This window comes from Lepisosteus platostomus, chromosome 16, assembly GCF_059453375.1.
Source record: "Lepisosteus platostomus isolate fLepPlt1 chromosome 16, fLepPlt1.hap1, whole genome shotgun sequence".
NCBI classification, from domain to species: domain Eukaryota; kingdom Metazoa; phylum Chordata; class Actinopteri; order Semionotiformes; family Lepisosteidae; genus Lepisosteus; species Lepisosteus platostomus.
The window spans coordinates 19654751-19726839 of record NC_142626.1 but is presented as its reverse complement, the minus strand read 5'-3'; the positions used below and the strand labels follow the sequence as shown (position 1 = coordinate 19726839).

The 72089-nt window shown below is 39.4% G+C and overlaps 1 protein-coding gene and 2 gene segments (V, D, J or C); 1 reads left to right on the top strand and 2 right to left on the bottom strand.

The window, feature by feature from the left end:
- Positions 1 to 15834: 15834 nt before the first annotated feature.
- LOC148646990 (immunoglobulin kappa variable 3-15-like) lies at positions 15835 to 34595 on the bottom strand. The segment is given in 4 exon segments: positions 15835 to 19801; positions 28528 to 28542; positions 34301 to 34387; positions 34523 to 34595. Coding segments are annotated over 4 exon segments (465 nt in total).
- On the top strand, positions 23999 to 24965 carry LOC148646991 (Ig kappa-b4 chain C region-like). The segment is given in 2 exon segments: positions 23999 to 24123; positions 24411 to 24965. Coding segments are annotated over 2 exon segments (342 nt in total).
- A 5488-nt stretch (positions 34596 to 40083) lies between the features above and the next one.
- LOC148646989 (polymeric immunoglobulin receptor-like) lies at positions 40084 to 64162 on the bottom strand. Of its 3 annotated transcripts, XM_088609492.1 has the most exons (9): positions 63894 to 64041; positions 58625 to 58957; positions 56892 to 57188; positions 56255 to 56426; positions 45651 to 45742; positions 43330 to 43455; positions 42843 to 42895; positions 42504 to 42578; positions 40084 to 40656 (listed from the first exon to the last, which is right to left on the bottom strand). In XM_088609492.1, exons 1-9 carry the CDS (start codon positions 63931 to 63933, stop codon positions 40522 to 40524), a joined length of 1323 nt encoding a protein of 440 aa, XP_088465618.1. In that variant the 5' UTR covers positions 63934 to 64041; the 3' UTR covers positions 40084 to 40521. The 3 variants fall into 3 exon arrangements, with proteins under 3 accessions (XP_088465618.1, XP_088465619.1, XP_088465620.1); XM_088609493.1 differs by lacking the exon at positions 43330 to 43455; XM_088609494.1 differs by lacking the exons at positions 42504 to 42578; positions 42843 to 42895; positions 43330 to 43455 and having other exon boundaries at positions 40468 to 40656; positions 63894 to 64162.
- Positions 64163 to 72089: the final 7927 nt, after the last annotated feature.

Genomic DNA, 72089 nt, shown 5'->3' with positions numbered 1-72089 from the left:
CCCTTATGCAAAACCAACATCCCTCCCCTGTTCTCTCTCTCCCCTGGCGGTTGTAATTGTTTTTATTTTCAAATAAATTTTAGCAAAGTCATGTATTTTAAAAATCTTAAGATTTTTCTATTTATGTCTTTATTTAGTGGTTTCATTAGTGACAAAGGCTAAACTTTCTTGGAAAAATGTCTTTTATGTAAACCATGTTTGCTATTAATTCATTCAGGGCTAAAATATGTTCATTGTCTTCTAATGAAAGAAGGGTTCCTTTCGCCGTAGTCGGGAGCCTAGCCTTTAACTAGTAAGTACTGTATTTACTGGGTTTCTGAGGGGGGTGTCTTTCGCTGGAAATCTCGCCTCCTACTTTGAAAATACCCGTGAAACCGGTTCAATTCGTCACAGCCAGCACTCCTGCAGAGAGTTGGGTTGTACAGTACTTGCAGTGTATACAGTACACGCGTTATGCTCTTCGTTAATGTCTGTGAAGTTTTATTTAATCTCTGAGCCATACTGATTCTTCTGGAAGCCAGTTTCCGCCAGGGAGTAAAAAAAAAACACACTATGGTATTCTCTCCAATGCAGTGCAGTTAAAAACATACCTCTGATGCTGCTCCTAAATGAATATCGTTTATGACCATCAGAAGCTTTATGCTCCTTTTCTTTTTTCCAGTGGATTGAACAGGGAGAGGCATTTCATGATGTACTTTTCACTGATGAAACAACAGTGGCTCTGGAACAGTTTTCAACCAAGTCGTTTTATAAAAAGGGGAGATATGTACACGTTACTGAAGCTAAAAGTTTAGCCTTTGTCACTAATGTAAACACTAAATAAAGACATATAGAAATCCCTACGTTAAAGACTGTATATGGCTGGTATTGGTAGTTTAAAGAAAAAATACACACCAGTATTCCACTTTCTCCCTAAACATTTTTAGGATCAGAGTCTTACATGTGGTTATTTCGAAAACGTTTGTACGTGCTCCTTCTTACCATGTTACTGTTTACCGTTACTGACCATATTAAGTTTAAGTGCCTGTGGGCACTTTTCCTGTCCGTGGGGGGTGGACCGTCTTTCATTAGAAGGTTAGTCTGTTCTACTCTGAGAATGTAGAGGGGGTGGGAAGTGCCCGCGGTCATTTAATTAGTATTAAAATCTTAGTTATCTTTCTAGTTCACAGGTTTGCATGCATAATTTAATTTTGAAAGCCACTGAGACATCAGGTACTACTGTTGTATTTATGAAAAAGAAACAAAACAAAAAACATACTAACAACTGTGCCATCCTACTCCTTAGTTAATACATTTTATTATTCATAAACAGTTAACATTGTTAGCAAAATATTTTGAATTATATTTAACCCTATTTTTTCTTTAGTTTTGTATTTAACTTATTATATGATAGTCAGACTTAATGTATATTAATGTATATTTGAACAATGAAAATATATTTTTACAAGATTTTACATTAAGCACTTAAAATTAATATGGTTAATAATAGTAAACTGTAACATGCTGTAACAAGATCGGTTAAACTTCGAAGAAAATCCTTTCAGAGAAAATGTTTCAGGTGTGAAGAACAAACCTGTTCCCACACACCCTGCCCCCACTACCATTAGAATATACACAAACATTTTAGCGTTTCATTCTGAGCAGAAGACTCTCACACCTGAAGAGTGCTGGCTGTGACGAATTAAACCGGTTTTACAGGTTTCAATCACAGATTGGGACTCAGTAAAGTAACACACAGCGCCACTGGATTTGATAATACTGTACCTAACCAAAATCCGCAATATGGAAACAGAACCTGTGTAATTGTTGATAGATGATGTACTCGTAACATTTTTTCAAGACGAACTACAACATTTAAAAAATGACTTGTATGTACTTGATATCTCTAATCAATCCACGGGTTCCAGCACAAAACTAAACTAAAACACATACCGTTTAGCGCTTCTTATTAGTTGCTCAAAAGTAATTTGACCGTATGAAATGCATAATATAAACCTAGAAACATATACGTGAGCAGTACTTAAGCACTGTAGTATCGGTGTTAAGACATACCTCTCAAATACTGTAAATCAAGTTAAAAATATCTCAAGACCGATTCTGGTCATAATGAAACCATGTTTCGTGTATGTTTTCTTTTTCATCTTGAAATAACTCATTTCTAAATACCTTTTTCACTGTTAACATCTTGTAGCAACTTTGCGACAAAATATACACTCTGACAGTTCATCCTGCTACCAACATTAAATAAAACAAATCTTAAGATTTCTATATTTATGTCTTTATTTAGTGGTTTCATTCGAAGCTTACAATGTTTAGGGAGAAATGGAATACTGGTGTGTATTTTTTTCTTTAAAGTACCGAGACCAGCCATATACTGTATGTTTATGTTAAGATTTCCCTTCAGTGGTAAAATTAGATATGAATATTCAATACTTAAACGGGCACAGTTAAGACATTAAATATACATATACATATTGTATACAGTACAGTTTGCATACGGTAATATGTTTATGTTACGCGATTAAAAAATAAATAAATAAAACTGGAAGGTCCAGCACCACCATTATGTTTATATGGTTGTTTTTGTTGGTTGGTTGTTATTATGGTTATTAATAATACGATCTATAGTTGAAATCTGAGCCTAAATAAAAAGAAAAAGCAAGTGATTAGGTTTATGAGCAATCTAATTACTTATTCGTTTAAAACGCTTTATAAAATAAAGTTTATTATTAATTTGCTGGACAGAGCGGTGAACATTATTATGCATAAGACAAAGATAACGATCCTGATCAGTTTAGAAATCTGTGTACGCTGTAAGGTTTTTACTTCTTAAACTTTTAAAATACACGTTTTGAATAGAAAGAAATCCTCTTCCTGGTATAGCACACCAGCACGTCTTTTTTCTCCAATCAGAGGGGTGTCAGATAGTGTCAGCCAATCACCATTCTGCGTTGGGTAGCAACGGGTGACTGTTCTCAGGCGGAAGATGTAAACAGCTTAATGTTCGTGTTAAATCATTTTTTTTTAATTCAATTAAACGGGCACAGTTAAGACATTAAATATACATATACATACTGTATACAGTACAGTTTGCATACGGTAATATGTTTATGTTACGCGATTAAAAAATAAATAAATAAAAATGAAAAGTCCAGCACCAGCTGGATTCAAACACACAACCTGCCAGTTGGTAGTCACGCACCTAGACCAGTAGGCTACAAGACAGCTCGCATGACCAGGCAGGCGAAACAGCCCTACACAGTTCTGCCGCAGTACACGGATATAATCATACCGTTATTAAATTCTTGAGATACGCGATTCCATATTATATTCCCTTTTAATCAAATTCTAAAAGTATGCTTGTTGACGTATCCGGTATCACGTTAGTTAAAGACTTCGAAGCTTACAATGTTTAGGGAGAAATGGAATACCGGTGTGTATTTTTCCTTGTGATATTTTAAGCTCTAGTTGAATGATAGGTGTCGCATTTTAAATCATTCTCGTAGCTAGAAATTATGAAACGCCCTGTTAAAAGCAAGGAAGTTTTTATGCCCCGTTGAAGTAAAACAAAATGCCTGACAAAGTATGGCTTGGACAGATTCCAAGTGCTTGTACAAATGTGCTAAAGAAATTATACTTTGAGTATACAGCTTGTCCAAAGTCATCCATTATTAATACTATTAGTAATATCTTCAGTAAAGACTTTGATGCATAAATATTTCTGATAAAGGTAGGTTGTGTACTTTTGTCCAACTGAGCAATCTTGCTTTCATAAAATATACCAACATTTGAATGACTGATGATTAACATGCTGTAATACACAGTTCAAAATTAAAGGCTCGAATGCTGTACGTGAGAGGTTAAGCTCCCCCTGGCGGTTTTACAAAGCGACGCCGGATAGCTAGTCACGTGATACCGCGTGATACCCCGGTGGGCGTGTCGCGGTATGCCGTGAAATACCTCACCCATTTTGAATGGCTGCATCTGTATATTTAAGAATGATGTGTGTAATTATATCAATTAATTTTGGCATCTTTTACTAAAATATGTTTTATAGATCAGGGAATACCTGGAGTAGTGGTAGCAGTAGTAGAAACTCTTCTTAATCCTCATCTTCAGTCAATGTTACAGCTGTGCTTAGAGTGGGATTACAGGCACTGTAGCACTGGTGCTGTGTATTTACTTGTACAAACAGGTGCTGGAAATGTTCCTCACACTGTGATAATCGAATAAACTTAAAAATATTAATACTGAAGATTAATAGTGTATCTTACCCTAACCCTTGCTAATCATTGACTTTTAACCCCCTGTACTGTAAGGGGTACAGATCACCAGCTATAATTCCAATACATGCATATTTTGGACGAGTTAATCAGTCTCATAGCATAGTCCTTTACATTAAAGAGATCATATTAATGACTATGCAGTGGGTGTAAAGCTAAGGATTTAGAAATTATCCATAATTATCATGGAAAAGTATGAGTGTGAATACATTGTGTTCAACCTGGGCCTTTGGTGTTATTTTATTCTCAAAGTCCTTCTTATTGATCCTGTTGTGTATGTTTGGAGGGATTTTAAAAATATTTGTGGTTCTATGAGCACTACTGTAGCCATACTGTGTCATGTGGTGACAAATATGAGAACCAGCTCTGGGGCAGTTAGACAACAGTTGCTCAAAAAATTTAATTGATGAATGAATTAAATTAAATGAAAGGTGAGATTCACTTTACAAAACATCCTTTTGTTTCTGGGTTCTTTCTATCCCACAGTCTGCACCCCAACAAACCCTCAGAGATGATTCAGGTCAGGTATATGGCAATAAGCATTGAACATCTGTGTCTTGAAAAGACAGAATAAAATCAGAATAAAATTTGAAAAAAAAGTAAATTTGGGAAAATCTAAATTTAAAAAAATAAGTTGCTTGTTTATTGCTTCATGAAACTCAGAAAAGTAAATAGGGAGCAGGAACTTGTTTGTCCCATCGATTCATCTTCTCGAGACAAGAAAGTAGAAAGTGAAGCTCCACTGGCACCCAGAGGTGAAGATTTGAAAATTGGGGAGAGAGGGTTTAGGGAAAAATCAAACCATGGTTTGAAACAGGGATGTCCAACATCCACCCCCAATACAAGCGCCATGGCTTGGTAACCCAGAAATTGATGTTTCAAGGAGATTAATTAAGTGTTCAGAAAAGTATAATGTTATTCTTGTCCTGTTCAGGGAATCACCCTGGCACTGCCTAAATCCTTTGAATGTGACCATGATGGATGATGATTTCTTGTTTATCCCTCCTTGGTGATCTACTCTCCATCCTTCAATCTCATCTTCAATTTGCTCAAATACTTGACCTTATTTTTTTAACATTGCACCATCAGATCAACCTGGACACCACCTGGCTCCTGTTCCTGCAGTCATGGAATGGCACCACCTTTTACTACAATGACTACCTCTGTCTCCCAGAGACCTCCATCCCTTCACTGACACCACATGATCCATAGGCTGTGGGGATTATGATGGAAACAACAGTTTGTGGCCACCTGACCTCACAAACACTATTTCCTCAAATTAGTCTTTCTTATTCTTCTGCCGCACCTTGCAAACTATACCCTTGTAATGACAAGGCCTATTTTTTCACTTAAGCAATAAGGCATGTGAGGCCATGCTATACTGGTTAAGAAAGGTATAAGATGTGAAGAAGGGGTTAACTGATTTCTTTCTGCACAAGGACTGGACTTCTTGTGACAAAAGACATTCCAGGCTTTAAGTTATGGCAGGAAAGGGGGTAACTGATAAGGATTCCAGATGCCAGCTAGGAATCCCCCCCAACGAAGGAAACCTAAAACTGACCATTAAGAGTGGTCAAAGTCTGGGAACTGTCCGAACACCGTGACCTCTCCCCATTACCATGGAAACAAACTACGTTAGAAGCGGCTGAAAAGTGCTATATAAACTGGAAGTTTTGTACCTGTATTTCGAACAATACTTCAGTCTTATTGTTTCTTGCATGCAATAAAACTCATCTGTTTAAACTTCATCTCGGGATCCAGAACTTATTTGTCTGTTACAACACCAGAAACATTTTAACTGCGACTATATCCACGATATAGCACAGACCTCGAATACCTTGTTACTTTTATAAAACGGTCCCCAAATATGTGATTGCTGTATAAAATGAATTTTAATTTAAAAAAAAATATTTAACACAAAAATTAAGCTGTTTACGTTCCTCCGCCTGAGAATATAGTCCCTCATTGCTACTGAAGAGATTAGGGAGACACCTGGGAAGTGAGGTAATAATATCATTTTTTGTTTTTGTATTTTTGCAAACTATGCAGTCTAGTGGCTTGAAGTTAGCTTTGCACACAAATATAAAAAGCTGCTGCCTGTCCTTGGTCAGTAAGATAAAGGGCATGTATTTGGTAAGCTGGCTGTACACCCAGAACATGAAAAGAACTAACTGTTGTCTAGTCTGCAACTTAGATATAATTAATTGGCATGTGTTGCTGTCTTATCATTTGTTCAGAAAGTGTTGTAGTAACTTGTTTGTTTTAAGGTATAAAAGATCATCTTTAGCTACTTATTTTTAAGTCCGGTGGTGGCAAGCCGGACTTCCATATGCATATGAAATAAAGAGACTTCTGCTTCACAGACACCTGAACTTTGTCATTTGTATGACACAACACTACACAACGCAGAAACACAGCAATAAGTAACATTAACTAGCAAAGAGAGGACATTAGCTAGCCAATATGATAAAGGAATAAATAACTTTTTTTTTGTTTATTTTTTAGCACATTTATTTGAACATTTCCATTGATCGTACAAACATTGAAAAACTGTCCAATCCCTAGTTTGTCAAGCATTTTATTTCTCGCTGTGGGAGTGCTCCCACTTGTGCTGGTTTTAGTGCCTACCGCCAGGATATCACTCCAGTGCTTTGTCATTAAAATTGGGTTTCCAATAACGCTGTAGCAAACTCTTGTTTTTATGTTGTTACGAGCCCAAGTGTCTAGGGGAAAAGGGGTATAACATTTAGGATAATTCTTTTGGAAGCAGGGGGGTTTTGGTGAGGGACTAGGAAGCGTGATAACAAGGGTAAGGAACTAGAGTGGTGCCAAAGAAAAGAAAATAACAAACAAAATGGAGCTGGCTAGGACAGTGAGGGAAAGCTAATCTGACTACAAAAGAAAACCCGAAACACACGGTCTTCGGCATCTTCAACACCCTAGCTAACCTGCACTGACTCCCAAAACCATACAAGACAAATGGCACTCACCCGTACTAAACTAGTGTACTAATACAAAATCAACTAAGTGTGTAAAGTGTACCCCAACAACCTAAACTAACCTTATACACAAAAGTTCACACAAAAAAACAAGTGAACCAGGAATACAAATAAGGGAAAACAAGAGTAATCAACAGGAGCAGGGTACAAAAGAACACAAAAGTTGAACATGTAATACTGGGGCAAGGTAATGGCAAAACAAGGATGAACACACAAACAAACGAAAGTACAAAGAAACTAACAAAAAAACCAACAAAACAACAAAGCCGAAGCTATACGAAAATACACACACACAAAGCAAAACAAACCAACAAACAAAGCCGAAGCAATAACCAGAAGCGAAGCGAAGCGATAACCAAAACCAAACGGGACCAAAGTCAAACGAAAAGCCTTTTCTTCCTGAAAGCCTCCATGTTATATAGTTGTAAGAAAACCGGCTCAGGGACGCCAAATATGTAATCATAGTGGCTCTCTGAAGGCACCAGTTCTGTTGGGTTTGGGCATTTACTGAGACAATTATTAATTGTAGCAGTAAATCACAAAGTTGATTCTTTTGATGGCTTTAGAATCCAACCATGCGACATAACTCAACCAACGCACACACACAGGTACTAATACACGAGGATACATTTATTAATACATAGAATATGCATATAAACCTAACAGATCTTATCGAGAGGGTTATCAGAATACAAAAGGTATATATTCAGTCAGTTACAAAGAGTTACATATATCAAGAGGACATACGTTCAGTATATCATTCATTAAGACCGTTTCGTAAATGCACTTGGTTATAACTTCTACATCAGATACTCAAAACAAGTACATAACTCTTAGGAATTAAATTGATATCAACTGGTTGGGATAATTGAATTCTCGAGCTGTAATGCATTGAAGTTGAATACTCATCCAATCTTTGGGGATTCAGATCTCCTGCGGGCACAAAGAAACAGTTGCAGGCTGTTGCTGTCCAATCCGCGCTCTCTGGCTCCGTGCCAGGCTGTGCTGTGCGGCTTGCGACGGTGCGCTGCTGATGCTCACTGTTGGCTTTAACTAGCAAAGTTTGTGTACAGGAAAAAAGATGACTGTGGGTCCCAGCAAGTCAGGAAGAGGACCGGTTCGTTCCTGATGAAGAGCTAGTTCTGAATAGTAATTCAGCTGTCCACAGTTCCAACCTGTTCACGAGGCCTGCTGCTGGTTACTCTCTGGCAACCTCCACTCTAGACTCTTAGAACAAAGGAAAGTTCTGGCACTCGGACACACTGGCCATTCCGTGGTTGTCCGGGCTGAGTCTCAGGATGGTCAGGAGGCGCTCTGCGAGAATGTCCTGCCCTTGGGAGCCTTCTGCTCCTGGGCCGTCCTGCCCTGGAATTCTCCTTTGAATTCCCTTTAGAATTGTCCACAGAATCCTCTCCAGAATCTCTTCTGAATCTCACTGAATCTCCCTTCTGAATCTCACAGGCTCTCTGTGTTGCCTGTTTTTACCTGGAGGAACTTCAGCTCATTGATTGGCTGAAAGTTCCATGGGCATCAGAGTCCCACGTGGGTTACTCGGCCCTACCAGTCCCTGATTGGTTGATCAAGGTGAGATATGAGTCACTTACTCCTGACACTTAGGAATGCAGTCCAGATGTCCAACTGGCACTCCCTAGACAGATAGGCTACAATGGGTGACCATTGATCATGATAGCCAGGCTTAGCTAAGTGCATCCCCCTTTGGGAGCTGTCTTTTATCAAAGGAACCCTAAATCAGCCTGCATGGTTTCTCTGTGGCTGCACCACAGAGATGAACAGAGAAATGAGGCCTAATTTGGGAAAGCTCAGAAACACTTAATTCTGCCTTATTAATAAGCCTCGCCGCTACATAGTGAATATAATGAGTTCTGATTGGCTGAGGGCTGATTGATGATGACATCATATTGAAACAGTGGTGTGATGGTTGGTCAATGGGGAAGGGAGAACAATCAAGGATCAGAAGTGTGGACATAACAGAAAAAACACACACAGAACACACACTGGGACGTAACATATGTCTATTATAACATACATAATCTCCCTTGCATATCATAATTTCTAAGAATGAAAATGATTTCAACTAACGGACACTATCATTCAACGAGAGCACAAAATATCATAAGGATCCTCAATAGCTCAACAAAGACAGAAGAAGATCAGATACCTGAGGATCCAAGCTTTTTATCTACGCTTTATTATCTACGCTAAGATGTAGTCTTTAAAAGCCTATGGGATTGATTTGATTGACCGTTATTTATCAGTCAGCGTATTGATATTTCTTTATCACACTGTAAAAAGTCAAAATTCCTTCCAGGGTGTGCGTATATCAGAGAATATAGCACGGCTCAAAAGCATGTCAACCAATCAGATTTCAGGACCGAAACTATCCCTTTTATAATTAGAATTAAGGTGCTATTAAAGATTTCTAATAATCTTTGTGTGCCTTGACCATTTAGCCTGGTGCCTGCCTGTGTAAATACACAGGGATGTAGCTAAAGAGACCTCTCCTTGTGATCTCAACCACAGAATGACCTGGTGGTCTTCACATGTGGGAGTGTAAGAGAGGTGAGTTTGTCTTCTGGATAACGATCCTTTCTACAACAGAGGTGATCTAAACTCCCATGATGGATGTACACTGCTAATGCCTGGATGTCTAGTTGAGAGCCATAGGTACATCTGGATATGATCTTAAAAGTCACAGGGCACGTTCAATCACCTAAAGGAAGATCCACCAATGAGTGACCTGTAAGGTGGGCACCAGCGGTATACCTGATGGCATCTCAGACAATCACCAACTTGTGATGCTATACTACAAAACTATAACTCAAGTCATTTTCCGCTGGTTAACTCACTGACTCAATCTCTTCATCTAAACTGGCAAACTGAATTTTCAACCATGTGACTGCAAGCAGTCCGAGTCAGGTCTTAAACTTTTCTCAGAGAAGCCAGGCTGAGAGAGTGTGTCAGTAAAGTGCAGAATTCCAAGATATTCTTCCTGAAACAGAAGAAATATTCTGTTTGTAAACCCAACGTTATCTTCGACAATCAACAAAATTAGACAGATAGACTCTTTTTGTCGACATCCAGAATATCCAAGCACACTCTTGTAATGTTTCATAGCCGTTCAGGGACGCCAAATATGTAACTTTAGTGGCTCTCTGAAGGCACCAGTTCTGTAGGGTTTGGGCATTTACTGAGACAATTATTAATTGTACCAGTAAATCACAAAATTGATTCTTTTGATGGCTTTAGAATCCAACCATGCGACATAACTCAAACAACGCACACACACAGGTACTAATACACGAGGATACATTTATTAATACATAAAATATGCATATAAACCTAACAGATCTTATCGAGAGGGTTATCAGAATACAAAAGATATATATTCAGTCAGTTACAAAGAGTTACATATATCAAGAGGACATACGTTCAGTATATTATTCATTAAGACCGTTTCGTAAATGCACTTGGTTATACAGTGCCTTGCGAAAGTATTCGGCCCCCTTGAACTTTTCAACCTTTTGCCACATTTCAGGCTTCAAACATAAAGATATAAATTTTTTATTTTATGTGAAGAATCACCAACAAGTGGGACACAATTGTGAAGTGGAACGAAATCTATTGGATTTTTGAAACTTTTTTAACTAATAAAAAAATGAAAAGTGTGGCGTGCAAAATTATTCGGCCCCCTTGCGTTAATACTTTGTAGAGCCACCTTTTGCTGCGATTACAGCTGCAAGTCGCTTGGGGTATGTCTCTATCAGTTTTGCACATCGAGAGACTGAAATTCTTGCCCATTCTTCCTTGCAAAACAGCTCGAGCTCAGTGAGGTTGGATGGAGAGCGTTTGTGAACAGCAGTTTTCAGCTCTTTCCACAGATTCTCGATTGGATTCAGGTCTGGACTTTGACTTGGCCATTCAAACACCTGGATACGTTTATTTGTGAACCATTCCTTTGTAGATTTTGCTGTATGTTTGGGATCATTGTCTTGTTGGAAGATAAATCTCCGTCCCAGTTTCAGGTCTTTTGCAGACTCCAACAGGTTTTCATCCAGAATGGTCCTGTATTTGGCTGCATCCATCTTCCCCTCAATTTTAACCATCTTCCCTGTCCCTGCTGAAGAAAAGCAGGCCCAAACCATGATGCTGCCACCACCATGTTTGACAGTGGGGATGGTGTGTTGAGGGTGATGAGCTGTGTTGCTTTTACGCCAAACATATCGTTTTGCATTGTGGCCAAAAAGTTCGATTTTGGTTTCATCTGACCAGAGCACCTTCTTTCACATGTTTGGGGTGTCTCCCAGGTGGCTTGTGGCAAACTTTAGACGAGACTTTTTATGGATATCTTTGAGAAATGGCTTTCTTCTTGCCACTCTTCCATAAAGGCCAGATTTGTGCAGTGTAAGACTGATTGTTGTCCTATGGACAGACTCTCCCACCTCAGCTGTAGTTCTCTGCAGTTCATCCAGAGTGATCATGGGCCTCTTGGCTGCATCTCTGATCAGTCTTCTCCTTGTCTGAGCTGAAAGTTTAGAGGGACGGCCAGGTCTTGGTAGATTTGCAGTGGTCTGATACTCCTTCCATTTCAAGATGATCGCTTGCACAGTGCTCCTTGGGATGTTTGAAGCTTGGGAAATCTTTTTGTATCCAAATCCGGCTTTAAACTTCTCCACAACAGTATTACGGACCTGCCTGGTGTGTTCCTTGGTCTTCATGATGCTCTCTGCGCTTTCAACAGAACCTTGAGACTATCACAGAGCAGGTGCATTTATACAGAGACTTGATTACACACAGGTGGATTCTATTTATCACCATCAGTCATTTAGGACAACATTGGATCATTCAGAGATCCTCGCTGAACTTCTGGAGTGAGTTTGCTGCACTGAAAGTAAAGGGGCCGAATAATTTTGCACGCCCCACTTTTCATTTTTTTATTAGTTAAAAAAGTTTCAAAAATCCAATAGATTTCGTTCCACTTCACAATTGTGTCCCACTTGTTGGTGATTCTTCACATAAAATAAAAAATGTATATCTTTATGTTTGAAGCCTGAAATGTGGCAAAAGGTTGAAAAGTTCAAGGGGGCCGAATACTTTCGCAAGGCACTGTAACTTCTACATCAGATACTCAAAACAAGTACATAACTCTTAGGAATTAAATTGATATCAACTGGTTGGGATAACAATTGAATTCTCGAGCTGTAATGCAGTGAAGTTTAATATTCATCCAATTTCTGGGGATTCAGATCTCCTGCGGGCACAAAGAAACAGTTGCAGGCTGTTGCTGTCCAATCCGCGCTCTCTGGCTCGGTGCCAGGCTGTGCTGTGCGGCTTGCGACGGTGCGCTGCTGATGTTCACTGTTGGCTTTAACTAGCAAAGTTTGTGCACAGGAGAAAAGATGACTGTGGGTCCCAGCAAGTCAGGAAGAGGACCGGTTCGTTCCTGATGAAGAGCTAGTTCTGAATAGTGATTCAGCTGTCCACAGTTCCGACCTGTTCACGAGGCCTGCTGCTGGTTACTCTCTGGCAACCTCCACTCTAGACTCTTAGAACAAAGGAAAGTTCTGGCACTCGGACACACTGGCCGTTCCGTGGTTGTCCGGGCTGAGTCTCAGGATGGTCAGGAGGCGCGCTATGAGAATGTCCTGCCCTTGGGAGCCTTCTGCTCCTGGGCCGTCCTGCCCTGGAATTCTCCTTTGAATTCCCTTTAGAACAGTCCACAGAATCCTCTCCAGAATCTTACTGAATCTTACTGAATCTGAATCTCTCAGGCTCTCTGTGTTGCCTGTTTTTACCTGGAGGAACTTCAGCTCATTGATTGGCTGAAAGTTCCATGGGCATCAGAGTCCCACGTGGGTTACTCGGCCCTACCAGTCCCTGATTGGTTGATCAAGGTGAGATATGAGTCACTTACTCCTGATACTTAGGAATGCAGTCCAGATGTCCATCTGGCACTCCCTAGACAGATAGGCGCCAATGGATGACCATTGATCATGATAGCCAGGCTTAGCTAAGTGCATCCCCCTTTGGGAGCTGTCCTAGGACCTTAAATCACCCTGCATGAATAGTCTCTCTGTGGCTGCACCACAGAGATGAACAGAGAAATGGGGCCTCATTTGGGAAGCTCAGAAACACTTAATTCTGCCTTATTATTAAGCCTCGCCGCTACACTATGAACAAAAACTATAGCACGGAATGACCTAAGTTCCCCTTTTGACTACCTTGCAGACCCCTAGAGGAAAAACTGTGCACAAACTGCTTTTAAAGACCAAAGTAAAATTTCATTATTCACATCATAATTCTCAAGAGGTGTGCTATTATTCCAAACACACATTTGATGTTTAGTTCATGATAGTTAATGCATATTTACTTGTGTCTGAGAATATGAATATGATTTAGTCTTACGAGACTGATATAACCTATGAGCTATAATCGCTGCATATTTTAACTCTGAAATTATTAACTCTTTTCTTTATAATCCCTTTGTAATCAGTCATTCATATCACAGCAGATCATTTCTCAGATGTATTTTGTTACGCTTGTTGTTTTTTATGCATGTATTGATTACACTGTATCAATAAACTGTATTCTGTGTATTTGTAATTCCTGCGTGAGACTGTAAATTAATATGTTTGATTGGTTTCTAAAAGTCGTCAAATTGTCATGGGAGCTGGTCCTGACTCCCGAGTAGTGCGTATTTTGGACCCTATGCAGACGCTATAATCCGGAAGTGACTGGAATAAGACTTCAAGGGAAACACAGCAGGAGCAGGACGGGATGACAGACAGGGGGGCATGACAGCTGTGATCTGGTCCTTAGGGGGAGTGGCGCGGGCGAGCCTAAGGTAGTCCAAAGGGGAAACCGGGACAAAGTCCAGGGTCCAGGAGCCAGGAGATCCAATCCGAGACAGACAACATTAAAACCAGAACGGGATCTGGAACAGGAACAGGGACAGAGAACCAGGAGGATAAAAACAGTAATGAGGCCAGGCGCTCCGAGCCCTGGACTCAGTAGGTCAGGAAGCCATGATGAAGCCTATGCCGTCTCATAAACTCATAAATTCCTGATCTATGCAGCAACTACCTGTCAGACTGGGATCCCAGAATGTTTCAGTGACAGTGGATTTGGGACTGACTGCACTCTGACACAGGCTGAAGACTGCACTGCTGAAGATACAGCAGATTATTATTGTCTGGCTCAATCTACTAGTGGTCTGTACACACAGTGTTACACACCCGTACAAAAACCTCCCTCAGCAGGACTGCACAGCAACTGCACTGCTGCAGCTGGGACCTCCTGCAGGTGCTGAGGGTGAAGATAAAGACACAGGACACAGTCGGTGGAGGAGCTGAGTTGCAAAGAGACACAATAAGCTTCATGTGTATTATTAAAAGATTACTATTTTATTTTACTTTATTAAAGTGAATAATTTTAATACAAACATGAAGTTAAATTTCAAGAATAAACTGCAAAAAAAATCAAAAACTAAAATACACCCACTGCATAAGTATTCTCCCACAAAGTCTAACTTTGGTGGAAGCAACATGAAAAGCAATTACTTTACATCTGTGACTCTTTTTGGACATGTTTTTGCCAACTGTGCACATCATGATGGTGCAATTTCTGTCTGTTCTTCTTTATATGTTCTTCTTTACAAACATACTCTGTCACGATATTAGTCCCCCCTCCTTAAGGGTGCTCCAGCCCTTTCACTAAAGACTTCATTCTCTGCACCTGTTTCCCATTCCCAGCCCACCTTAAAAGCCAGGCGCTGACGCTCATCCGGGCTCTGCATCTGATTTCCATATCGTGCGAGTCCGGGACCAGGAAGTGCCTGGTCCCATTAAGGTTTTAACTTCTGTTCCCGTTCCTGTTCCCCGTCCGCCGGTTCCGACCCGGCCTTCGTGGTTTTTAATTCCTTCTTCTGATGGATCTTCTGGTTTTGGACTTACCCTTGTGTTTTGGATATTCCCAAAGGACTACTCTCTCGGATTGTTCGCCTCGGCCACACCTCCCCCGTGCACCAGCGCACCTTGGACACGCCCCCCTGTCTTCAGCCCCGTTTTCCTGCATGACGTTTCCCCTGTGTTTCCCCACTCCGTCGGACTGTGTCATCCGCATAGGGTCCGGAAAGAACTGTTCGTTACATACTCAAGCTCTGATCAACAGCAATTTTCAATTCTGGTCCTCTGACTTGGTCACTCATTGACATTTTCTTTCTTATTCCTGAGTCACTCCAATGCTGATTTAGCCTTTTGATTTGGGTTATTGTCCTGTTCAAAGTTGAATTTTCATCTCAGAAATGAGAACTTTAGCAGAGTGAAGCAGGTTTTACTCTGACATCTGCTACTTTGCTCCATTAATTGCCCCCTCACTCTTGACAAATGGAGTTTATTTAATGAAAGTTCGGGAGGGATGACAACAACCACTCTCAATCATTCCCAGCCGTCGGTAATTAGCAATCACTCCCTTCATCCTTCCTCCACCGAACGCTATAAATACCAAATGCGATATCTCTCTTCCTTGCGTGTGACTTTTGCACCCCACCTCCACCCCAAGTCCACCTCTGCAGCTACTCCTTGGTTACCTTGCGTGGGGGTCCTGGCCACCTCGTCCTGTGGTAAGGAGGTCGGTTCTTAGCCAAGCGGGTTAAGCCAAATATTCGCTCCACAATAGTTAATTACGCTTTGATGTTGGGCGTTGTCATTCCTAGTGAAGTCTCCCAGTTCCTTCTGAGGAGAAGCAGAACTATAACCTGAAGCTGCTCCACCATGCTTGGCAGTAGGGCTGCTGCTGACTGAGTGATGGACTCTATTGGGGTTGCGCCAGGTGTAACACTTTCTATTTTGACCAAAAAATTCCAGTTTAGTCTCATGAATGTTTTGCAGTAACACTGTGCTGAATTCTATTTCAGTAATGGTTTCAGTATTTCCATAATGGTTTCCTTCTTGCTTCTGACATTAAAGCCAGCACAGTTGAGTGATATTGTTGACTCAAAGGTATCCAGCAGCTATATCACCCTTCAACTCACAACTGGCAAGTTGTTGGTGCTAAGAAGGTGTGAGCCTGGCCAGCACCTGGATGGGAGACCTCCTGGGAAAGTTAAGGTTGCTGCTGGAAGAGGTGATAGTTAGACCAATAGGTCATAATGCCCCAGTACAGTAATGAGAACACCATACTGTAAAGAAGGCACAGTGTGCCATTGAACTATGCAGCCCTATCATAGCTGCTGTAGGCCTCTGGCTGCTCAGTTTGGAGGGACAGTCTGATCTAGGCTTGGTCTGGGTGGGACAATAACCTTCAGAGAGCTTCACCTGGTGAAATTTAACACCTCCTGCACATCATACATGGGTCTACAGTCTCCCTCTCTACTGATCTTCGGCTAAATGGAAGATCTTGAGATCTTGGAATTTAAGATGGCGACACGCATGGACGCAGCAGCTGATCCGAGTCTGGAAAAAACGGTGCTAAATGTTGTTCCACTGTTAAATGTTGTCTCTTGTCTGAATTTTTCAAATGTCTATGATCGTCTGACCCTGCTGGAAATTGGAAAACAATGCAAGGATTATCTGCCAAGAATTCTGATGGAGAAGCTAAGTAGCCTTGGCTTACTGAGAGCATCAGGTCCTGGGACAGTGCCGCAACCTGTTGCAGGTGTCCGAGAGAGGAAGTGCCAGAAACAGTGTGAAAGGAAACAGAAACGAGGCAAGAGGGCTTAAATGTAAGCTAATCCTAGCAGACAGGCTCTCCTGTCAATTTTACTTTCCAATGTACGTTCTCTGGAAAACAAACTGGATTACTTTAGATTACAACTGGCTACTCAGCAAGAGATGGAGGAGTGCTGCATCTTTATTTTTACTGAAACATGGCTAAATGACCTTATTTTGGATATGCCCATTTAGCTAGATGGATTGTTTTCCTTCCATGCGGACAGGAAAGTTTCAGCGACCGGTAAGTCTCTCGGAGGCGGTGTGTGTGTTTATATAAACAAATAATGGTGCAAAAATGCTGCAGTAGTCTCCAGTCACTGCTCATCATCAGTGAAATTAATAACAGTTAAGTGTCAGCCCTTCTGTTTACCAAGGGAATTTACTACTGTTCTTTTTGTGGCTGTGTACATTCCACGCAGCGCCGACTCGAAAGAGGCGCTGCAAGTCCTTTACGGGGCCATCAGCGATCTGCAAACTGCTCACCAGATGGCTTTGTCATTGTTGCCGGCGACTTCAATCGTGCAGATCTTAAGACAGTTCTTCCTAAATTTAATCAATATGTTAATTTTACAACCAGAGGGGAGAACATTATGGAATTAGTTAACAAAAATATCCACAATGCATACAAGGCTGTTCCCCGCCCCCACCTGGGCTACTCTGACCACCTCTCTGTTATGCTTATTCCAGCAAACAGACCGCTGCTCAAACGTGCCAAACCAGTTCTGAAACAAATCAGAGTATGGCCAGAGGGAGCAATCTCAGCATTACAGGACTGATTTGAGCACACAGACTGGAATATGTTCAGGGAGGCTGAATGATCATCTCATTAATTTAGAGGAGTATGCAGCATCTGTGACTGGCTACATCAGTAAGTGTATAGATGATGTCACTGTCTCTAAATCTATCATCACAAGGGCCAACCAGAAGCCATGGCTGACTGCAGAGGTCCGTGCACTGCTAAGAACCCGTGATGCTGCATTTAGATCAGGCGATAAGGCAGCCCTCAGGACTGCGAGGGCCAACCTGTCTCATGCCATCAAGGAGGCAAAATGAACCTATGCACGGAAAATCCATGGCCACTTCCTGGACACTACAGATATGTGGTGCATGTGGCATGGCATCTAGGCCATTACTGATTACAGGACTACTCCACATGCCAGTGACAGTGACGCCTCCCTTCCAGATGTGCTGAATAACTCTATGCACGGTTTGAAGCACTGAATGTTGTGCCTGAGAGGAAAACCACACTTCCTCCCAATGATCAGGTGCTTTGTCTGTCCACAGCTGATGTAAAGAGGACACTAGCCAAAGTTAATCCATGTAAGGCTGCTGGACCTGATAATATTCCTTGAGCATGCAACTAGGTATGTGCAGAACAGCAGAACAGCTAGCTGACGTCCTGATATTAAATATTTTTAATATCTCCTTGTGCGTACAATGTCTATGTAAGTGTCCTGTCTGTAATTGCACCGTGGACCAGGAGAAACAATATTTTGTTCCACTGTATACTTGTATATGGCTGGAATGACAAATACATGTGAACTTGAACTTAAATTAAATGTAAAGAATGATCTTGATCAGCTCAAGTGGGAACATCTGTGGTTGGTTTAGATAATATTGGTCTGAGCTCAGGATTCAGCAATGTGGTTAAAGTGTTAGATTTTCAGGTGGGTAGCTGCGTCAGCATGCGTAGGCTGCAAAGGAACAAGTAATAGGTTTATTCCATGCTGAAAAAAAGAAGAAAGAGAACACAACGTTTCGGCCGTGGAGCCTTCTTCAGGTGACACCTGAAGAAGGCTCCACGGCCGAAACGTTGTGTTCTTTCTTCTTTTTTTCAGCATGGAATAAACCTATTACTTGTTCCTAAAGTGTTAGATGCCAACCGTTCAGCAGTGAAGCTGACAGGCAGTCCAAGTTCTTCCCAGTGTGTCTCTCTAGGAGCCCACTGTCACCTCTGTTGTTTGCCTTCGCTTTGGTACCACTGGCTCAAGTACTCTTTCAATCTACAATCTGCACCCTGTTTCTGCTGACACTGCTCATTTCTGTGCATCACCACACACTGATGATGTACCACTACACATAGAGACTGTCTCCCAATCTCTACCTCTTCTACCAGCTATTGTGATGATTTCCTTGCTCTGTCAGGGTGTGAATTGATCCAGGTCTGTTTTACTGCCATTTAACTCTGTAGTAGTGAAAGCTGGCTATCCTCTGACTGTGTCAGACGATTTGTCTTGACTAAATTATTCTGGAACAAATGGACCTGCAGCTAGGAAATGAAGGACTGTGTGCAGAAGCACAACAGAAATGTCTAATTAATCATGCAGTTTCGAGGGATGAATTCAACTCGGTTATTAAGAGTTACGTTGACAGGAAACCCTGTCAATGCAGAAAGTTCTGCTTTGTCACTGTAACTCAGTGCTTGTGTACAGCTGAGATCCTCCACAGTCTGTGTGCTGTACATCTGCCTTCACCCTCAGCACCTGCAGTAGGTCCCAGCTTCAACAGTTCAGCCTTTGTCCTGCTGAGGGAAGTTTTTGTATGGGTGTATAAGACTGTGTGAACACATAGGTACCACTGAGATTGTGCTCACTCTGACAATAATAATCTGCTGCATCTTCAGCCTGGACTCCTGAGATGGTCAGAGTGAAGTCAGTCCCAGATCCACTGCCACTGAAACGCTCTGGGATCCCAGTTTGATGGGTAGTTGCTGCATAAATCAGGAGTTTAGGAGTTTCTCTAGCTTTCTGTTGGTACCAGGCTAGTACATACTTAGAATTATATATGTTCACTGCAGGACTGATCTTACAGTTCACAGTGACTGTCTGTCCTAGAGCAGTATATTTCACTGGAATCTGAGTCTTTTGACCTATAAACATCAAAGAATTATTACTCGTAGTAATTTAAACTATTCAATTAAATAGCATGTTCATTAAATATTTCAAATCAAATGCATTCCTACCCTGAGTAGAAATGAAGAGTGCCCAGATGAAGATGGTGATTAAAATCATTGTTCCTGTTGATTCTGTTTCCATGAAGGGCAGTTCTCAGTCATAAAGTGTTAAACTCACAGGGCTATAAACACCCCCAGACCACTGAAGCATGTGCCGCCAATGCAAAGTGCCTTTTCTATGCAAATAATTCTGGTGCAGCTCTTCCTTCCGAGTGATAATCCAACAGAACAGTAACAGAGACTGTCATCACCAGTCAAGCCTGTGAAGCCTGTGTTAACGTTTTCAAACAGCAGCTTTTCAAAGAATTTACAGTGAACTAATATTTTATAAAGTCATATAGAGTGTAAATACCTTTAATAAACCTGTATATAAAAGGAAATTGTCTATTGTTTTTTTAGAAAAAAAATAATCTGGACATTGGGAATAATAAAGAAAACAAACCTTTCACTGGGAGTCAGAAGCACAAGAATAACTAGAAGCAAACAGAAGATGTCTGGAGAGAAGCTCAGAGTTTGTCAGTCTGCCGTATTGAGAAACCCTGTCCCATACTGGAAAACTTCTTAGTTTTGACAGACTCAAAGTTCCAGCATTTATTCAGAATATTTTTTTAGAAAATAAGTAATCTGTGTCTTTCAGACTGTGTAATTTCAGACTTTGTGCCTTTAAACCCACCGTACTCATTTATCCTTTGTGTGAATGATTGTCTGGTAAGAGTTAAATATACATTTATAAGCATGTTGATGTTGATTTAGAACATAACCAGTGTGATGCAATCCAGCCTCCTGAGATCTCTCCTCATATGAAATATAGCAGCACAGCTCCATCCTCCTTATCAATGACTCCCAATAAAGAAATATGAGGAGCTGCAGTTCTGTGTTAAGTTAAGTGTGATTGGGAACAGTTTCTGTTGGTCAGCAGGCATAATAGTTATATCCTGTAACAGTGGTTTAGTTTTGGTAGTTACCCTCTCTACATCAATGTTTATTGTACAGAAGCCTGAGTCTTTATTAAACCCTTTTCCAAAATCAAGCAGGAATCCTCCTGGAATTTGGGACTGTGGTCTTTCCAGGTGTTGAAGGTCCTCTTGAAGACATCAGTCCTTTTTTAAAAAAGTCTTTGGAAAATCACCTTAAGTCCTTAAGTACTCCTGAAGTGAATTGATTGTACCTGTTGAGTCGGAGTTTAACAGGTATAATCAGATTGAAAACCAGACAACAGTGTATCTCTTCAGGAGCAGGGTGTCAGATCTCAGCTTTAGACTGTCCAGTATCTCTCTAACTGAAAGACACAGTCCCACTGGGAAGTCAGTTTGGTTTTGAAAGTGTAAAATAATCCAGGCTCACTTCTGCTGGGGGACTGCTGAGTGAGCAGGCATTTGTCATGGTAACTCACCTGTCACTCAGTGTCGGTTATGATTTATGATAGGAAACCTGTTTCACCTGCAGGCAATTTACATCCACACCAGGTGGTGCAGAATGATTAAGGTCTGCTGAGACAATACATGATGGTCTGGTATAGAATTTAGCTCTGTGATTGAGTCTGCTCAGAGCCTCCCTGTATTCCTCATCTCGAGTTCCTTAGCTTCCTAGTTCTCTAATACCTTGTGCTGTGTCTTGGATGTTTGATTCTTACTTTGTTCTGAGCACATCACACCTGGATTTCCCTTTTGTTCTAACAACCTGTGTATTACTCATGCTTGAACTTTAACTGCTTGTCTTAACTGTGATTCTGGGTTGGCCATTTGCCCCTTAGTACCTTCAATGTGTCTCTATGGCTTCGGGCAACACTTGCTTCTGACCCCAGATCTGGACTGTCTGCCTGCACCAGTCTCTGCTGGTGTCCCAGGGCTGTACTGCACCACACGTGCCTGTATGCTCACCAGAGCTCGGCCCTGTCTGTCTGTGCTGTCCAAAGTCTCCTGTTCTCGTCTCTCTTTCACCCAGCTCATGGATTCATTTTCTGTTTTACAACCACTTCTTAATTCCAAGTTAAGCATTGGAAATGACATTATTAAAGAACAGTTGTAAACAAGAGGAGGCCATTTGGTCCATCTTGCTCATGTGGCTTTTCAAACGAGTGAATCTCAAATTTTATCTAGAAGCTTCTTGAAGGAGAGACTAGACCTTGGACCTGAACCACCTGGGTGGAGCATTTTATTTTTGGAATGGGATCTTCCATCCTCAATGAGTTTCAGAGTCTGAAGTGTCCTTTGAGCTGCCCCTGTCAGGATTGAGATTGTTCAAACCTTCTTTAAGTCTGTCTTGTTCTAGATTGAAGAGATTAAGTTCCTTTAACCTGTCTCTATAGCAACCGACTGACTGGTGGTTTATCCATAGAGACCAAGGACCATTCTTATTCTTCCAGCTCTTTCTAAGGATAAAATCACTTTGAGGTGTAGTGAGCAAAACAGAGGACTGTTCTGCATCAGGTTTTACTAGTGCATTGAAGATCTACTCTGGGTTTAAATTCTACTCTCTGTGCTGAATACAGAAGCTGTCTGTCAGTGTTTTACCACAGACTGTCCCAATGACCCTGAAGAATCAGCTTATACACAGAGATATCTTTCCTGCAGCTCTGAATCCCCATGAGACAGGATTTCAGGTTTTCTATGAGCAGTCAGTGCTGCATCCTTACCTCTGCCATGATCGCAGAATCTTATCCCTCCTGCAAAGGGGACTTTTACACTTCTTAAAATGTGGTATAAGATGACAGTAAATGATAAAAAATAATTCATCCTTATGTTCCACCTTTAACAACCTGCTGGTTTCCTACTACGTTAGTTATAGGGACCGATTGCCCCCTGCAGGAGACTGTAGGTGTGATGTTAACATCATAGCACTAGGGGAAAGGAAGGCACAGGAGCACAACATACTGCCAGTGCGCATTACAGGCTTGTATTAATACACAGTCAGTGAGCTAAAAATACGACTGCGCCGACATGCATTGTTGTTTAATGTTTTCTTGTTCACACTTCATGAAGCTGATGTGAAAAATGCAGCCTCGTCCTTTTTGTATGTTTGCGGTAAAATACTCCTGCGTCCAGTACAGGGAGAGATCTCGCCTCCGCCTTCTGATTGCCGGGCTCGTCGCGACTCACTGAGGATAAAATAAATAGTACTAAAAATGGACAGATAATAGATTTAAAAAACGTATCAATGATTCGGTTCGCTAAAACCAGAATCGCAACAAGGCAGTTTTATCGGGCTCGGGGAGATAGCGTGTCCAGTGTGAGCGCCCCAGCAGCTCCAGGCGCTCTATCAGAGTCAATCACTGTGGTGGACTTTCGGCGGCGGGACCAGACTGAGTGTGGGCAGTAAGTACAGCGCAGCCTTGCCGTCTTCTTCCCGGGCTCTCCGCGCAGACAAACCCCGCAGGACTGCGCGACTCTTAGAGAAACATGGGCGCTTTTATTATCATATTTAATGTTGAAATTATTAATGTCCTGTACTTAACACCTTCCACGATCTGGATATAAAATAGTTTAAACGTCAAGATCCTTGGGTTTCCAGGCGAGATAAAGGAAGATATAAACCTGTAGAAACGCTGTAGACGCGCCTCTGGTCCGGGAGCAGGTTTTTGTACGAGCGCTGAATCAGGTTCAAGCACTGTGGTACACTTTCGGTGGCGGCACCAGACTGAGCGTTGGAAGTAAGTTATCTCTCTTTCCGTCTTCTCGCAACATTTTCATAATGTGTTGATCTGATTTTTGTTTTTGTTTTAATTTATTATGAAAACTTAGAATCCACAGGATTTTGTCTAATACAGATTTCTAAATTCTAAACCAGAACTTTTGGAGGCAACAGAACAGGTCATAGCGAGCATGAAGCGTAAAAATGGCAGCAGTTAATCAGAGGGATTTTTGTCACAGAAATTGCAACGTTGATGCTCATGTTATGAGATTGTATTTTTACAGTGTTGTGTTGAGAAGTGCGATTCGGGAGCGGGGTGTCAGCTCGGTTAGTCTCAGCCTAGCTGGGCTGCTGCGGTGCTCCTCTAGACGGTGCAGACCGTCCTGCAGACGGTGAAAAGTTCGTTACGGGTCAGTTTTATTCAGCGGGAGGCGAGAGGCGCCACGTTGGGCTTTTAGTACAGGAGGCAGCAGGGATACAGCTTTAGTATGTAGTCCTCAATAAGCAAGATATGGTTAAAACACATTTAGGTAAATATACTTTCAGACATTATCAAAGTGCAGTGTATTTAATGAATTTTAGATACATTTCCAACTACATGAAGGACTTTAGTCCTGAATGTCCGGAAACACTTATTCAAGCCCTGAAACAACGTGTAGAATTTAAAACTTCCTTTTCCTTTTTCAGCTATCTGTCAATAGTGAAACAGTGTCTATTTTGTGACAGTTTGGGGTTTTTTTCCCTGTGGGTCTGTGCGAGTCTCTCCCAGGCGACTGTGAGTCTCTCTGATCTCATTCCAACCGGTTTCCATCTCCAGGTAACGCTCTGCCGTCTCTGTCCCTCCTGCCGCCCTCGACTGTGGAGCTGAGCGCCAAGAGAAGCGCCACGCTGCTGTGTCTGGCCAACAAGGGCTTCCCATCCGACTGGAGCCTGCAGTGGAAGATCGACGGAAGCTCCAAGAGCAGCAGCGTCACCAAGACCCCCGGCATCCTGGAGAGCGACGGCACCTACAGCTGGAGCAGCACCCTGACGCTGTCCGAGGCCGACTGGAAATCGCTGCACTCCGTGACCTGCGAGGCCAGCCAGGGGTCCCAGGCTACTGTCCAGAAGACCCTGAACAAATCCGACTGCCCAGAGTAGCCCACACAGAGGGCAGCGCTGCATTGCTGATGGCTGTGTTCTGTTTTAGCTTTATCTCTGTGACTGTAACCTTATTGCGCCCCTCAGTACTCAGACATATTTGTTAGCAACGTTTTAGACGCGCTTAGCTTCTCCATCATCCGCTGTCCATGTGTGCGTGTTGTTTAGTCCTGTTGTACGTGCTGTTAGTGAGAGAAAAATAATAGTAATAAAGAATTTTTGAATCATGAAATTATTCGTCCTGATCTTTATTATAAATAAAGCACCCCACAAATGCATGTTGTTCTGATTTAATTGTGAATTATTTATAGCTGAGTGTTCAAGACCGGCAGACGCTAACGGTGTGTAAAACAACCTGTGAGTGCACGTTAGGAATTATAAAGAACACCCTCACAGTGAGCTCACTGCAGGCTCACAGATGGCTCTCTGAGAGTCGGGTCCCTGCTGCTGCGCTTGGTGTTCCAGATTCCATACGAACATAGAAACAGCTACCGTACAAACAAGAGGCCATTCGGCAAGAATCCAGGCTATCAGCTACAAGCTCATGGCTGGGTAGCTTATTCCATACTCCTGTCACTCTTTTCTATAAAGAAGTGTGGAATCCTGCCAGAAAAAGATCATTCTCTGCTACCACTCACACTGCTTAGCTTAAATAAGAAAAAAATAACCAAAATATAAAGGAGTAATTGTAAAATAAAATTAGATGGTTGGTATTCTTTCATGTTTTACAGAAGTGATTACTGATGAAAACAAGTATTACAGCAAGCCTCAGACAGCTCTGTTCATGGTGCTGTGCTGCCTCTGGACCTGGTATCTCCTGGTTTGTGTTTCATCTCAGAACTCAGCTCCACAGGTGCTCTAATTATGTAAATAAAAACAGAACTGTAATACTTCTCCCCAACATCAGAAGTGTTTTATAGATAACTGTGCCTTAAGTCACATGAATGTTCTGTGTTATCAGCAGTAGGAAACTGTCACACTCTTTCCTGTAGGAGCACAAAATTACACACCTGAAACACCACAGCAACTGATAGAGTTTGTAATCAACCAGCCAATCAACCTGTTGCCGTGAAAACACTATCAAGCTGAAGATCAATTTCACCTGTGTGTAATGGAATCATTCACTAACTTTGTTCCAGCAGGTTATAAAAACCAGCCTTGAGATTGCCACCCAGCTCACTCTTAGTGCTTTGTTTATCAGTTTCTGCTTCTTGACTTCCCTGCCTTTCACTGATTATATTCTTCACCATGTCCTGGATCTTTTTGTGCTTCACTTGTGTTTTCCAGTATTTTGAATCGCTCTTGCTTGCATTCTCTCCTGCACTATGAACTTGCTGTCACGGTCGCTACTCCTCCCCTTAAGCCCTTCCTTGTTCTCTCCCATCACCCACACCTGTTCCCTATTTCAGTTCCTCCTTAAAAGCCAGATGCAGATTTCACCTAATGCTCCTCATTGAATCCCATTTTGTGAGATCCTGGGTCCTGCTGCATTTGGCTCTGTCATGGTTTTAACCTCCTGTTCCTGATCCCCCCCCCCCCCCCCCCCCCTCTTCACTGCCGGTCCTGACCCGGTTCATGGTTTTAATTCCCTTGGATGGATCTTCTGGCATTGGACTTACTCTTCTGTCTTGGATTACCCCTTTGGATTTCTTCATGGATTGTTCACCTTGGACTCACTCCCCCCTGGACACCTGCACCCCCTGGACATGCCCCCTGTCTCCATAACCTCTCCTGCATGACTTTTTCCCCCCAGCGTTTCCTCACAATTCTGGATCGTGTCATCTGTATAGGTCCCGGAAAGAACTGTTCATGACACTTGCTTGCTTTGGCTGACTATGCTTCCAGATTTCCCTTTGTGCCTCAAGCCTTGTGTCTCAGGTTTCATATCCTGTTAGGACTCCAGCTATGGACTTCACTGTCTGCTGTTTGTTAATTTTCCTGCCTACACTCAACAACCTGCTAGTGTGTCTGCCTTCATGTTGATTCACCCCCCATCCTGAGACCACTGTGCTCTGTCAGGATAGCGCAGCGGTGTTACACAAACAGTAAGAAGAATTCCATGTGTAACTCGGAATATAATTGGCTGAATTGACTGTCCAGGTTGGATCAAAAAAGCTGAAGACTTCAGGTCTTCTAGGAATAGAGCTGGAGATGCCTGATGCAGATCCTTCTTTGGTAGATTCACTGATATTTTTTTTGTGCAGAGACTGGAGACTCAGGGGGTTAAATTATTTTCTGGGTCTAATGGAGCAACACCTCTCTGCTCACTCTGAACCCTCTGCTCCAGCTTGAGTCTCCCAGTAATGACCGTCTTGTCATCACCTGAGATGTTAATGAGCTGCATGATCATGCGTGTGAAGGCCACAGTGGTCACTATCTGTTCTGTTTTGGGGAACGGGGGTGCACTTCACTGGCACAGGGCTTTCCTGTGGCATGAGGTTGGCAATCAAGCACCAGGGATCAGTTACATATAACACGTTGAGTTAAATATCCTTCTAGTTTTACCCTCAAGTGTTCTGTACATTTAAGGGTGTTCCCTGATGGCTTGTTTTTTCACATTGTCTTTACTATTGTTTCAAATTGTAAATGATCTTACAGGAGACTGATCATCTGACAGAAAGTGGCAATACTCAAGATAAACAATATCGCAAAAGGCAAATAAACAACCTACACCTGATTATCACATCAGTCAGATCCACAAGTTCCAAATCAAAATGTAATTCTTCCAAAAGGGCAGCACAGTGGTTAGCATTGCTGTCTTGCAGAGCTCGGGCCCTGGGTTCAATTCCTGGTGGGTTATCTCTATTGAGGTTTGTATGTTCTTCCCATGTTTGTTTCGGTTTCCGCCAGGTGCCTTAGTTTCCTCCCACAGTCAGAAGATATACTGGTAGGTTAATTGGCTTCAGGGAAAACTGGGCCTGGTGTGAGTGTATGTTTGTCTGTCTGTTCTGCAATGGATGTCCTTGTGCTTGTTGCTTGCTGGGATATGTTCTGTGTCCTCTGCAGCCCTATATTGAGTAAAAATGTTTAAAAAATGGAGAGATTGATAATCTGCCATCACCTGATTTTCCAAGGAAGTTTTCAAGTCCCTGAGAAACACTCCTACTTACACTCATAGATCAGACTGGGAATTTTTATAGGCTATAGGACTGTCTGTCAGGAGTATTTATCCTAGTTTGTACTGTGCAATTTAACTGTTTAAAGTAACTAAGACCACTTTTTCACTTCATCTACAATATGTTTTTTTTAATAAAATAGATGAGTAATAAATTGAGTCAATTGAGGACAAGTTCTGTTTTTAATGACAACTGAGAGATGTTTATATTGTGGGGTGTGTACGAGATATCTGAATGAAAGGTTTTAGTTCAAGAGTCCAACAGCAGTGTCCTCCTGAGGTCTAAACCTATTGCCTTTCTCTTTGCCGTCCTTTAATAGTTATTCTTTTATATTGTATATGTTGTGTTTTTGAACATTTATGTATTCATGCTTGATATTGTTTAAATATTTTTGTAATGCCAAACACTTTGAGGTGTTTCCTTCTTTTGTGACATAATGATAGGATTGGTAATTATCAATAACAATAGCAGATAATTAATTGATATTCGTTGGGAACTACAGTATCAAGCCCTTGCTTTGTGCCCTGAAGTGGATAATATTTTATTTTGTCTGGGTAAGACCTAGAACACAGATCATCAGTACCTTCAGTCTTATCAATTTTCTCAATGACAACAGGACAGAGCACAAACTATCAGCTGCAGAGTATATACAGTGAGCTGAAGAGTCAGCACTAAGACCCTGGATTATCAAGCCTCTAACCATCAAGTAGATTTAGTGTTTCTTTCAGTCTTCATTACAGTTTGACTTTGTTGAGTTACGCTTCAATAGAATTATTAGTGCACATGAATATTAATAATTGTCTAGAGTCTTTAAAAGGGACCTGTCAGCTGTTCTGGGTGCCAGAGAGAGAGAGACAGACTCTCAGAGCAGGTAGAAGATAGTTAAACCCAGCCCTTGTGTTATAATGTAGACAGCAGTGTTAGAGGGAGAGGAGCCCCCGGAGACTCTTCTCCATCTGGGCTGTCCTGCCCTGGCCCAGCTGCAGGGCTCATCCTGTCTATGCAAATCCTCCCAGCAACAGCTTCAGTTTCTCGCCACATCTTGCGATTTCATAGCCAAAAATATCCCGGGGACAGTCTGAGCTGAGTGCAGCCAGGCTGATTTGCCTAGCATGGGGGAGAATGGGCTGGTTGAGGGAGGTGTCATACTGTGGGGGTGTCAGAGAACTGCACCTGTTCAAGATCAGGGAAGCAAGAGAGCAGATCGAGGACCTGGTCAGGATGTTTTAAACATAACTCCCTGTAACACTTTATATAAAGAGTCACTGAGGGCTTATAAATATTAACTACATATTTCAGTAACTCTGTCGTTTAAGCATCTCCTATGAGGTGTGACTAATTTTATTGATGTACAGTATGTGTGAATGTGCCGTGAGGACCTGTTTAATGGTGTTAAATACATTTCTTAGTTATAAGTGATTACATTTTAATGTATTTACTAATATTCCATAAACTGTATTGTAGCAGTAATAATAGTATAGTAGCAATAATATCTGTCTGTAAATGGAACCTTTTCTGAAATTGGACAATTTGTCATGCTCAGTCATTAGTAATGTGTGTGTGTGTATATATATATGTAGGGTGAAATTTCTGAGTGGGTCACACAGTGGTCAGCATTGCTGCCTCACAGGACTGGGACCCTGGGTTCAATTCTGAACCTGACGTGGGTATCTGTGTGAAATTTAAATGTTCTCCTCAGGTTTGTATAGGTTTTCTCCAGATGCTTTATTTTACCCCACAGTCCAAAGACATACTGTACTGGTAGTTGGCAGCTGTGTCACCATGTGTAGACTGCAAAGGAACAAGTAAAGATTTCAACCTTTACTTATTCCTTTACTATGCTGGTAGCTGACTTAGCTTCTGGGAAAACTGGCCCTGGTGTGTGTTTGCTGGTGTCCCACCAAGCATGTATTCTGCCCTGCGCCTGTTGTCAGCTGGGATAAGCTCTTCCTCAGCCCTGAATTGGGTAAAGAAAATGACAGGAAGTAAAAACACACAAAGGCATTTCTTGTTCATCAGTCAATTGATACAGAATACTATTTAAAACACCTGAACATCAGACTGTGTTATTGCGTACAGGCTAGAGAACCTGAATCTTCAAAGGGAAATAGCCTTGGTTTGTGTGAAATCACTGAAGAGACATGGACATGTGAGTGTGTGTGAGTGAGAAGAGTTACTGTAGCAGAAGAGTGTGAGTAAGCAGAGTTACTGGAGGAGAAGAGTGTGAGTGAGAAGAGTTACTGGAGGAGAAGCAGAAGCACTTAGTTGGGACCGTGTGGAACAGCTAGAGGCACTGATGGCATCAAGCAGTCTCATATTCTGATATAACTGAAAACGAGCTACTCTGTTCCTTGTATCAAAACAGCTGCTGAAGAAAGGAAGAACAGACACAGCAAAAAACACAGCTGCCCAGGCTGGCAAGGTGAATTCAGTGAGCAACCAGCACACTCCTCCCTCTTTACAATCCAGGTCAGAGGAGAGACGCTCTATAAAAAGTAAAAGAGTTTACATGCAGAGGTTGAAGACACTGTGTTGAGCACTGCCCTCTGCTGGATGATGATGATAATATCTACAGTGCTACATATCTGAAAATGATTTATAACCAATAACAAAACACTCTATTATTCTGCTGATGATGTAAGTACAGATCTGTAACTTAGATCTTAGCTTTACTGCCAGCAACACACGAGGATAAATACATTCTATAACACAAACACAACACACTTCTTGGGATTTAGAGTAATAATGCATGAAAATACAGAATCATTTTTCTCTGGGTCATCAAGCTTGGAATGTCCAAGTAGGCCAGGTCTGGCCCTGGGTATAGGTGGACTAGGTGACTGCCTAGGGCCCTGAGCCTGCCAGGGTGCCCCCTCAATTTGCAACATGACATTTTCTTTAATCGGTATGTTCAAATGTTATGAATGCATTCAAAAATCGTTCTCTTGCAAACACCACTTTCCTCATTGCACAGCACACAGTAAAAAACTGAACTAGTCACAAGGAATCTCAGCCTTTTACATAGTCTGAGTTTCTTTTAACACTGAGCTGCACAAAGCAGTGTTAACAATGCAGGGACTTGACAGATTGTGAATGTAAAGTATACCAGTTGGCTGAAATGGTATCTTTCAAAGAAAAATTATCTGCCAAGTGTAAGGGGTGATCTCTAAACTTTCTCTCCACTCTCACTCAGCTCTCAGATCAGCTGGATCACTGATTGGTCTGTGAGACGAGCTTTTAACCTCAGAGTCAGTTTAGGTTTAATTCAAACTGCCCCAGAGAAGGTTAAGAATAGAAGGTACTGTATTTTACTATAGTTACTTACCTGGATAGAATTCAATCCTGCTGCATGAAACCAAAAACTTTTATCAACATATTTACACAAGCTGACTGGATAATAGACTAATCTTACTCTGTGAAACAGCACCCAGCTTTCATTGGAATTCTTTCTGGTATTTGAACAATCTTGTCATGGTTATGTCTTAGCTGAAGGAAGAAATAGATGAGTTAATATAGGTTTATCACCATGATTGTGATGATCAAACACTGTGATCTTTAATTACAACTAACATGTAATGAAACATTACAATTGACCTTTTACTTGTCTTACAAACTATGTATTTGTTGTAATGGTTTGAAATAAAAAAATGAGCATCAATCACGCAGTGGGTCGACTACTATTGCATGAAGATGTAATTTATGATTTTGCCTTCAGAAAACCTAGGTGCTTTATAGAACACTTTCTCTCCTGCTCAACCTTACTGATCTCACCTCCCTCCCCTCACCTCATTATTGAGTGCACTTGTTTTTATTTTTTCTGCTTATTTTCATATTTACTGTATTTCTAAAAATAATTTCTACGACGTTTCAGTACAGTAATTTGTAAGTTATGATTTGTCACACTGTAAATTTGAAGTAACAGAGATCCTGTTTATTATTGTTATAATTTTCCTTTCCAAGCTATATGATATATTGGTAAAATGTTTGCTTCTTGTTTTTGTTTATAAGGTATTCATTACTTATCTCAAGATTGGCTATATAGTGTGTGTTACGTCCCAGTGTGTCTTTGTTGTTATGTTCCACACTGCTGACCTTTGATTGTTGGTCCATCATTACACCACTGTTCCATATGACATCATCATCAATCAGCTCTCAGCCAATCAGAACTCATCTTATTCAGTATATAACATGGAGGTTTTCAGGTAGGAGAGGCCTTTTGTTTGACTTTGGTCCTGTGTTGCTTCATTTTGCTTTTGGTTATTGCTTCGGCTTTGTTGTTTTGCTGTGTGTTTTCGTATAGTTTTGGCTTTGTTTTGTTGGTTTCTGTTTTTCTCTTTGTACTTTTGTTTGTGTGTTTATCCTTGTTTTGCCATTGCGTTGCCCTAATGTGTTATATGTTCAACCTTTGTGTTCTTTTGTATCCTGTTCCTGTTGATTACTCTCGTTTTCCCTTATTTCTATTCCTAGTTCACTTGTGTTTTTGTGTGAACTTTTGAGTATAAGGTTAGTTTAGGTTGTTGGGTACATTCTACACACTTAGTTGATTTTGTATTAGTAACACTAGTTTAGTACAGGTGAGTGCCATTTGGCTTGTATGGTTTTGGGTAGTCAGTGGAGGTTAGCTAGGGTGCTGAAGATGCTGAAGACCATGTGTTTTGGGTTTTCTTTTGTAGTCAGGTTAGCTTTTCCTCACTTTCCTAGCCAGCTCCATTTTGTTTATTTTCTTTTGATTGGCACCAGTCTAGTTCCTTACCCTGTGTGTTATTGTGTCTTACCAGTCACTTATTGAACTTAAAATCATCACTTTTGCACCCACCCTTTTATCACGCTTCCTAGTCCCTCACCAGAACCCACCTGCTTCCCAAAATTATCCTAAATGTTATACCACTTTACACCTAGACACTTGGGGTCGTAACAGTGTGGTGTTAATGTTTGTAAAATGTCCAATATATGTAGTACTAATAAAAATCTCAGATGATACAATTAATTCTTAGTATGGTAAAAAGGCATTAACACATGAGTCATCCTTTGCCTTAACATTAGAAAACTTCATAATGCAACCATAAAGACTCAGGTCTGTGTGAAAGCTTCTCAAATAGTGCCCTCTAGTGCAGATTTGCAGGTCAGCGTCAGCCTGTACTGCAATGAAAGGTCAGACTGATACATCATATGACCTTCAATTGCTGTGCAGCAGACATTATGACTGTGAGAGAAACAATTAAATCTGATCCAGGTGAAGTGTAGCCAAGTCGTTCTGTCTTGAAAAATTGGTATTGGCTTGTTCCAGGATTCCTCTGAATGCTGCAAATTTACTTGAGGTTGAATAAACTGATCTTTACCATTTATTAAGAAGATGAAGACTCCTGTCGGCAGCCTGTGGGGAAAAACCTGCCCTCCTCAGTCACCCTAATGGTTGATGTAAGACAATTGGTCAGATGACAATTTAAAAAACAGGAAGAGGAGGCTTTCAAGAATGGTCATGTTACCCAGGTTGCTTAAAATGTATTAACTTTTACTCTCTATCTCTAACCTTGGTCCTAGACAATCTAGATACTATTACAGGTCACCTACTGGAACACTGGGAACACCTGTATATGTTTAATTAATTATGCAAGTAAAAGTACTCTTTCTATAGTGGAGTGAATGTATACTTTCCAACATGGTGAACTGTATAAAGGAATTGGAGCAACAATCACCTGCTTCATAATCACCTGATCAGAATGAAACTGAGGTCTTTAGAAACTGGAGATCTAAGGGTGACCTATGAACCTGCTGGACTGGGGTTGGGGAGCCCTGCATTAGGGGTCACACTGTCTGGATACATGGGCTCATATTCCAAATAAAGACATCATAAATACAGATGTTTTTAAGGCTAATTGTATGTTGACTCATCGTTGTTGCTAATTATGCCCACCACTGTCGTGTCATCGGCAAACTTGATGATGCAGTCTGAACTGTGCTTGGCAGTACAGTCGTGAGTCATAAAATTTAACTGAATGTTTGTATTAAAATTATTCACTTCAATAAAGTAAAATAAAATAGTAATCTTTTAAGAATACACATGAAGCTTATTGTGTCTCTTTGCAACTCAGCTCCTCCACAGCCTGTGTCCTGTGTCTTTGTCTTCATCCTCAGCACCTGCAGTAGGTTCCAGCTGCAGCAGTGCAGTCACTGTGCAGTGCTGCTGAGGGAGGTTTTTGTACGAGTGTGTAACACTGTGTGAACACAAGGGCACTGTCAATGGAGTGTTTAGTTTGGCAGTAATAATCTCCAGCATCTTCAGCCTGGACTCCTGTGATGGTCAGAGTGAAGTCAGTCCCAGACCCACTGCCACTGAATCGCTCTGGGATCCCAGTTAGATGGTTAGTTGCCCAATAAATCAGGAGTTTTGGAGCTTCACTAGGTTTCTGTTGGAACCAGTTTAGATCATTGTTATTAAATGGAGCTGAACTGGTCTTACAGCTCACAGTGACTGTCTGTCCAGGGAGAACAGTCTTTACTGCTGGAGTCTGAGTCACAGTAACCTGTCCACTGGATTCTGAAAATAAAACATCAGTGTATGATGAAAAAAAATAATTAAAACACTTCATAGAGTAATTTATTATTTAAAATATTTCATGGTTTACACAAATTATTTTGACTTAAAATAAAATGCTTATAAACCCATTCCTACCCTGTGCAAATATGAGGAGTGTCCAGATGAAGATGGTGATGAAAGTCATTGTTGCTGTGGGTTCTGTTGCCATGAAGGGCAGCTCTCAGTCTGGAAGTGTTAAACTCACAGGGCTATAAACACTCCCAGACCACTGAAGCATGTGCTGTCAATGCAAAGTGTATTTTCAATGCAAATTGTCTTCCTGGGTTCAGTCAGTCAATGCTGGAAACAGGCTTCGTGCCGTGTGTTGTGTCAGAGCAAGATGAGCAGTTTAGCATAAACATTCCCAGGACAGCAGGACTAGACAGAGAGCAGCTTTATGAGGAACAGAGGATGAGACACAATCAGCTGAGCCCTTATTCCACTCAACACAGCTGGAATGGAGTGGAATGTGGAGAGCAGCACTTGGCTCTGTGTGTTCAGACACATCAGGTTTTTTATCTGCATTCTCAAGACCGTGGAGCTATTACCCACAGGTCAGGTGTTGTCTATATTAATTTTTCCATTGATAGAATTGTCAAAATGCCCTGTAATTTGTGTGTGTTCCCAAGAAACATTCCACACTGTGTTCAAGGAAGTACAGTATTTGTGTTTAATACATGGGGAACTGAATACTTATTTTCATGCACTTGTGGAGAGTGCTCTCTGGTAACACAAAAGTTTTGTTTTTACTGAAAATGAATTAATCTAATGGAAATATTTAAGACAGCTTCTATTTTAATGGATTTTATAATGAATGTTCAGGAGAGATAACAAGACAGGCCATATCACTCTGCAAATCCCAGCTGGCAGCCCACTGAAGCTAAGTAGGTGTGAGCCTGGTCAGTACCTTGATGGGAGACCTCCTGGGAAAAACCAAGGTTGCTGCTGGAAGAGGTGTTAGTGGGGCCAGCAGGAGGCGCTCACCCTGTGGCCCATGTGGGTCCTAATGCCCCAGTATAATGACGGGGACATTATACTGTAAACAGGTGCTGCCCTTTGGGTGAGATGTAAAACCGAGTCTGACTCTGTTGTCATTAAAAATCCCAGGGTTGCTTGAAAAGAGTAGGTGTGTAACCCTGGTGTCCTAGCCAAATTTCCCATTGACCCTTACCAATCATGGCTTCCTAATAATCCCCATCTATGAATGGGCTTCATTGCTCTGTTCTCCTCCCCACTGACAGCTGATGTGTGGTGAGTGTTCTGGTGCACTATGGCTGCCGTTGCATCATCCAGGTGGGGCTGCACTTTGGTGGTGGTGGAGGGGAGTCCTCATTACCTGTAAAGTGCTTTGAGTGGAGTGTGCAGAAAAGTGCTATATAAGTGTAAGCAATTATTATTATTAATTATTAACACTAAAGTTCAATCAGACTCTGCTGTCAGTAATTCACACTCACTCCTGACGTCACCTCCTCACCTAAACATTACAAATGCTGTATGTGATCCCTTTCACTCCTTCACATGTGTCTTTTTGCATGGATCATACTTCAACTTTGCTTTTCCCTACCTTGTTCCTTGCCCTCAGTAATACAGGAGTACTTCAATTAAAGAGCTCCCTAATATTTAAAAAAATACATCTCAAATCGACGAACATCATTAAAGTCAAATGGTGTTTCTGACCTCAGGATGACCATTGCTGTGGCCTGTCCTGTCTAAATATTACAATTTAAACCCAGTGTGTTTACACTAGAAACACTCATTACTCTCTGGGTTTACATTAGAAACATTCAGACACAAAGTGCTATTTGGGTTTATTTTAGAAACACTCACACACAAAGTGCTGTCTGGGTTGATACTAGAAACACCCAGGTAAACACTGCTCCGTGGGTTAAAAATCAGTCAGACACATATGCAACTCTCTTGGTTTAAAGAAAAAAAAACACTTGAATTTCAATTCAAGTAACTCTATTGGTGTGACTAAAGAATTTTATTGTTGACAAAGTAATAACTATTAACATCCATCAATGCATTCTATAACCTTTTATCCAGTACAGGTTTACAGGGGAGTCAGATCCTATCCTGGCAAGCAGAGCTCTGGCTTTCTGGGGGCCCTAGGCAGGATCTTTGAAAGGGGCCCTTCCAGATCACGATTTGCACATACACTACGATTATCAGCTCCCATTCCAAACGTATTTTACAATTTACAACAATTGAATAGAAAACCTTGTCAACCAGCCTTAAATAAAATATAATACATATGTTAAAAAACAAGAACAAGAAGCACTAATTTCACAAAGCAAACGTATTTTAACATTGAAAGTGATAGTACATAATTAGGTAATTAATAACAATACATTACAAAAAACATTATCTCTGTTACTTCAAAATAATAGCAAAATAGAACTTATTAATAACTGCATTGAAACTTTTGTAAAAAGGAATTGTACAAATAAATATGTAAATAAATAAGAATTAAGTGAATTAAGTGCACTCAATAACAAGGGAAGTGAGATCATCATCAATTATTTCAATTACTTCACACAGTAGTAGTTGACTCACAGTGTGATTGATGCCCATGATGGACAGTCCACTGAGATACTCTTGTGCCAGGGCTGACAGGTGTGTTTTAATAAACTTGAGCTCTGAAAAGCCCCTCTCTGCACCTGCCGCCCTCAGTGGGAGAGTGACTGCAATCCGGAGAAATACAGGTTGGGTTTACACCCCCTCCCCATTTTATGAAATACAGGAGAAACCGCAAGCACAACAATGTGTTTTATTGTTGATTACATATAACCGCTGAACAGTCTTTTGCACAGTACATTTTCTTTCATGAGCCAGGCAAGCCACACAGCATGTTTATAATTCAAATTAAATATGAATCTGTTAACTTCTAGTAAAATATCTTCATTAGTCTACATGTCTAGCTTGAAATAGAGGCTTCTCTACCATTCACTAGTTAAATGGATCTGACAGACTCAAAACCAAATAAAATGCAAATTACATTATCATGCGTATAATACATTATTACAATGACTTCAGTGAACCTCAGTTTTCAGATTGCTTCTCCCAGTCTTCTTTTCTGCGCTTCAGAAACAGATTACATACTCGATTATGAATGGTCGTTTCTTGATCGTGTTTTTTTTTGGTATTATATATATATATTTTTCCTCACTCTGTGACTGAAGAGTGCATATTAGGCTGCCAAATTTATGGGATTCCATTTTCAATAAATGTGACACATTTGTTTTAATGCAATTAACAAGAACATAACACTGATGTTGTGTGTTTCTTTAAATATTGTTTTTTTTCTGAGTGGTGCTGGGCATGAAGTTAGTATAAAGCGTCACAATAGAAATCTTGTCCTGGTTCCCAACACCAGAGATAAGGGACTGAGCTGCACTCTTGGACCTGTGCTGTAAGAAGGAGTGGAGCAGGAGACTCATCTGGTGAAATTCCCAGGATCGAGGCTGAAAGGCTCCCGGTTTCTCCAATCTTGCCAGTTTTTTCCTTCAGATGGAGGGAGGATTGGCCTTGGAATGACTGTGAATCCATTGCCTTTGGCCGTGGGAGAGGGCAGGACGTGTAGATGGAGATCTAGTAGCAGATCCAGTCTCAGTAGCTCTGGGAACTGACATGACCTGTTGACCTTTTCCACCTGACCAGTCCAGTGATCACTACAGGTGTTAGTGAGGTGAGGGTATGACACCAGGAACTGGTAATCTGCAGAGAGGGAGAAGAGGGAAGATTCTTCAGAAATGCCTTGAACAGCAGGTAACATCAGGAGAGCCAGCAGACAGACTGAGTGAGATTTGAAAAAATTTTGGACTGTATCAGTATGTTTTGTTTTGAAGCTGTTCACTCCAGGGATATTGGGAACTGAAACAGCTCAGAGTGAATTGGCTTGTTTTGTGTACTGTCCTGTCTTTATTTCCTCTACACTTATTGCTGATTTATTGCATCACTTTCTAAAGCCCCATCAACTTCATGGGTTCCCAACACCACTCTGCCCCCTGGTGTCTCACCTGTAAAGGAATAATAACTTTCAGGCTTAATAGAGATTGATTTTCTTTATTAACAGTTTGTTTGAATCTTGACTGTAACAACTCACAGTGTCCATGATTGATAAAGATATTAAGTAGAATGTTTAGTTTTGTTTTGTTTTTAAAATCCTCCTTGTTAAAGCTCTCATGCCAGAAGAGGTTGTAATTGAAAAGAAGAATCAATGAGGAATTAGTGCTGTGAGCAAACAGAATAGCTGGGTGAGTTAGAGCCAAGTCAACAATTTCTACAATAGTAGAATGAAAGGTGAAGTCTACAGCATGAAACACCTTTTTATTTCTGGGTTCCCCCTCTCTCTCAGTCTGCAACTAAAAAGAAAACATTGAAGTGAACTTAATGATTACATAAACAAGATTTAAATTCAAGATAAACATTAACAATACAAAAATAAATTAAAATGAAGTTATATAAATTAAATACAACTAACTTAATGTCATTCATAGTGTTTGTGCACAGCTGAGCTCCTCCACAGGCTGTGTCCTGTGTCTTTGCCTTCACCCTCAGCACCTGCAGTAGGTTCCAGCTGCAGCAGTGCAGTCCTGCTGAGGGAGGTTTTTGTACGGGTGTGTAACATTGTGTGAACAGCCAGTTACTGTTGAGGTAGTGTAAACCTGTACAGTAATAATCTGCTGCATCTTCAGCCTGGACTCCTGTGATGGTCAGAGTGAAGTCAGTCCCAGATCCACTGCCACTGAAACGCTCTGGGACCCCAGTCTGTCGGGTAGTTGCTGCATAGATGAGGAGTTTAGGAATTTCACCAGCTTTTTGTTAGTACCAGGTTAGTCTGTGCTTAGAATCATATATGTTCACTGCAGGACTGGTCTTACAGCTCACAGTGACTGTCTGTCCAGGAAGAATTGATTTCACTCCTGGAGTCTGAGTTACAGTAACCTGTCCCCTGGACTCTGAAAATGAAAAATCAAATTACACATGAGGAAGAAAAATATTGATTAGATCCTGAAGTATTATTTCTAAATATAATGTTTTCTTGTTTTAAACAAAATAATTCATTTTCACGTCATATAATTCTTACTTAACATTTCAACCCCTTCCTACCCTGAGCACAGATGAGGAGTGTCCATATGATGATGGTGATGAAAGTCATTGTTGTTGTGGGCTCTGTTGCCATGAAGGGCAGCTCCCAGTCATGAAGTGTTAAACTCACAGGGCTATAAACAGTCCCAGAGCACTGAAGCATGTGCTGCCAATGCAAACTGTCTTTTTATGCAAATTGTCTTCCTGGGTTCAACAACACTTGTAGCCAGTCAGTACTGGAAACACAGGCTTGGTCCTGTGTGTTGTGACAGAGCAAGATAAGCATAGTCATTCTATTTTCATGCCTGTCTTCTTTGTAATTAAATAAATTAAGAAATTAGCAGTGGAATGAAACCTCATACTGGGGGCTGTTTCAGAAAACAAGATTATTCAGTCAACCTGATAACTTTAGTGTATACTGAATGTTAGTAAATAATATCGTATATTTTTTGTTGACAAAATCTGGATTTTCAGTTTCATTAAGTAGGATTAAATTACATCCAATAAAATAACGATAGCAATAAATCTTCTTTGCAGTGCAAAATGAAGTGTAGAGATCACCAAAACAGTTTGCTGGTCATTTTTATTTGAAATATACCATTTCAGCAGATAGAGTATACTTTTCATTTACAATCTCTTAAAATGATTTAGGCATCATAGATCGAGTCAGCTAAATGTGTATATTCACTTTTAACCCTACACATTTTATTACTAAATAACAATGCAAGTGATCTCCAATATCTTACACTACAATTTAACTTTTGCTGATATGAAAATAATCCTTTTTGTATGCATAACTGTCATCTTTATTAAATTTATTCTATCTTGATCCATGTGTTTTGCTGTAGTTTAACAGTCTACCAGCACTTGCTATAGTTGGGAAATATATGTTTGATTATTATTAAGCTTCTGCAGTAAGAAAGACTAATATTTTAATCCAGTGAAGTCAGTTGTCTCCTGTGGACACGGTCCTCTACCTATTTATTGTAAGGAGTGTCTATTCATTATAATGAGTACAGAGAATTGTCAAAGCCCAAAAACTCAGGCTGACAAAGAGCTGCAGGTTTTCTCTGTGAAGCTGATTTCTTCTGGTATGACAGGGTGCTGTAAGTCACATGTGGGTCAGCATCATGGATGATCTGCAACAGAGAAAAGATTTTCTGCTTAGAAGGGGTGCTGGTCAAAAGCTTCCTTTTTATATATCCTCCAAAACATACTGTATAGGCAAGGAAAAGACTAAACTGAGATTTCACAGAAAACACCAGTTTGTGTCACTATCTATCTGTAGCAGACAGAGAAATCAGTTACTTTTTAGCGAGAAATCAGCGTGGGAGGTGAAAGAAAAGAAAAATAACGCGCTCTGTAAAGCCAAGAGAAAAATAAAGAGAATATTGTCAGAGCGAGAAAGAAAAGAAGCAGGTAAGAGCGTTTATATTTAGAAGCGTTCTGAGCACTAACTAAGGGTGAGGCTTTTAGAGAAGAAAAATTCTGTTCCGCTGTGCCACATAGTTAATTGATATAATCAGGAGCTCAATTTTTTAAAGGCGAGCAGCAGTATTCTGAATCTTATTGAGTAATCTCCTATGAGCCAGTTTAAGATTATATACAGTATACTCATGTATTTTAGTTTTAGTTTGAATCCAAACAGCTCAGTTCTGCAATTTGCTAGCGTGTTCACAAGCACCAGAAAGAAGTGAATTACAATAATCAAGTTAGTTTTTCAGTATCCAGTTTGGAGAAGTGTACAAGTGTAGTATACACAATGATACACTGATGAAAGCATCTTTTCAACACTGCCATCAAGAGCATCAAATGCAAGGTCTGGGTCAGAATAATTCCACGATTCCTCAGCTGAGATTTTAGACTGATTCCAGGACTATCGTTAGCCAAACACAGTTTAACACATTTGTAGAGTTTTTACAGAGAACCTATCAACATAACACTGGTTTGTTATAGATCAGCTCTTAAGTTTTTTGTTGCATCTATTTTTAATGTCATTTAAACAGTGTATATAGGCCAAATAGTGTTTGGCTAATGTCAGGTTTCATGAAATAAAAACAAAAAAAATATGTAAAGAAAGGGGGTGTCACTATTACCTATGATAGAAAAGTAGAAATGTTATTAGCTTTTGCTGAACACAGCACTGTTGCTCCCACAATTCTCTAAGTTTCACATTCTCTAAGAAGGAAGTGTGACCTGGAAGTTTGCATTCTAACAGCAACTGAGAAATACATTTTGAATTTGAATTTTGAATTTGATCAGTGGATCAAACTTAAGAAACAGCATCTTTGTTGAAGGAAAAAGTCTTTAGTATTTTGTTCATTTTGAACTTGTTGCACTGTAATTTCCCATTGGCCTTTACCAATCATGGCCTCCTAATAACCCCCATCTATGACCTGGCTTCATCACTCTGCTCTCCTCCCCTCTGATAGCTGGTGTGAGGTGAGTGTACTGACACACTATGGCTGCCGTTGCATCATCCAGGTGGGGCTGCACATTGTTGGTGGTGGAGGGGATCCCCATGACCTGTAAACTGCTTTGAGTGGAGTGTCCAGAAAAGTGCTCTATTAGCGTAATTATTTTTATATATTATTATTACAGGAAGGGGCACAGAAGTGTTTTAAACTTTGGTTCCATGTGTTCCATGCATCATCTCGGACAATCTGATAAACAACCTTTTTTTAGCTGATTAAGTAAGAAAAGAGTAAAGTTTATTTTGTTGCTGATGCTTGTTAGTAGCTCTGTTCTATAGAAAAGGTTGGTGGGATTCAAAATCTGGAGGAATACAGTCTCTGATGGACAAAACTCAGGAACTGTTACTGTTAATTTCCAATTCTGTCCCTGATGACAGTGGCTGGGAAATTAAAGTGTAACAGACAAAATATTTTGTTTAAAAAAACTGTATGTATTTGATCAATGGTTAGTCATATTAGAAATTGCTATGTAATCAATAAATTAAAATAAGGCAACAAAACTAAGAGCTTACTTCTTCCTGCCGTTGTGCTCTCTCCAGAACCTTAACTGAAGAATATGTCATATCATTCTCCAGGTCTGTGCAGAGCTGCAGAATAATCATTATCATCATTTATTTACACAATTATTTTTACACTGATATAACCCAAAACACTTGAAACTTGCACATACAATAAGATTTAGAAAAAAGCATAAAACATAAATATACAAATAATTGAAACTGTAGAAGTAAAATGTATTCAATAAGGAAATATTATAAAAATATCTTCAATATAAAAAAAAGAGAGGGGAAGAAGCCCTTTAAAGATAAGAGAATCCCATCAAGAAGTAAACATATAAAATGAGAACTTACTGTCATGTCATTTTGTCCCCCATCAGCATCCCTTTTCTTCTGATTCCTTTTAGCTTAAATATATTAAAAAGTCATTTTATGTTGAGTAGCATCAGCAGTAATTCCAGTTATCTGTAGATGTCTCTAAAATAACTGGATTCAGAATTTGCAAATCTTTACAAGTATTTAACCCATTAATAAAAGTATCTGTGTTATGCTGTGTCACCCAGGATGATGCACGTGGGAAAAGAGGCGTTACAGACCCAGGGTAGTGGCCAGTGCACTCCAGCATGGACTCTGATTCACAGGGATGGATACAGGAGGAGAATCAGAGATGGGGCAGGGCTGGTCAGTCTGCACTAGAGCCGGGCAGGACAGGGCTCACATCATCAGGGCAATCTGCCAGGGGGCATGCCAGCAACAGGGCTGAATGGGGTGTCCAAGAGGAAGGTAGAGAAGCCGACAGGCTGAGTCCAAAGGGTGAGGAGCAGGCTGGCAGGGAACATACCTGGACTGCAGGCTGGACACAGAGCTGAACACAGGGTGCAGGTGGGTGAGTAGGATGGAGACAAGGCTGGACACAGGGCTGGACACAGGGTTGGAGTGGAAGCTGGACACAGGGCTGGAGTGGATCCTGGAAAAAGGGCTGGTGTACAGGCTAGACATATAGCTGGACACAGGTCAGGAGTGGAGGTGGCTGAAAAAACTCGACACAGGGATAGACACAGAGCAGGAGTGGAGCCTGGACAGAGTGCTGGACACAGGGATGGGTACAGGCTGGACTGGAGGTGGGTGACAACAGGGAGGACCACCAGGGCTGGTAGCTCCATTGAACTCCAGAGCATGGGACTGAGCTGCCAGACCCCAGGCTGGTATGAGCACCACAGTAGGACTGTGAGTCTAACACAGCAGCAGACCTCACTGCCAGCTCACACACCAGGGGGAACAGAAGTGCCACACCCTCTGTGGGATGAATCCAGTGTGACGTGAGCACCAGGGGAACAGGAGTGTGAGCACTGACAGCATGCAGCAGCCACACCAAACCCACAGTCTGCAGGACTCAGTAGGCTGGAGCAGTGGAGGAGACTAGAGCAAATGATGGATTCCCTGATAGGAGTCCAGGGGGTCAGGACAGCCAAATCAGGGAAACAGGCAACTAGGAAAATCCAGACAGGCAGGGATTAAGGATCAGCCAGGACATAGGAGTAATTCAGGCTGGTACCTGAACTCCACTGGGAAACACTGGCTGGTGGTCTCTAACTGATGCAATGTGTGTGTTTGGAGTTTCTGTAAATATGTGTTTATTTTTACATTTGATTCCTTGTTCAGTACTCTGTTAACTCAAATACATACAGACGTTACTTCTCAATATGCTCAAATAAAAAGTCACAGGAATTCATAGTAATGTTTGCACATTATTTTGAGAACTTGGTAACAGGCAGGGCTGATGTTAGCAAAGGTGGCTGACAGGCATCCATGTTGCTCTTCCTGATCTTTGTCAGTGATTTAGGTTCTGACACAATAAGAAAACAAATTTGATTTTCAAACAATGTGAAACCATAGAAACAGTGACAAAAACATAACAGAGAGACTTAGACATACCCAAGGATTTGGCAGTCCTGTGTTCAATCAAAACAGAAAAAAGGACAAATGTACAGTATACCAAAAATACCGGGACACTATCTAAGGTTGTGGGGGCTTTGAAAAAGAATTTATTGCCATGCCATAAAGAATAATATCCCGGCTTTCTTCAAGAATTGGACACATGAGTTGCTTACAGTATATCAAATAGCTACTGAAAATATGATCATATGAGCCACAGCAGGTGGGTTGAGTAATCTCTTTTACATCACTGCTTGAATCTACTGTAGCACAGCTACTCCACCAGTGTATATAGAGCAACTTGCACTACTCCCTGTAGACCAAACACGTGACAAGTGAAACCGTGACACTCTAGTGCAGGAGAGACTGACTGGGAAGAGACAATGCTAAAGCTTCACAGTAGCACAAAGACACAAGAGCAAAATCACATCAGTAACTTTTACAGGCAGTGAAACTCTTAGATCTCAGATACCCAGTATTAGAAGTAATGAGGTACAGTGTGCAATTAACATGAACAGTGAGCTTGAAGAAGTTACTTATTAGAGACTTTGGTGTTTATGTTGACACATCATTAACATTGTTTAGAAATGTGTGGAAGCAGTTAAAAGGAATATGTAGTTAAACTTAAATCAAGGATTGTATAGTGCATTGGGCAGCACTGCAATGCACTGAGCATGTTGCAATTTCATAAACTGCAATGACACAAAGAAAGCTGAATTCATAGTGAGCAAACAGTAGTTTCTGCAGTTGTTAATGTAAGAGCAAACAAAAGCAGAAGCAATGAGATTCAGCAGTGCAGTGTACTGGCCAGGGCTATGGAAAGTTCTGAGTTCAAATCAAGTGTACAGGTAGTTGTGCTGCTGTACCCTGGAGCAGCAGAGATTCATTCAGATGGATTCAATAACAGTACTGGATAAATACTTGCAAACATAAGTAAACTTGAATAAAAGCATCAGCTAAATAAAAAAAAATATTACCAGATGTGGAAAAATACACACATTCCACTCAACAGATGATATAATATATTTAATTAATATGAACAGTACTCAAATATAATGAATTGATATCTACCCAAATATAACTGAATAAATATTTGCAAATGTAAGTCAATTTGCAATAAAAAGCATCCCTGATGTGTAAACATATGTGCATTCCACTCAACAGATGGTACAGTGTATTTAAATAATATATATCCAAACATAACTATTAATATCAGTAGAAACTTACTGCATTTGTTCCAGGTCATCCCGGTGACTATGACTCCAATTACAAGCAGGATAAGAAGTCCAAGCGTGATCAGTAATGGATTCAGTATGTGTCTGTTGGAATCGCATGAAATATTCAGTACCAAGGAAATAATCTCAGAAGTCATTGTTCAGTCTTAAAGAAATTAAAATGTTATGGTGTGGAACTTCATCAGCATGCAAAAGAACAAGTAAAGGTCAATATCAAACTGAAAGTAGGTAGAGCTTGTGAAAATGGGCACAAAAAGTCAGATACGAGGCCAGAATCAGGTGCACAAATTCCTAAGCGTGAAAATCTGAAATCTGTAAATGAATGGAGAAGACTAGAAGGAACAAGATGATCATTAAGAGCAAGAGGAAGATGTTTATAATATTGACTTCTGATATCATTCTGAAATAAGAGTTGTTGAAGCACTTGAAACCCTGTGAAAAGCTGCATACAAATGTATAATATTAATATTACAGTACGTCATTAATATCTAATATTTAATATTATTAATATACTTGTGTTATATTATCAGTATATTATCAGTAATATCTTGAAATCCTGGCCAGGAAAGGGAAACTATCATCTTAGAGAGATCCTTGATCCTTCATCCATTCACAGGGATTCTACTCGTCTTTATGGATGGAAAATATGAACAGCTGGAACCTGTCAGTTTTGTTCAGTAACAGATTTGATGTTTTCAGACATGATCCAGATTCGGTTTCTTTGGACACACATGCCTGAAAATCACCTCTACGTATTCCTTTGTTAAGATGTTGTCAGGGTTGGCATCTCTCCCTTAGAGGGCGCTCTAACATTTCCTAAGGTCTATTAGTCTGATGGCTTTATTAGCTCCTAGTGTGTATTGTTAGGACTTCTGTATGTAAGCTTAGGGGATCCCGTGCTCAGGGCACAGCATTGGAACATGGATGTCCGAAGGCCTGCTTACTACAAGGCTACGGAGATGCATGAGGGCATAGGCCTTACCAGAGACATCCTGACCTCTGAGCCGAGGGCCTGGAGAACCTGCATTGTTCATGTTTCCTGTGTGTTTGGATGGATAGATTTCCTGGCCTGGAGCTAAGGACTGTACCCTGACTTTTCCTGTGAATTCGCCTGGACTTGGATGCCTTGTTTATTCCCCTGAGCACCGGATCACGAACTGTCTCTGAATTCTTGCACCTTTAATAATCCCAAGTGTGTTTCTCCTGCCTTTTCTGGGTAATGCCTCTCTGCATAGGGTCCGAACTTCAAACCTCCACAGGAGGCTGTGTCCTCTGATCTCAGAAGAAGAGCCTTCCGTGACAGATGTATTATCATAGTATCCAAACAGAATGAACACAAAGATTTAGAAAAAGAAATTGAAACTTTGGCAAATTCAGGCTTCCCAATAACCTTTCATGGTATAAAATGCACAATTCAATAGGTAGACTCTTTTCTTATGAATTGTGCAATTCCAAAATACATTCCAATACACAAATAACAGAGAAAATAAATCACAAAACTACAATAATTGACATGAGGAACAATATTCATTTATATTAATATTTATATATATTCAGCCTAAAGAGAATTAGGGAAATGAATGCATCTGCTTAGGTCAACATAATTATTATGATAATTGTCATAAAGGCTTGTGTGTGGTAAGTACATTATATTACTTTATATAGTTCCTAATGACTGTACAGAAGTAACTCTACTGTATCATAAATGAGCAGGAATATTATTGTTTTCCTACCTATTGTTTATGCATACGCTACTGTAATTACTTAAGCATATTACTCAAATAATAAACCGGCAATGACATGCGCTTTGAAATCTCATACTTAAGTACTGTTTAAAGTCCTGTGTTGAGGTGAAATTTTGTAGTTTTGGGGAACTTTTTTAATTCTGGTACCAGTTGGAGATTATATCATGGAAAGAAATGAGAATTTAATTTCCATTCTATAAGTTTTCAACTTACAGTTTTCCAGAGTGGAGTTCTCATTAGCAACAGATGGTGCTGGTACTGTATACAGTCCTGGGGTACTCAGTGAGTGAGGTATGTGTGAAATAACACTGTTTAGGCTGTACTGAGGGGTGTTTCAGGTGCTGGGCAGGTGGGCTGCATGGTAGCTCATTTGTCAGTCTAAATAAGGTTGAAGACTGTGCTGCTCTGCAACAGGGTTGGCCAGCTGACCCAGGTGAGAGACCTATTAGGTAAATGTGACCAGTATGTTGTGCTTTGAAGTACTGTATATTCTTGAAACTGTACATTTTGTACGATCCATCTTTACCCACAGATTTCAGGTTAGTAACAGGTTAGGATCATGTTATGATCGAAAGAGATTTCAGAGGATCTCAGAAAAGGAGTAGCGGATGCTCATCAGCCTGGAGAGAGTTACAAAACATCTCCAGATGGAGCTCCAGGCATCAACTGTCAGTCTAGAAATGGGAGACCATGGTGACTCTACACATGACTTGTCATCATTCCAGGTTCTCACAAAGGACAACTCAGAGGACAAAAAGAACCTCACAGTAATATTACTGTCTTAGAGTAATAAAATAATACAATCTAAAAGTCATTTTTGCTGCAGTTAATGTCATTGTTTATGCCTCAACCATCAGGAAAAGACTGAATGGGAATAATTTGCATGGGATAAGGAGGAACATATTAGTTTCTAAAAAGAACATTGCTAACGGACTCAAGCTTGCCGAAGGGCGCTGGATGATAATCCATGTATTCATAATGATTGTATCTGTAAGATAATCAGCATCATCTAGAGGCCAAATAAAATTTCTAATGAGGACCTGTAAAAGAAGACTGCCAGCCATTGCATTAGCTAACTGAGGGCCACAGGACGCTGGAATCAAAATGGTTTTCAAAAACAAATCTGAACAGACTTATATAAATTAGATTTGAGAGAATCCAAAATGCTCAGTTCAAGAATGAGCAGGGCACTAACAGGAGACCACAGGATAATAACAAGGTCCAGTATGTGTCCTTTGTCAAGTGTGGGCATATACAGTTTGTGCTGAGAATTCAAAAGACAACATGAATCTCATAACAATTGTAAAATCTAGCATTAAAATTAGGATCCTTCTAACAGTCCAACAAAAAAAATGAATTACAGTTTTATGGTTTATACAAGCACCACACAAGCACCACAACTAGAGACAAGAAATAAAAAAGAAACCAGATTATCAGAGTTGTACTGTATGCATTAAAGTAATTTAAAAACTGGTAATGGTCATAGGCACATATTACATTGAGGATATACAGCTCTTAGCTCATCCTCTCCACAAGATGCACAAAGTTTTTTTCACCAAATAAAAGGTATCATTTTGATAATATCAGGTATGACAGGGCAACAGCTACTAATTGGCTAGGAGCTTCATAGCTTCTCATAGCCATTGCCTTGACGGGCAGCAGCTGTGTTTTTCTGTATATCTACAATGTCTTTCCCTTCAGTAGGATGTTGAGCGTAAACAGGAGACTAGCTTCCTACAAAGGCGGAAGAGTGGGTCATGTAATATAGTATAAATTCGAGTAGGGACCTACATCAGCACAAACAGCTGAAGAAGGCTCCACAGCTGAAACATTCCATCTCTTTTTCCTTTCCTTTCAGCATTGAATAAACCTTTACCTGTTCCTACAGATGCAGCCATTCAAAATGCGCGGTACAAACCCGTGGTACGGTAACCTACCCACAAGCCACCGCGGGGCACCGCGGTAAGTGATTGGCTGGCCAAAATGACCGACAGGGGCACTCGTGGTGCATTGGTTGGTAGTGAAAAGATTTAATCATTTAATGTCTTTACTGTGCACATTTTAATCCACTTAGTTTTGAATATTTATATGGAATTTTACCACTAAAGGGAAATTTTAGCAGCTGAGCATAAAAAGAAGAGGAGCATAACACATCTGAAGGTCATAAACGTTATTAATTTAGGAACATAAACATTACTGTATGTACATAAACTGTACTGTGTATGGCTGGTCTTGGTAGTTTAAAGAGAAAATACACACCAGTCTTCCATTTCTCCCTAAACATTTTAAGTATGAAAGTTTTATGAAACGGTACCCAAATATGCGATTGCTGTATAACATGAATTTTAATTTAAAAAAATTATTTAACAAGAAAATAAGCTGTTTACATCTTCCGCCTGAGAACAGTCACCCGTTGCTACCCAATGCAGAAACACAGCCACTAACTAGCAAAGAGAGGACATTAGCTAGCCAATATGATAAAGAAATTAATGATTATTTTGTTTATTTCTTTTGCACATGTATTTGAATATTTCCATCGATTGTACAAGCACTTGGAAACTGTCCAATCCCTAGTTCATCAGGCATTTTCTTTTACGCTGCGGGCATTCTCCCGGTCTGGCGCCGATCTGTGTCTTCTAGGATATAATGCCAGCGATTTTTTGTTAAATTTGGGTTTCCAATAACGCCGCAGCAAACTCTTGTTTTTATGTCCACTATAACAGACAGTCTCCTTTGCTTTTAACCGAGCGTTTAATAATTTCCTAAAATGAAAATGATTTACTTTATTTCCCTCACGGGATCAATAAAAGTATCTATCATCTATCTAAACTATCGGACAGAATTCTTGGGTCTCCCCATACCAGAGATTATGGTAGGGCTTCAGAATGGTGATTGGCTGACACCATCTGACACCCCTCTGATTGGAGAAAAAAGACGTGCTGGTTTGCTATACATACTGTACCAGGAAGAGGATTTCTTTCTATTCGAAACGTGTATTTTAAAAGTTTAATTAAGAAGTAAAAACCTTACAGCGTTCACAGATTTCTAAACTGATTAGGAGGAAGAAAAATCACCCGTGTTTCGTGCATAAAAAGTGGCTATTAACTATCGAAACCTGTCTTATTTATTTTATTTTTATTTAGATTAAGAGTTTCCGTCACCCCCATTCCCATTTAAATCACAAACCCGTGTTTAATTAAATGTCTTTTAATGTAAATCAATATCTTTGTCTTATGCATAATAATGTTTACCACTCTGTCCAGCAAATTAATAATAAACTTTATTTTATATAGTGTTTTAAACGAATAAGTAATTAGATTGCTCATAAACCTAATCACTATTCTACATAAACAGCGTAATTGCTCTCTGAAAATGCTTTTTCTTTTAATTTAGGCTCAGATTTCAACTATAGATCATATTATTAATAACCATAATAACAACAAACCAACAAAAACAACCATATAAACATAATACCAACCAAAAACATACATAACAACCACAATACAAAATCAAATATATCAAACCATTAAACTCTAGCAAATTCCTCCAATTATCATAATCCCGCCCCTTATGCAAAACCAAACCCTCCTCCCATCCCAGTTTATCCTCTTTCTCATAAACAAAATCCACCTCAATTTTCAACATAAAGCATTACACAAAATCAATACCTCAACACTCCATACTCAACAACGATAATTCACAAACAGCCAAAACATGTAACTCCACATTCCCAAACAGACCTCATTTCCATAGCCCCGCCCCTTATGCAAAACCAACACCCCTCCCCTGTTCTCTCTCTCCCCTGGCGTTTGTAATCGTTTTTATTTTCAAATAAATTTTAGCAAAGTCATGTATTTTAAAAATCTTAAGATTTCAATATTTATGTTTTTTTTAGTGGTTTCATTAGTGACAAAGGCTAAACTTTCTTGGAAAAATGTCTTTTATGTAAACCATGTTTGCTATTCATTCATTTAATAATTCCGTGTCGCATTAACTAACCTCTTCAGTTTATTCCACCAGACAGTACATGAATATAATTATATCGTTATTAATTTGTTTAGATACGCAATTCCATATTATATTCCCTGTTAATCAAATTCTAAAAGTATGCATTTGTTAGATAACAAGCGAATTCACAGAAAAGGTTAAAAGACTATCACTTTTCACAAAGTATATAATCCTAATATAAGTCTAAATCCTAATATAAGTATAAACAGTATCAGCTTTATTTATGGGTTGCAATTTAAAAAAAGTCAAAAACCGCACTCAAAATGCAATTTAGAGCTTTCTGGCAAGAGGAGACACCCAAATTAAATAATGTAACATGCCACTGTTTGTGCATGAACAAGGTTATACTGCTATTTCCTTAGATACGAGATTAAAAAAAAATAAAAAAATTGTTGAATCCCCGGCGGAACACATTCCATAAGAATCAGCGCTTTTATATATCGCCTTTAAAGGTGGCTTCTCAAAACGCTTTACAGGATAAAAACAACAATAACAGCAACAACAACAATATTGTATTTCATTGCACTTTGAAAACCAATTAATAACTTAACTATATGTGCAAACGTTTTATGATATGTCGCTGTTGTGAATGTCTGTGTAGTATATCTTATTTGCCTGTCTGTCCTGGCTCTCTCGCTCGCCCTCCCCCCCTCTTGACAGATGGGTACAATCAGTGTTGGGTATTTACTTTGCTTTGAGATGCCACTTTTAAAGGTGATATATAAAATCACGGCTTTAACTTGCTTTAACTACGCAAGTCTGAGTTCTTGTGTCTGTCCTATCCGAACCCAAAAGTATCACAATATGTATCTTTATAGCAGGTGGTGTACAGCTTTTTAGTATAGATTACACTTTTCTAAAATGTATTTAAAAATACATTTAAAAATAAAAACGATTACAATCTAATCTTTCCATGTTTGATCCCAAGATCCCAAGAAAAATAAATCTAAACGGGGAGAAAGCTATGCTGAAAGTTTATTAAGATACTTAGAAGACAAAGATATCAAATTATATTGCATTTGTCTGATTGTGAATCAAAAAACACATATATTTAAACCAGCTTTTGCAATTTAAATCAATATAAATGTTTATATTGTAAAATGTATTTAAAAATACATTTAAAAATAAAAACGATTACAATCTAATCTTTCCATGTTTGATCCCAAGATCCCAAGAAAAATAAATCTAAACGGGGAGAAAGCTATGCTGAAAGTTATATTGATTCTATTGAATTCTATTATATTGATTCTCGACAGCCTCATGAGACCGCTGGTTGAAGATCTTCCCTCATACATCAAAGACACCAACCACGCGCTCCAACTTTTCAATGATTTCCAATTTCAGGGTACCGAATGCCACATTTTTACCATGGACATCACATCTCTGTACACCGTCATTCCCCATAATGACGGCCTTACAGCCCTCAAGCACACGCTGGACAAACGCACAGTGCTTGATCCACCCACCCACACCCTGGTACGCCTTGCAGAATTGGTCCTCACACTGAACGCATTCTCTTTCAATAATCTTTTTTACCAACAGGTCAGTGGAGTTGCCATGGGCACCAGAATGGGACCCAGCTATGCCAACATTTTTGTCGGCTGGGTAGAAGAACGCTTCTTCGCTTCCTACACTGGCTATGTCCCTGACCTCTACAAACGATATATTGATGACTGCGTCGGTGCCGCCACATGCTCCAACGATCAGCTTGAATTCTTCCTGCACCATTTCACCAACTTCCACCCGTCCCTCAAATATACGGTTAACATATCTTCTACCACTCTTCCGTTTCTAGACATCCACTTGTCTATCAACTACCCCCGACTGTCCACTTCAGTTTATTACAAACCCACGGATTCACACAGCTACCTCCTGTACAGCTCATTTCACCCCAACCACACTAAAAACTCTCTTCCTTTTTCACAGTTCCTTAGGTTACGACGATTATGCAGCGACGACATCGACTTCGAAAACCAAGCCCTCGAAATGTACTCATTTTTCATCAACAGAGGATACCCCAGCAGTGTGATCGACAGGGCCCTTGCCCGAGCCAAAAACACCCCCCGGACCATCAACCCGATCAGGAACTCCCGCCGTAACAACTGCATTCCTTTGGTGCTTCCTTACCACCCTAACACACTTCCTATCCCCAGGACCATTAACCAGAACTTTTCCATCCTACAGGATGATCCCTCCATTGGGGCCCTCTTTTCTGATCGCCCTATCATCTCATATCGCCGACCACCTAATCTGCGTAACCTCCTTGTTCACAGCTCCCTTGACCGCCCTCAGCAACCATCCACACCAGGAACTTTCCCTTGCAAAAGAGCTCGCTGTATCACCTGCAAGTACACAGCCACCACCACACTCATTCAAGGCCCCTCAGGACAATTCCGGATCACCCAGACAGCATCTTGTACCTCCAGCAACCTTATTTACTGTATCTCTTGCAGTAAATGCCCAGCCATCTACATTGGGGAAACAGGAAGGAGACTCGGAGACCGCTTCAGAGAACACGTCAGGGCTGTGAAGATTAAAGATCTCTCCAAGCCCATTGTTTCTCATTTCACCTCTGACGGCCACGACCACTCTAATCTCTCCGTCTGTGTTCTCAAAGACGGTTTTCCGAACTCATACATCAGAAAGACCACCGAAACTAAAATTATTCTGCAGCTAGGATCACACATTCTCCCTTCCCTTAACGACAGATTACTGTTCTTTTAAATTTTCTCCATTCATTGGAAGTTTCATTTCACACCTCTCTGCACCCATTCTGACTTCACACCTCTTGATTGGCCTCTCTTTCTGTCCCCTGCTCCCGCCTCTCACTCCTCCTCCCTCTCAACCTTTGTTCTCCCGCTACTTTACATTTGCCTACTGCCCTGTCTCTCTCACACCTGAAGAAGGCTCCACGGCCGAAACGTTGTGTTCTCTTTCTTCTTTTTTTCAGCATGGAATAAACCTATTACTTGTTCCTTTATATTGTAACGCCTATGTGACTATTCATTGTTATTAAAATGACTTAAATTCGATCATGTTGTGATATTTAGAAATATAAATTTGTTTAGTGCGAGTGAGGTTTTATTTAATCTCTGACTCAGGGAAACGTTTCATTTTTTCAAAGAAATGTTTGTTAAAAAAAATTCATGGCTCCAGCTGGATTCAATCACAGACCATGTGACATGGGAGTCAGGAACCTAACTCACAGTGCCACCGGCAAGCTCACATGAAGAATGCTGAAAAAGCACTACAGAAACATTATCAACAGACAATGTACAGCATGTACTATTCTTGTGTTGCGGTACATGAATATAATTATATCATTATTAATTTCTTTAGATACGCGATTCCATATTATATTTCCTTTTAATCAAATTCTAAAAGTATGCTTGTTGACTCCGGTATCACGTTAGTTAAAGACTTCGATGCTTAAAATGTTTAGGGAGAAATGGAATACTGGTGTGTATGTTTTCTTTAAAGTACTGAGACCAGCCATATACTGTATGTTTAAGTTCCAAAATTAATATCGTTTATGGCCTTCACACGCGTTACAGTATGCTCCTATTCTTTTTATGCTCAGGTACTAAGATTTCCCTTCAGTGGTAAAATTCCATATAAATATTCAGTACTTAAACGGGCACAGTTAAGATATTAAATATACATATACATACTGTATACAGTACAGTTTGCATACGGTAATATGTTTATGTTCCTAAATCAATCTCTTTTATGAGCATGTGAATGGCATGGTGAATCGATTCTCAAAAATTTCTGTACTTTGCATGATTGGAAACAAATGCGTGATTGCGAAATGCTGTGGTGTTACTTTTACAAAGACGGTCAATGAAAAAAAGAATGTGGACCAGGGCAATACTGTGAGTTTACAGCTTGTCCAAAGTCATTCATTATTAATACTATTAGTAATATCTTCGTTAAAGACTTTGATGGCGACAGCTCAAACATGAGAGGTTGAGCTTTATTAGCTCCACCTTGCGGAAATTCCGGATACTATTATTTTAATTGCGGTATTATAGGAGAATTTACGGTAACTCGCGGTAGACCGCGTAAAGCGCACCGCGAAATAATGCGGTATCGCCCGCGCATTTTGAATGGCTGCATCTGTATATACAGTAATATAAATGTCTACTTGAATAGCATAAAAGTCTAAAGAAGAACGTTACAGAAGATTAATTAAAAGAATGATGAGCTACAGTAAAAGCATCTTGAGGTGCTCAATCTGCCAAATGAAAAATATGTTTTTTTCTTTCTATTTTTAAAATAATGGAACAGTATCACTAAGCCTCACTTCACAAAAATAAAAATCTTCATTGTTCACCTTCAAAACCTTATTGTCATCTGTCCCACCTATAACTTTGGTAAATACTACTATTTTATTTTCTGGGGAACGAGTGTTAAATATGGTACTCTTACATTCTTTCCACAGTCAGAATTAAGGCATCATGCAATGTTAGGGAGACTTGAAAAACAGTTTAAACCAATAGCAGGGTGTCTGTGTGCTCTTATTAAACCTGTGACCTGAGTCCCTGGTATCTGCATTTGGGCAATACACTTAACATATTAATAACTCCAGAAAGTAGCTGTCAGTATGTGTATATTAGCTAAATACTTTTCTTGGTAGAGGATACTAATAAAGAGTATATCTCCATTAATATTATTTCCTTTTTACCTCATTTTAAATATTTATCTATAATAACAACATAGTAATTCTCACTTGTTATTTAACAAATCTCACTTTCAAAGTTTCAAAATTATGAAGATAACAGTATACTGTATGATATGTAAAAGAAGTATCAGATAAAAACAGGAAACTTTTTTTTTTCACCTGTTGGATTTCCAGTGGTTAATATGTGATTTGTTGGCATCCCTGTAATCATCTTCTGAGCTGCTGGATTCCTGCTGATCACGATCATCAGCCTCAGATGGTAGAGCTGAAGACTGGAGTGGGACTGTAGATGTAAATAACACCGGTGCTGGTGCTGGTGATGTTACTGTTGCTGTGAGAGAACATAAGCAATGCACAGGGTTTAATAATTGTAATATACTGAGTCTGATTCTTTTATCTTTTCTTTCAAATTGTTAAAAGAAATTAAGAAATGTATTTGTGAACAATTTAAGAAAAACATCCAAATTAGAGAACCTCTTGACATTGTGTTAGCATTTTACTGTACAACATTTACTGTGCACACATGTAACAGTATATGTGTTCTATCATCACAAATTATGATTCAAACTGATTCAGTCAGATCATGAATATAATGCTGTCAGGTATAATACCAAGTACTGGACATTAGCGTAGTCCACATCAGGGAAAACTGATAAACAAGGCATTGGGAAAGTGATACATTCATTTTGATAACTAAGGGAAAAAATAATTGAATTGAATTCATTCTTATTGTGACTTCCCGAAGGTCTCATATATATTGCATAAGAATGGTGTTTTCTCACACTATAGTTCTTACCCTCAGTTACATTCAGGTACACAGGCACCCATTCCTGTGCTGCAACACACCGGTACCAGCCTGTGTCCCTCCTCTGCAGTCCCCCCAGAGTCACAATGAAAACTCTGTGTGCTCTGTAGTCTCTGATCAGGACTGAGGAACCAGTCCGATCTGCTGTCTTACAGGAGCTCCTGCATTCACTCTTACACCACATTTTCACACTGTTTGTGTGCCTGTCGCTGTAGTGACACTGGACACTGACACTCTTTCCTTCCTCAGCAGTTACTGTGGGATTCGCCACTGTCAGTCCTGCAGTGTCTGCCAACAGAGAAACAAGAGGTGACTGAACTCTGTGGTCCAGATAATTTGATTAAGAGTCCAGATCTATTAACTCCCTTCAAACCCCAAGTGGTGGAACGCTAGTGAACATTCTTTGGGTGTCACACCTGGAGAAGGCACTACAGCCGAAATGTTCTGTTTCTTTTCTTCTCTTTTCAGCATGTAATAAACCTTTACTTGCAGCATACACATGCTGAAGCAGCTACCTACTTGAACACCTTGAACATTGACAAGCAAGCACTCAGGGGAAAGCTACATGAGTACCCTTCAACATATTGTTAAATTAACTTAACACAGAACAATTGAGACTTGTTAATAACACATTAATTGCAAAACAGGACACTTTACTCTTCATTGCAGTGCACACATGGATTTCTGAAATAGACTGATCACCAATACTATGAAATTATGAAAATATTATTTTTGCATTTCTGAAATTTAGACTTTGGTTTCATTTTCATAAACTAAATGGTTCTAAAATCTGTAGTCTATTTGTTTCATTTGTGATGTGTTATGGATCCAATAAATTAGTGTAACAAAAGGGTTATTCACCTATTTGTAACCTGTACATATGCTTGCTGGCACTTAATTCACAATTAAAAGCATCTGCTGACTTAATGACTCTGCAGTACAATCCTGTTTTATAATCTGCATTTATATTTACAATACAAACAAATAGTTCACATAATGTTAACTCTTGCAATTTTATAAATCCAGCCAGATGGCCAGAATAAAAATAAACAAAAATGTACCAATACACTGGAGCAGTACTGAAAATTCAGTGTTTATCACCAATAAATCAATAGAATGTTAATCTTCTTTAGCAATTAATGTGTTATTGTCCAATATAATCTCTTATAACTGATATCTGTTCAGTTTAAGTGTTCACTACACACCTTTTCGATACACTTCCCCCAACTGCATCAGGACGCAGACTCCTAATCTTACTGAACCATTTACAAAACTTAGACTCATCAATTCTAATGGCACAGTCAGAGATCCTGCCCCTGAACGCATTAATTTCATCCCAAAAATTATGTATGTCAAACTGAAGATAAAATTGATTCAGATCATCAGCAAAGTCAGCGTCTAAGTTACCACCTGTGTTAATACTGCTGCCTCTGTTCTTGTGCATTCCCACCATAGACCCAATACCCTCCCATGCAGAGTGTGAGCTATCCTTACACATTGCCTCCTCCACTTTATCCTTATACCAGCAGATTACCAGCAGTGGAGAGCAGATTAAAGCCTTCATGGGACGGTATCAGTACAGTAATAGTGAGAGTGTCCTTGTATGGGACTCCCACCTCCCTAAATTATGAAATTAGAAAATATTTGGTCTACGTATTAGCCACATGAGATACTGTATTATAAATTATTTTTATTTGGCATGTCTCTTGTTTAAGATGACTTACCATCAGTGACTGTAAGATAGAGATAGGCTCTGTCATCAGGTGTCTCCTTTCCACCTATCTCTACAGCACACCAGTACCAGCCTGAGTCGTGCGGCTCCAGGTTCCTCATAGTCACAGCGAAGACTTGCTTGTTGACATCATCACAGATTGATATTCTGTTGCCCTCTTTTACTTGAGATCCAGTTTGTATTAGAATCGTACAGAAAACCCACTCGGCTCCTTTACACCAGTATTTCCTGTTGGATGTGTATTTGTGATCGTACTCACAGGGGATGGTTACAGTTCCTCCTTTGAACACACTGAAATCTTTTACTGTACGCATGGTGCTAGTACCTGAAATGACAAAAGTCCAGTTCATCAACATTTCTAAAACATTTCAAAACATTTTCAAATCTAGAAACATCTTATGTGATGGCACAGTGCTGAGTATCATTGCCTTACAGTATGGGGGCCTTGGGTTCAGTTCCCAAGGGGGAATGACAGCAGAGTTTCTTTGTTCTCCCTGGGTTCATGTGGGTTTCCTCAGGGTGCTCCAGTTTATTAATAATAATAATATTACATGATAATACTTTCAAAATTTGTGTTTTACAAAATCCTTTCTCATACATTATTACCCAAACTAGTAATATGAATTTTCTTGAAAGAGAGTGTCCTTATGTCATGTACCCATAAGACTTTACACACTAGACACAACGTACTGTGTTTAAACTGAAGCCATGTGAAACAACAAATGAACATCCACATCAAAATACCAACTAGTAACTCTATAATAGAAACCCTCTTGAGATAAAAAATATTGTGTTTATTCTACAGCTGGTGCCAGTGATTATTTGTCATTCCTCTCATAAAAAGATAAGTAAGAGCTCAGGATAATATATCTTTTAGGTGTTTTGTATTTATTAATTATGACTGTTAATCTGAGAGGCATTTAATTTGGCTTTGGACAAGGGAAGCAACCACACACAGCTGTTAAAGGCTTGTGAGCGCTGATGAACATATTTCAAGCATTTGGTTTATTTTAATTCTATATTTGTGGTGAATGACAGGTCTTAAGTGCGGTGTGAACACGCAGTGAGCCAGATTGTTTAAACCCGAGTTGCTTTAACCGATAATCTAAACTTGAGTTTGCCTTCAAATAACAGTTAACCTGAACTCAGTTATTGTGTTAAGTCTATCCAAATAACTAGAGAAAATCATTCATTAAACCTGCTTCACGAAATAGAAATAGAAAGAGAGACATCTCGGACAATAAACTCAACTGTCACTCTTCTGCCCAAATGTAATCAGCAGGGAAATTCAGTTCTTCAGGAGAACCATGAGCAACGAAGCTCTTGGAGCAAGATGGCCTTTGGTCTGCCCTTTAATTGTAAGGTACAAAACATGATTTCTAACACTCTGGCATGCTGTACAGAAGCGACCTAACTCACTGTTCTCTTATGCTCTGATTTCTTCTCTGATGTGCTTACAATGAAGTCTTGTTGTTGTGTCCACATTCCTGCTGGAATTATGTTTTCCATTCCCCATGTGTCACGCCCTCTGCAGCCAGAAGGCGCTCCTGCTCTGTCCTGTCCCTGGTTTACTGGGCTTTGCTGTCCTTCCGGTGTCTCTCTCTCTGGGGCTATATATTTCCGGATCTCTTATTCTGCTTGGCTCAGCATTGTTGTTCAGATGTCCTGAGACTCGCCTAGCACCAGGTTGCCCCACGTCCGCTGCCTGAGGGCATAGGTTTCTATACTACTCCTGAACTGCTGAGCCCGGGCCATTTCCCTGTTCCGGCACTACGCATATGGGTCTTTTTCCGCTCTCCTGCCTCTCCACGGTTTGTCCTCTTTTTTCAGACATCCTCGACACCATGCTTCTCTCCTCCAGTACTCCTATAAGCCATTGCCACACTGTTGTTGTGGTGCCCTTAGTTCTTCTCTCTTTTCCTAAACCCACCTGCTGGTCAGTGATTGCAGTTGCTGTGTGTGGAAGATTGTGCTATTGGTACACCAAAAACGACAGAAGTCACAATGGTGAGAACTTGCAGAAGCTGTAGCTGACTACACCACCTGGCAACTTTAAAGGTGCTTGCACCCTTCTACCTGTTAAATCCCCCAGATTCACTTGTGTTCCCACAGACCAGCTCAATACAAGTCCTCTAGTATGTGCAAAGCTTAAGAAAATATAGCCTCCAAGCCATTACTGCAGTCCAATTTTTGTCACTTTTGTCACTTTGTGATACAAAAACACTGATGCGATTGCTGTCCTGATTGCATACTGTAAATCATAGATAGTTTCTACAGGTATATAATAATTCAGTGATTTGGCTGTCAACATTACCCATTTAATGATCCAAGGACGAGAAGTACCTCTAAAAACTTACCAAATCTAGGTTTTAATTTAAAGAAAACAATGTACAACAAATAGGATGTCTAGATAAATTTAGAAAAAACTCTATATACAAAATATCAAACATTTAACAGAAACAGAAAAGATAAATCACAAAGCATGATGTGATAAATAGCAGGAAAGTTCTGACACTATTACATTTATGTCACAAACTTCATGAACACTGAGGGTGACCGTTATGATTATGGTCTACATGCAGGTGCCACGAGTGAATCTTCACCTGCTGCGCTAGACGTACTGAACACTTGCAAGAAACACCAACAAAAACTTTGATGTTATAATTCTTTTTGATGAAAAATGTGTTCACCATCACCAACACTTTCAATACCCTCTCATCCTCATCATTACAAATAAATTAAATATGAATATTATATGAAAATCATAAATTATTAAAAACGAACGTTCCTCTAGCCTACCATTAAATACAATTATTTAACGTCTGCCTTTTTAAAGAAATAAACTGAAACGTGTATTCAGTATACAGCACATTCCTAAACTGACAGGCTACCCCGGAATAAATTCTAGTGTTTTGACTAGACAAAACCTCCCTTAACGCAGATTTTCAGTAATTCTTAACTCCAGATCTAGCCACAACTTATTTTTTAGAAAGTTCAATTTAGTTCAACAAGAACTGACTTTTAATTAAACCGGACAAACAAAAGCTCTTAAAAATTAACAGTACTTAAGTTCAACTGTATTTATAGTAATAATTAACTTTATTAACAGGTGTTTCGGCAGTTTGTCTGACAGATACAGTAAGTGACAGGTATGGGATTCTGCCAGCACTCAAGTACAGGGACTTTTCGGGACTTTTATTCCAGGCTTGCAAGAACTCAAGAATACTAACAATAATGATCATTTAAATTAAAATAAAAACAGACAATTTAAAACCTTTGTACAGGGAATCAAAACAATATCACAAGTTTGCTTTGACGCATTTATTATCGGCTATGAATAATTAGTCGGTTCCTCACTTCAGATGATTTTGTATAAAGTAGCTCTCGCGAAGATCCTCCGTATTATGCCAAGCAAAGAAAACAGGAATTAAAACTGGTAGAGAAGAACAGTAATATTCAGCATGTTTCCTAATGCTTAGGATGTTATACTGGATCGTTTATCTATTTTAAAACAATAAAACAGCCTTAGTAAAATACCTCACTCTAGATCTCTAAAATCTCTTCATAATTGTACTGTAAAAAGTAAACGTACTGTAAATTCCACTCTGAAAGCCCAAAAGAAAAAAATCAGAACACGACGTTTAGACTAATGAGACATCTTCAGGTCAGAAGCCTTATTCTTATAACTAATAATGCAAGTATTTGTTAATATATACAAAAAACGCCGAATGGTCGAATGGTTCTCTATTTTCTTCCTTATTATTTTCAGCGAAGAAACTACGCCTGATCCTTTGCAGCCCGCACAGTAATACTCCTACAAGTAGCGTACATTCCTGATATAAAAAGAATATCTTTCCGTTCAAAAAGGACAAATAAACATGTCAGTTTTGTTAGACTTTAATTATTCTTTTCGAAGATTTACTGTCACTTGCAGGTTCTATCTGTTTAGCCCACTTATGCACTGGAAAAGAACAGTACTATACTATCTATACTTGACTTACCGTATACTTACACTACAGTTCAAATTCACAATTAATTGCAATTCAATTTGTCATGTTACAGTTTGGGGTCTGTAGCATTAGGTTTCAAAGAAATATGGAAAACTGTTATATCTCAAATGACGAAAAACAGTGACGAAAATTGTGAAGTATAATAGTTTTTTATTCGAATAAAAAAGGGGATGGTGGCATGATGAAAACTATTGTTTTTTTATTTTAAAACAAAAAAAACATTTTTTTTTTTAGTTTTTTAAACCAAAAAAAAACATCTTAATTAAAGCCGTTGATTTTAAACCTCGCTAGCGCCGATAAACTACTGCGCGAAATGTTCTATGACAATCTAACCCAAATAAAATAAAGCACAGTATAAATTAATCACTGTATCAGGGATAAAGAGGGAAACACGACAAAATCTGAAATAAATAAGTTAAATTTTATGGTGGATGTTGGAAAAGTGCTTTGTGACTCAGTGACTTGTCAGTTAGAATACAGGAATTAAAATTGTTTATAAGTAGACAGTGTAAGACTTTAGTAGTAACTACTGTAGTAGTTGCCTAGCACGTCTCCCTCGGTCGAAAATTGGACCGAAGAAAACGCTTTAACTCAGATCCTGAAAAACCAATTAGATAGTAGATAACGACATTATTGTTTAACAAAGTCTAAGTGCACTGTTTCTGAATTTAAAACAATTTAAATTATTGGTTCATTAATCACCAACAAAATTCGGAGCTTTTGACCTTCGGAATTAATTATAATGCACATAAAGCTTTGTAATAAGTCGACAGGGCAAGGTTAAAGGGGGATGTAGATTTTTACAAGGTTTTTAAAATAATACTCATTAATAATAAAACCAATAATTTCTTTAATTAATGATAATTCAACTTTTTTTCCCTTGGGATATTCTTTTTAATGTATTTGTATAAAGACAAATGCATCAGAAAATTGGGATTTTTTAAATTGCAAAAAAAAATCTAGATACATTTTTAGTTAAATTGTACGCCCACAATTTATGACGAATATAATTTATCCTAATTAAGATAATACTGAATGCACTTTTCACGTTTCATTACGAAGAAATCTGCTCATTCAATTGTACCAAGATGTAGTATACGCTGTCTAGTATTCTGAAGAAATATCTTCGAATGAAAACTTTGTCATTGACATAGAAATATATTAATTGGCATTCAAAGTTACGAATTTTTGTGAATGGATTTATTCTTTTGCAACACGAGCTACACTGAGAAGTACTGTAGGTGCTCTTACCGGGGAGACAGAGAGACAGGAGGAGAGAGGCAGCTCGCATGTCTTCACCCGCAGGACAGCTGTGAGGGAGGTGCAGAGCTCTCGCAGACTGTGCAGGCACGGACACCACACTGACCTTTTCTACTTCCCTCTGCAGCTTTGTGCTTAGATTGTGTTTTTCATCTTCGTTATCGAGTGGGGGTGATCGTCTTGAGATTGCGCTGTGGTTTTCGCAGAGTGAAATACATGTACAAAAACATAAACAAAAAATATTACCATTTGTTTTTGTAAATTTAGTGTCGAGTTGCCATCTGGCCACGTTATTTTTGAACCAAACACACAGTTCAAAAACATCTAACACAGTTACAAAGTTTCAAAGTAAAATATTTTACTCAAATTGAAGAAATTATTACAAACACATTATTATAGTGATGAAGACTTTGTTACTGAAAATTAACGACAGAAGTTAAAAAACAATAAATCACAATTATGGATCAAAGCTGTGTATTAATTAATTTAAAATCTATAGTAATTATTATAGACAGTAGAAATAGAATTAGTAGTAAGTGAACCAGTTATAATTGTCCTGTAATTTGACAATTATTTTGGCAACAACTAAATAAAAGAATGGAGGTTAATTTCCATCCAGGAACACAGACTTTATTTAAAGAACTGAGTTATTAACTTTAATACAACACATGTTTCAAAGTGACACAAGTACTGTATGGGCTTGGTCACCTTTCTCCTTTCATATTTGTGTTTAATATTTCTCATAATTCAGATTACCTGTGTTAACTTCGTTATTAAGGTATTTATTCATTGGTATTGATAATTTACAATACAAATAAAAGAATGACACAATCTTGCAGGGTTACCTTTATCAACGAGTCTGAAGAAGGCTCCACAGCCAAAACGTTGTGTTTTCTTTCATCTCTTTTCAGCATGGAATAAACCTATTACTTGTTCCTTTGTAGCCTACAGTTAGTCCAGTTTGCATTTCATGTGTTTTTTTATAAATTACTTTGTTGTTTTCCTCCATCCTGCACTGTCAAGCTACTGTATGTGATTAATTCTTCCCAAAATCAAACTATAGAATTAGATCAGAAGATTAATTCTGTGATGGTGAAAAAATGGTCTCTCAAACAGTTTGTATCTCTCTTGATGACAGCTTCCTACATGCTATCAATGAAAGCAGACATCACATTTTGACATTTGAAATTTGAACCTTTTGACTGGATCTGATGTTGTACTGTATGCTGATTCAATTTAGCTTATTGAAGTAAGCTGTTTGAGCTACTTGGACTGAAGTGCATTTATTGCAACACTTCAAGGTTAAAGTGTTTTTTTGCACTATGTGGCTTCATTGAAGTAGAACAGACTGTGGTATGGAATCAAGGGATAGCAATATCAAAGAGACTGAAACCAGTTTAAAGTAAAAATTGATCATTGAACTGCACTGAAATAAGAGGCTGCGTATTGCCCAGGGCTCTTTTTGCAGGGCTGACGGGCATTCCACAGAGATGGTTTTTGAGGTTTATAGAGTAAGTGTCTGTCAAAGTAAGTGAGCCTCAATGGAAACAATTGTGTGACCACATTAAAAAACATAATTGCAAGAAAGCAAGGCAATATTTGTTTGTGCTTCTATCTTCATAACTTCTTAATTTATATGTGGGTGTTTGAATAGTGCTCAGAGGTTTGGTTGAGAGAAAAAAAGGGTGAGATGTTTCCACTGGCCAACTTGTTTTTCTTTGAATGTTTGTGCGTACATATATTTATGGTAAATAGCTGAAAAGTGGTTGGGGATTTATTAAAGTAAGGTAGTTTCATTATAGATCAAAACTTACATGTAAACAGTTCTGATGCAATATAAGTAATATCACATGACATCTTTACTTTTGTCAACAATTTGGTCACTAAGCAATAGCTAAAAGAGCTCAGATAGTATAAAAATAATGATTTTTATATTATTACAATATTGAGTTCAAATTGCAATGTACTGTATTTAGATTCTCCTAGCACAAAAACCCCTCTGGACACAGCAGAGAAAAACAAGAAGCATAAAGCAGCCTAGTGTTTTGTATAGTGGACAGCATGGTGGCACTCTGGTTCACATTGCTGCCTCATAGAGCTGGGGCCCTGGGTTAAATTCCAGACTTGGAGTGCTGTCTGTGTGGAGTTTGCATGATTTCAACACTGTTACAGAGTGGATGATGCAGGATTGTAGAAACAGAATTGAACCACCACAGGCAATGTTGCCACAGTCCCAGGGATACTTTTTCCCCATTCTAACTAGGATACTAGTGAACTGGTTGCAGGAACTTTGCAGTCATAATCATTTGGTGTCTGCACTCACTGTGGACTCATATTCTTTCTGACAAGACCCTCACAGTTACCTGGGATAGTGAGCCTGAAAGATCTCAGGGTGAGATCCTTGGGCTATCCTTGTATTAATATCTCACATTAATATCACATTAATATACTAATCACAATAGGTGACATCACAGGAAGCCAACACCCACTGTTTCTCCCTCTGGAGAACCAGAAAAGATGGAGACACTATCTTGTGGGAATTTCAATGAAAGAATTGTCAGAAATGTGTCTTTTAAAATCAGTCTTGGGAATGAATGGCTGATTTGAAACATCCCGGATGATTTTAATCATGTGCTCAAAGATGGTGCAGTCTCTGTTAATGCCTTTAGGATGAATATTAGTGGTACAGAGCACAGCATAACTATTCTATAAGAATAACTATAAAAAATAAATATACAATGGAAATAAATATACAATGGAAACAAGACCATCAATAAAAGGCATAACGTGTGTCATGTAAAATTATTAAATGATTATTCACTCTTCCAATGATGTCCCATTTTGTTTAATAACCATATTATTAATAATTTATTATCCATCTATTATTAATTAATATTTCAGATATTTCAGCCCTGATTTTATTGTCAACAGAACTGTGCTGGAGTACACATTTTGCATATCACTTAACCAGTGAATTAATTACAGAATCTAAATTCTTAGTGTGATTTATTATTTTGTAATTTGAATATATTCTGTGATTAAAAATCAAGTGGAGTTACTGGTTATGTTTCCTGGCTTTATTACTGTACATTATTAATTCTATGTAGTGATCTGACATTGGAAAAACTCCCATAATTATAATTTAATTCATGTTTCACATACATCCTGTGGGTAAACTGTTTTCAAAAGAGGTTTACCACTAGGGGCTTGTGAACAGTTCTGTAAAATTGTATTTATATATTGTTAACACGTTAATAATAAAAGTATTATTCATAATATCCTGACTGATGCAGACTGCAGAACAACTGATGGAAATGTTTAATTGCTCTCAGTTAACAAATAGTTACAACAATAAAGATGATGCGTACTGTTAGACTCCACAAAGAAAACCACACACAGTTCTGATAAGTCAAACTGTAATTTCTTTATTGCATTAAGGAAAGGAGGACAGATTAAGTTAGCAGTTTAATCTTGTCTCTCACTCACTTTTTCAAACAGAGGAGCAGGTTTTTTTCTTGAATATGAGGAAAGTTTCCATACAAAAACATACATATGGTAACACTTTATAATAATTTTCATTAATAAATCAATAACAAACATTATATAATGCTTAACAGATCATTAGTTCATGTACATTCACATAGTTATAAGTGTCATTAAATGATAATTCATATTTTAGGTCATGTGTTTTTAAATATTTAAAAATGATTTAACAAATGGATAATAAAGTATTTTTTACTGTAGCGGCGAGGCTTATTAATAAGAAAGAATTAAGTGTTTATGAGCTTTCCCAAATTAGGCCTCATCTCTCTGTTCATCTCTGTGGTGCAGCCACAGAGAAACTATTCATGCAGGCTGATTTAAGATGTTTTCTTTTGATAAGAAACAAGCTCCCAAAGGGGGATGCACTTAGCTAAGCCTGGCTATCATGATCAATGGTCATCCATTGGTGCCTATCTGTCTAGGGAGTGCCAGTTGGACATCTGGACTGCATTCCTAAGTGTCAGGAGTAAGTGACTCATATCTTACCTTGATCAACCAATCAGGGACTGGTAGGGCCGAGTAACCCACGTGGGACTCTGATGCCCATGGAACTTTCAGCCAATCAATGAGCTGAACTTCCTCCAGGTAAAAACAGGCAACACAGAGAGCCTGTGAGATTCAGAAAGGGAGATTCAGAAGGGGAGATTCAGTAAGATTCAGAAGGAAGGGATTCAGGAGAATTCTGTGGACTATTCTAAAGGGAATTCAAAGGGGAATTCCAGGGCAGGACGGCCCAGGAGCAGAAGGCTCCCAAGGGCAGGACATTCTCGCAGCGCGCCTCCTGACCATCCTGAGACTCAGCCCGGACAACCACGGAACGGCCAGTGTGTCCGAGTGCCAGAACTTTCCTTTGTTCTAAGAGTCTAGAGCGGAGGTTGCCAGAGAATAACCAGAGGATCCACCCGAGGTTAGCACCAGCAGCAGGCCTCGTGAACAGGTCGGAACTGTGGACAGCTGAATCACTATTCAGAACTAGCGCTTCATCAGGAACGAACCGGTCCTCTTCCTGACTTGCTGGGACCCACAGTCATCTTTTCTCCTGTGCACAAACTTTGCTAGTTAAAGCCAACACTAACTAGCCGGTCAGTGAGCATCAGCAGCGCACCGTCGCAAGCCGCACAGCACAGCCTGGCACCGAGCCAGAGAGCGCGGATTGGACAGCAACAGGGTGCAACTGTTTCTTTGTGCCCGCAGGAGATCTGAATCCCCAGAGATTGGATGAGTATTCAACTTCAATGCATTACAGCTCGAGAATTCAATTGTTATCCCAACCAGTTGATATCAATTTAATTCCTAAGAGTTATGTACTTGTTTTGAGTATCTGATGTAGAAGTTATAACCAAGTGCATTTACGAAATGGTCTTAATGAATGATATACTGAACGTATGTCCTCTTGATATGTGTAACACTTTGTAACTGACTGAATATATTCCTTTTGTATTCTGATAACCCTCTCGATAAGATCTGTTAGTTTTATATGCATATTCTATGTATTAATAAATGTATCCTCGTGTATTAGCACCTGTGTGTGTGCGTTGTTTGAGTTATGTCGCATGGTTGGATTCTAAAGCCATCAAAAGAATCAACTTTGTGATTTACTGCTACAATTAATAATTGTTCCAGTAAATGCCCACACCCTACAGAACTGGTGCCTTCAGAGAGCCACTACATTACATTTTGGCTATGGCAACATTACATATTTGGTGTCCCTGAGCCGGTTTTCTTACATTACCATTCAGTAACACATTATTCATGTTGACAAATCATTCATTAATGTCCAGCTGATTAGTAACAAATGTCTTTAAAGACCAATTACGCCTGTTATATTTATCATATACAAGTTTGTTGTTCATGATTTGTAAAGTCTGTAAAACTGTCTATTTCATGTTTCTGCCTGCTTTGTAACATTGAAAGAATGAATGCAGCCTTTTACACTTTACATCTTTACATATAATTTATTTATGGGTTATAGATCTTTTTGCAGTACCTAATCTAAAGTTGAAATAATTCATCCATTGTAAAATTTTGTAAAGGTTTACTATCTATTAGTACTGTACATTTATGGACATTGGGCTTAAAGCTGACAAAGTCTGTGCCCTGGTGAAGAGAGCAATGTATCCTAGGGAGTGGTTGGCTAAAACATTTAGCTGCATGCTTGCAACAGACATTAATGACAACAACAACCCAATTTAAACCAAAACTTCAAGTTTATTCCCTCAATAACAGATTTATGATAAAACATGACCCTACTGTGTGTTATCAACAAAGAATAGTTTTAGCAAAAATATTTTAGTGCTTTTCCTCTATATTAAATAATTTAATCAACATACAGATGCATCCATTCAAAATGCGCGGGCGATACCGTATTATTTTGCGGTGCGCTTTATGCAGACTACCACGAGTTACCGGTAAATACCGCTAGTTACCATAAATTCTCCTATAATACCGCAAGCAAAATAATAGTATCCGGAATATCCGCAAGGTGGAGCTAATAAAGCTCAACCTCTCATGTTTGAGCTGTCGCCATCAAAGTCTTTAATGAAGATATTACTAATAGTATTAATAATGAATGACCTTGGACAAGCTGTAAACTCAAAGTATTGCCCTGGTCCACATTCTTTTTTTCATTGACCGTCTTTGTAAAAGTAACACCACAGCATTTCGCAATCACGCATTTGTTTCCAATCATGCAAAGTACAGTAATTTTTGAGAATCGATTCACCATGCCTTTCACATGCTCATAAAAGAGATTGATTTAGGAACATAAACATATTACCGTATGCAAACTGTACTGTACTATACAGTATGTATATGTATATTTAAGGTCTTAACTGTGCCCGTTTAAGTATTGAATATTTATATGGAATTTTACCACTGAAGGGAAATCTTAGTACCTGAGCATAAAAAGAATAGGAGCATACTGTAACGCGTGTGAAGGCCATAAACGATATTCATTTTGGAACTTAAACATACAGTATATGGCTGGTCTCGGTACTTTAAAGAAAACATAAACACCAGTATTCCATTTCTCCCTAAACATTTTAAGCATCAAAGTCTTTAACTAACGTGATACCGGAGTCAACAAGCATACTTTTAGAATTTGATTAAAAGGGAATAAATTCGGGAATACTGCAACACTTATCATTCAACCAGAGCTCGAAATATCACAACTATCCCCAAGAGCACAGCAAAGACTGTATTAAAAGAATCGCGTATCTAAAGAAATTAATACGATATAATTATATTAGTGTACTGTGACAGGGCTGTGTAGGGCTGTTTCGCCTCTCTCTTCATGCGACTTCCCTTGTAGCCCTGTGGTCTACACGGGTTGTGTGTTCAAATCCAGCTAGCGCTGTGACTTTTCTTTTAACAAACATTTCTTCGAAAAAATAGAATTGCAATATTATGGACAATCAATTGACTTTTATATTTCAAAATATCTCAACATGATCGAATCTAAGTCATTTTTGATAACAATGAATAGTCACCTTCTTCCCTTCTGACAACAGTCCCTGCTTCTGCTTCCTGCTTCTATTGTGTGTGTGTGTGGGGGGGATCCCTTCAGATCTCCCTTCAGATTTAAAAGGTTATTAATCATATCTTCGGTGTCACATCTTACCAGTGCAGCTGATCTTTTGCTGCCTGGGTGGGTCAACTATCACAAAGCTTTAGAGAACCTAACATTTCTATTATCAACAAATTGTAAATTTGTAATAGAGTCAATTTTTATAGAGAAATGGAGGCTGGACAGAATGCGTTACAATATAAACATTTATATTGATTTAAATCGCGTTTTGATTTAAATCGCAAACGCGTGTTTAATTATATGTGTTTTTTTTAATCATAATCAGCCAAATGCAACATAAATTGATACAATATCTTTGTCTTCTAAGAACCTTAATAAACTTTCAGCATAGCTTTCTCCCCGTTTAGATTTATTTTTCTTGGGATTTTGGGATCAAACGTGGAAGGATTAGATTGTAATCATTTTTATTTTTCAAAAACGTTTTAGAAAAGTGTAATCTATACCTGCCCAGACTGTACGCCCGCTTCACTGTGGGACAGCCGCACTGGTCGGCGGGCTTCCTAAACCCCGCCCTGACCACTTTCACTCCTGTCCTGCTCTCCCCCGCGCACCCCAGCCAGGTGCTCTTCGGCCTCTGCCCGGGACGAATGTATATTTAGATATTTACACCCGGCGCGGCACCGAGGGAGCGTCTGCATTTATAACTTAGTTTTTAAAATTAGTCAAGCAATATGAAGCATCTCCTTTTACTTTTAAGTCCCTTAAATACACTGAGCACCACTTAGATTACTTTTTGATACCATCCTTACACAAAGCAGAAACTTCTTGTATTTTCCGATGACATACAGTACAGGTGGAAAGATTACAGATTTTAATCATCTTTAATTTTGTTACATTATACGTTTTAGGAACGTTTCATCTATACAAACACAACAAAACTATTCTCGATTGTATTTCTGAATGTTATGTTACGCCTACAGTAGTTCACTGCTTTAAATACATCGAATTAAGAAAGTTAGGTGTAGCACTTTAGATCTTTTTTTCTGAACCAGGGAAAATCTGATCATGTTTCTCTATAACAATAATAAAAAACTTTATTTTACATATCACCTTTAAAA

Bases quoted from the DNA above. Each gene is read 5' to 3' on its own strand.
- LOC148646989 (XM_088609492.1), bottom strand. From the start codon at position 63,933: ATGCGAGCTGCCTCTCTCCTCCTGTCTCTCTGTCTCCCCG. The intron at 42,579-42,842 runs GTAAGTTCTCAT...ATTATTCTGCAG, and splicing joins GGGGACAAAATGACATGACA to CTCTGCACAGACCTGGAGAA. The intron at 40,657-42,503 runs GTAAGCTCTTAG...TCTCTGTTGCAG, and splicing joins GAGCACAACGGCAGGAAGAA to ATCATCCATGATGCTGACCC.